The following is a 71,296-nucleotide window of genomic DNA, read 5'->3' on the forward strand; positions in this document are numbered from 1 at the left end:
TTTTGACATAAGGTGTACAAAAAAATTAAACTTGACAATTTTGCACATGGCACGTTAACATCACATAAGAAAACACAGGGTTGAACAGGTTTGGGTTTAGCCTTAACGTATTTCATATCTAATCATATCTGACACGTTTAAGATATGAAAATTTTCGTGTCTTAACGTGTTAGACATGAGTAACACGTTTAAAGACGTTTAATTAATCGTGTTATTGTGTTTAAACATATAAATGTGTTTAATCGTATTATCGTGTTTAAATATGTATACATGACACGTTTATCAACTTGTTAAAAATTAATAGTTAAACACTATTTTAGTCTTACTTAAATAATTTTAAACAATTATTTTAATAAGTTTTTTAAATTTTGTAAAGATAATAATGTAATTATGTCATACCCAAACCCTAATTTTGAACTTTTGTTTTGTTTTATTTGATGTTAATGTTATTTTATTTTGTTATAATTATTTTTATAATTATTGATTTTAAATTTAAATAATAAAATTATATTTAATTGTAAATATTTTTATTTAATTGCGTTAAACGTGTCGTGTCGTATATTGACAATTTTAACAAACGTGTTAATTGTGTCGTATTCTGTTACACAGTTGTTAAACGTATATGTGTACGTGTTTTAGATTTAAGGCACAAATATTATTTGTATCGTGTTCATGTTTAACCTTAACGTGTTTCATATCTAATTGTGTCCAACACATTTAAAACACGAAAACAAGAATTGTCAGGTCTAAAAAAATTAATTCAATTGAGAATGACAAGTGTCAACTAATTAACTTAATCAGTTATCCTATTTAAAACTGTACTTATCCAAAGAAGACAATAGTCCTATAAAAAATTGTTAGATGTATAATAAAATATTAAGAAATGAAAGAGTATATAACTTGTACTGTTAGCAGATTAAGATAAACAGTTGTAAAATATAAAGCAACAGTATAATGAAAAGATCTTATCAATATAAAATAGTTATTAATTTTTAGTAGTATCTGTATTTTATATATAAAATGAATGACTGAAGGTTATCAAATTTAGTTGATTTGTTTATTCAATGGTGACTGTGTGTTACGTATATTGAAAAATAAATAGTTTTTTTATTTTATTCAATGAATTTGATGAATATTTATTGAAAATTAAACATTAATGTATAAAAGAGATGTGTAAATGCTATAGATTCAGGTTCATGAGAATAGGATGGTATAGACAAAAAATAATATTAAATGAATCTATCTTCTAAGTATTAAAAGTTGAAAATTATTGTTTTCAAGTATTTTTATTGAAATAAATAAAAAAACCCTTCAAATGTAAAAAAAATAACGTAGTTTTAACAAAGGGTGTACAAAAAAAATTCAATTGAGAATAATAAGTGTAAACTAATTAATCCAATCAGTTATCTTGCTTTTATATATATTAAAGATGTTAATTTATAAAGAATATAATTACTATTATATATATACTTTATATATAAACATATTTATTTTCTATTTTGGGTTAACATTACAAAAATTACAATTTATAAAATTATTAATTATAATATATATATCTTTGTTTATATAAATTTATAATATATATACTTAAAGTTGTGAGATTATAATAGTTTGGAACCTAGTTTTTTTTTAAAAAAAAATTCATGGTAGTAAAGACAAACTCATATTGTTAATTAAATTAATTCATGAAATTATGATTATTAATTATCTTCTAATGTCTTTTAATATATATACTTTATATATTGTGTTAATTTATAAATAGTATAGTTACTATTATATATATTTTTAGTATAGATACTTTAAATATAAATATATTTATTTTCAATTTTGTGTTAACATTATAAAAATTTTAACTAATAAAATTATTAATTATAATATATATACATTTGTTTATATAAAGTGATAATATATATACCTAAATAGAAATTGTGATATTAGAATAGTTTTAGAACTTCTTAAGTTGTTATTTGGATATTTATTTTTAGTTATTTAAGTTTATATTTTAGAGATTTGTTTTTTATTATTTAAATTAAATTTTATTATTTGTGTATTTTTATAAATTTAATTATTTATGAATTCTATGAAATATGAATAAAAATATTATTATATATAGATACGAATACAAATACGCGTCAGGATAATTGAGTATCTATGAGAAGTATTTTAATAAAGTTTTAAATAATTTGATTTTTAAATAAATTTAATAACTATCACGTAATAAGTATGTATTAGAGTTCAAATTAAAATAATAAATTAAAACTATTTAAATAATTGTAAGATTTAAATATTATATTTATTAATAAGTTTGGATTCGAATACTATAAAATTAATGATTACCCTAACATGGACACAGCTAAATTTGAGTATTTATTTTGGACAGGTACTTTTCATATAAAATAATTAAAAAGGAAAACAATAAATAAATGGAGATATTTATTATTTATAGTAGTAATTCATTTTCCTTAGCTGTCAAACGTGTCCAGTGAATCAGTGTGCAGGGACCAACAGCAAATTAAGAAACGACAACGCGGGACACGTGATTTACTTTATTGCCTGGACTTGGGATACCCCATCGACAGCATGCCACGTGTCAGTACTGAAGTTGCCAGTCCATAAGTAGGACCCACGTTTTTCTTTTTTTCTTTTTTTTTCTGAAATGAGCGCAATTCACGCTCGTGTAAAATAAGGCTTTGTTTTTTTTTTCCTCTCTCTCTCTGTTTCGTCGGAGGTAATGAAATGCGAGGATTGTCGTTGGAAATTAAAATAAAAGTGGGCTGGGTTGAAGTGGAAAAGTCAGAGTCGGGTGAGGTATGATCTGTGTTTTGATGGACGCCAGCTTTGATAAGTGATTGTTTTCCACATGGCTTTTGCTGTGCGTTTCTATCTTTCTTTCCTTCTTTCTTCTCTCGGTCAAAGTCAAATGCCGACCACCCACGTTCCACTCTTTGTTTATCTCCCCCTATGCTAATTTGCCTCTATATCTTTATTTAATTAATTATTTTATTTCCCAGCAACTTTTTTCTGAAATGGAGAATAGAATAATAAATAAAATAATGGAATTTTTTTAAACCTTTTGTCAAGTTACTGTCACGAAACTTAATTTAATTCAATAATATTCACTATGCCTGACAATATTCATCTAACCCATTGATCACTAATTGAAAACATCAACATAAAAATTATCACTACATGTTTAATTAGTTTGAATGACCATGGAGTTTATGCGAATAGTTTTTTTTTTTTTACACATGTACATTTTAAATAGGTGTTATATAATCATTTTCCACATTTAATACAAATTCAAAACAGATTAGGTAAGAATTTATAATCTAATATAAATATACATAAAACAAAGTCTTTGGTTATAAACAATTCTATGTGGATGGTCTATCTTTTTGACATGTGTACATTCTAAATAAATGTTATGTATCTACCAAGCAATGCAAAATTGTTAAGTTTGGTATTGTTACACATAGCATTTATTAGCTATTATTATTACTATAATTTTTTAAAAACAATTACCCCTTAGTTTGAATTTTAGGTACTTATTAGCAATTTGATAGTTAGTCAACATTTCGCATTCAAAATTCAAAATTTACTTTCTAAAGATGTTAGATTTCTAACATCAAAAGTCTTTTTTTTTTTTCTTTTTAGATCTCTGCCCTTTTTGATTTATTATTATTTGATAGTTATGTATTTCAATCTCCTTTGATAAATAAATCAATTGTCTTACTGCTTTCATTATCAACAAATTTTCATTAGAATCACTTTATCTTAAATCTTGTTCATTAACATACTTTCAATTTAATTTCTTTCACATTCGGTTTTATATTGTTATTTTTATTTTGAATTTTAAAAATTGTTATAAATAAAATTATCACCCGTACATTGCATGTACATAAATTTAATTTGTCATCTTCCCTTAATAAATAATAAAATATAAAAAGACATTTATCAGCTAAGAGTTAGAATATAATTTTATTTCAGAGGTCTCGAATTCAATTTTTTGAATGGATAAAGTGAGATTCATGGAATAAAAATAAATATTTCTCCCTATCATATGCCAAAAAGAAAAAAGACAAAATTGATGTTCTTTACTTAAGCTGAAGGATGATCATAGTCCGTACACTAAACCATTTTAGGCAGCACAAACTTTAAATTGGAAAAAATTGAGTCCCATTGAAGCTAATCAATCACCTTTGGTAATGCTTTAATGTTTTGTGTTTTTTTTTCCCTTTTATATTTATACAAAAAGAAAAAACATCATTACAAATTGAAAGCCAAGCAACCAAATATCAATACAAAATCATTGTATTTTATTAGTTATGCTTCCATTCTCATGTAAAGTTGTGACCTAAGCTAATATGAGTGAAAGCTAATATAAAATCATTTTCATTTTATTAGTAGAAAATCTCAAGTTACTATTTTTTTGTTTTTACGTAACCATCATTTCCAACTTACTCAAGGAAATGAGCAAAGGAAACATTTAGACGACATCGTTTTTGCGGGGAAGTCTTTTCCCTGTCTATATAATTTCCGCATCGCCTGCTGCACTTCCTTTCTTCTTCCTCGTGGCACCCACCCTTTCTTGGCTTTTCTTCTTCCAGAGGATTTCTTGAGGTAATCTGAAAATCAAATTTTCTTCTTTCCAATAAAAATTAATTATAATTTTTTCCTAAATTTCGCTCAGTTATTTGTCTTACAGATCTGGCTTCTTCTCTTCTTTTTTCGTGTTTTTATTCCGTTAAAAAAATTTCTGTTTTTAAGTCAACGTTCAAAGCGTTTCTGTAACAGATCTGATGAGTTTTTAGCCGTAACAGTTGAATCTCGTCTGGGTATTAGTTTTCTTAGTTCTTATCTCGTAATTAATCCCTAAAATTTCGGGTTTTTTCTTTAGCTCTTTTGTTAATCATACAAATCATGGGTTTGACTACACTTAACACCTAATAAAGCTTTGATTCTGAAGGTCTGGTTCTAAATCTGTGTTTTACTTTTTGTTTTATTTTCGGGTTGGGTTTTTCTTTGTCCGAATGCGGAGGAGGTGAAGGAAAACGAAAAGCGAAACTTTGGGTTTCTTTAGTTTCATTTCTAATTGAATTTTGGTTGTTAGATCTGGGTGTTGACTTTTTTTCTGTCGTTTGAACAGGCGTTCTTTTCGAAGCTGTGGTTTTTTGAGAAGATGAATCATTGCAATCTTCAGCAGAACGCCGCTGTTTCGGCCTATGAGGAGATGCTAGGGTTGATCTCTATCTCTGATCATCAGAAGGGAGGCTCCGTTGTTTGCCCTAAGCCTCGGCGAATCGGGGTTCTTGCCAATAACCCTATCGGGCCCTTGAGATTGCATATGAGGTATAATTATTTATTATTCTGATTTCTAATTTGATTTTAAGCTGATTCGATTTATTATTGAAGGTTGTGATTTAATTGGGTTTTGGTTTTAATTGCAGTCATCAAGCTGAAGTAAGCGATTCGAAAGCCGGTGCTGAGCTTTTAGATATCATCCTCAAGAAGGTATGGTGGAATTTGAAGATGAATTTTTTTTTCTTGTTTAGTTGTTAAATCCTATGTTGCAGGTTATGATCCTCTAAACATAAGAAGAAATTTCAAGGCAAATTTAACTTACCGATGTTAGTGTGTGTTTCCATGTCAGACAGATAACCAAAAGAAATTTAAGAAAAAGTGAACATATCAATGTTGGATATGTTCTGTGTTGGATGTTTGCGTCTGAGTTTGAGCAATATGGGTTAATATTCTGTTTCTACAGTGGAATTGTTTTAATTTATTCGGCTGTGTTGGTTGCTAATCTTTGTTTTGGTTGTTTTACAGGAGGATTTCGGGACAGAACAATCTGCAACCCAGGTAGCATCATCACCTCCATTTTTTTGTGGGTCACCTCCAAGCAGGGCTGCTAACCCGCTTGTGCAAGATGCCCGATTTGGTGAGGAAAGACTTGCAGCCCTTTCAACATTGCAAATCCCATCCCCATCGTCTCCATCACCATCAGCACGCAAAGGAGGGTGTGTTAGGATGAAGTTTGGCCTTAAACCGGCCGCCGTTAGAGTAGAAGGATTTGATTGCCTTAACAGGGATCGCCAGAATTCCAGCATCCCTGCTATGGCTTAGAACTTAATTAAAATCAAAGTGTACATAGAAGGAAGCTAAATGCCACCACCATTTCAGAAAACAAAGCAGGATTAACAAGGAGGGAATTTTGGATATTTTTGGAGAAGAGTGAGAGAGAGAGAGAGATAATTGCTGTTTAGTAGTGTATATATGATGTGTTTTTTGGTCAGGTAATCTATTCGATTGATAATAGCGCTGTAAGTAGTTTGATTGAAGGGAAAGACAAGTTTAGATCAAACCTTGTGTTGTGAAGAAAGGTTTGATTATGCTGGGTTGAGCAAGGCTCATTTTGTAATATATATAAGATTTGGGTTAGTATGGGGGAGGGTCTGATTGATATTTGTTTTTAAAGATCACCATGGAAAAAAAAATGAAATTCTGTATAGATCCTGTTGGTGATTGAATTTTGCTCATTTATATATTATTACTCTGTAAATGCAGTCTGGGTAATTGTCAAATTTCCTTGGTTCTTATAAATATCATATTTATGTTTGTCATCTAACATTATTGATTTTCTTGGTTGTTAATTCCTTTTGTTCGAGTGTTTAATTTATTAGTTGGAGAATGATTTTTTTATTTAAAGCGAGAGACTCTCAGTTGTTGTGAAATCTCCGGACAGATAAGATAAAAGTCCTGAAACAAGCGGAGACTATGTTTCATTACAACTCTGAATCGATGCTCTCTCTGCCTTTTTCCTCACATGTTTGGTTTCAGCTACATAAGTACGTTTGCAAATGCTAAACGCCCAAGACATTTTGATGGTCTACTGATGATTGCCTTTACGCACAGACAGATAGGATTCTAAGCCTTTCTTTTTGTCTAAAGGAAGTATTCAAAATTAAGTCTGATCACCAAGTCTTTTGGTATTCGGTTTAGTAAGTCCTTTGCTTTTTGATTGTAGCTCAAGTTTGAAAAACATAGCTTCATTTATTTCCAATCAAAGTCTAGACCTTTAGTTTAGGGATCTGTATTTTGTAAGTGAGTATCTTGTACTACTAAATCAGGATCTGATCTTAAAATACTCATTATACAAATATGATTATAAATAATAATTTTGATATTAAATATTAATTCTATGTTATTATTTGCTTATTAAAATTTATTAATTGTTTTAATATAATTTTAAAATTTAATTTAATTTTTTATGAATTAATTTTAATTTAAAATTTATTAATAATATACATAAAAAATAATTTAAAATTATTTTAATGAGTACGGATATTTTATTGATAATATTTAATATGTTCTGGTATGGATAATAATTTAAAATTTTAATCAATTATTTATAAGGCTAAAATACCTTAGTAAATGATAGGGTTCGATTAAGATATTTAAAAAATAACAAGTACCTTATTTATTAATATCTTATTTTGAATAAAACATGAACTTTATATTGCATCCAAGTTAATGGATTTATTTATTTTTTACGGTACAAATAGTAATTTAATTATTTTTATCATATTCAATTAATCTTGCCTTATTTAAATGCTACACTATATATTTCCTCGAAAAGAAAACACACCGTTTTCATGATCCATAGCAAACGGATGACAAACGACAAGGCGTTTAAACTACGTCGTTCTGGTATGCGCTAACATTTTAAACCATTTTTCCTTTCCTCTCTTGTTTTACCACTCCAAGCCAGCCAACTTTCCAAACGCGCCTTCTTCTTCGTCTTCCTCTCCCGCTTCGACAATTCTCTTTGCCTTCTTTGCATTAAACTGTAAGTCAATAATCTTTATTAATTTTCTACGATAAAAAAATTAAAATTATTTATTTATTTTTGTATTTAATGACCAAGGAAAATGTTTGCGTTATGGGTATGGCTGCTTGAAGATAAGGCCAATGAGGTTTATTGATTGCATTTTGAATTCAAATCAAGTTGTTATTGCTAATTTACACGTAAAAGGTCGCTTCCCATGAAAATTCTTCGTCTTTATTATTCTTTTTCCTTTTCTGTCGTTGCGCTAACTGATAGATGTGTTATGCCTGTTAGTCATTGTTCAACGCATGCAAGGCAGCCGGTAGTTTTGACTTTGTTTTCACTTATGTGTTAAGCACCCTCTTGATTAAGAATTTTACTTGTTTGACTAGTAGACTTCTGGGTCAGGTTTAGTTTTGAATTTTTGTCGCTTTTGCGACTCTGCCGGATGGAATTAAGAATAGGTCAATCTTGAATAAGATGAATTAAGGTAGAGAACCTTCTCATTTCTTAGTAAATAAGTTAAAATGTCTCCAAGGAGTACTCCAATGGTTAGAACTTAAGCTTCTAACTGAGACCCTCTATGGATGGGGATGAATGATGATAAAATGGATAGAAGGAGACACCTCCGATGGTTAAAACTTGTGATTTAAATTTGGAAGTTCTAGGTTAGAAATCTAGTGATGGAGGACTAGTTGTATAGAAGTGAGCTGAGTATCTCTTGTCATATAGCCAAACGGGATTCATTCTCTTTTGGGAAGAAAATTGGGATCATTAGTTGGGTTGATCCTCATACGTGGTTGGATTGAGCGATTCACTTCTTTTCCTATCCAATCCTCTTTATAATCTAGTGTATTAAATGTACTCATTATGTTTAATGTTTCATGTCTAGAGTCAGATTACATTCTCATCTTTTTCTAAAGAAAAAAGGCGTTCTGTCTATTTGTTAACATGAATTATTCCTGGATTCATTCGGTTCGAAAACGTTTTCCTTCTGAGAACTTTTAAACTTTTCTTCTTGCCGAAATATGACATACTATTAAGATTTCTTATGATGATTGGGTTTCGATGTTTGGATGACGTAACATTATAATAGCTTGCCATGTTAGGCCAGAAATTAGTAAAGAACAAGGGAAAGTATAGCATTATGATAGGTTATATTTCTCTCTCAAATCTTTTTATTATTATTTTTTTAACTTTACTTCCCAGGAATAGATTATTAGCTGGTGGAGTAGCTTTGAATTTGTCAACTACCTGAAGTAGTTAAGTAGTTAACATTCTATGTCTAGAAGTATATTATGCCACTAACTTTTTTTTTTGTTAAAATGCTGCATTTCATTATGAGTCTGGTTGTTTGGTTGACATTCACATCTTTGGTACTTCCTCCCTGTTTGGAGCTTCTTGCCAATTGCAAGGATCTATCAAAGTTTGTTCACTTATACAAGTTTAAGAACAAGTTTCTCAAATTTATTGGATGACTTTCTTAAATTTTGTCGTTCGCCTATGCTCTTGAGGACCACCTTTAGTTAATTTGAGGCTTAACTTGCATCTGCTTACTTAAGCTTCCAAACAACTTCTTCTGTTATTAATCCTAGGTGGCCAGGTCTTGTAACTTGCTGACATTTTAGCTGACATCTTATTCACAAAGAATGCAGCTTGGTTCTTATTGCCAAACTATGCCATCTCTCTGTTTTCGAACTGTGAGGAAGCAACAAAGTAAAAGCTGTCCCTATATTCATACAGTGGTGATTATGATTGTAAACCTAAACAGAATTGGATGTAGAATTACAACCTTCAGGATCCAACTGAATTATCATGTAGCTCTCCCCTTCCATGACAAAAATCTCAACTTGGTTGTAAGCGCTGCTTTTGCATTTCATGTTGTCTTCCATCTTCATGATGTGATTTTACTGGTTTTACATCTGACTCTACCAATGTGCCTTCATGTCCAATTAGTGGTATTTATGTTCATCATGATTCTTATTTTAAAACCTAAGTTGGGAATATCTTTGGTGCCTTGTCTTTAGTGAACATTTAACATAACTAAAACATCACTTTCTCCTGGAAATCTCTGTGTTTGCATGTGGGGTGGAACTTTATTTGTTATTGGGTTTGTGGATTTAATAATTAATGAATTTGTTCTTCATTTTTTGAAGGGGAAGAAAAAATGAAAAGAAGAGAAAAGAGACTAACTTTTTGAAGGTACAGTAACTATTTTCCATAAAGGTGACCTAAAACAATTATATGTTAGTGCAAAATACATGAATGGTTTCCTTGATAGCAAGTGATAATGGGGTAGACCGCTAGAAAACTTCTCATTTTAGCATTCAAATCTGAAATATTGAGAAACTAGTTAAAAAATGCAATTCATGTCATGTTTCATGATGTTTATTCTGATCCAGAACTAAGTTTCTATGTTAGTATCAAAATTGCTATGTAATTCTTTTTTTTTGTCATTGCTTTCCAAGTAATTGATGTGGTGTGTGATGTGTCATTTTTTTATGCTTTCGAGGAATTGTATTTCTCTTTTCCTTCATTGTCTTAATGTGTAATATCAGACAATATGACATATCAGTAATCTTTGACATTGTAACATCTCTTACATCTTACCTGCATCTTCACCTTTTTATCCAGGATTGGCTTTTTGTCTTTGAACTTTGCCATTTCTGTTTTCATTCCTATGTTGTCACTCATTGCTGCTCTGGAGATTGATGACAACTGTTATTGTTACATTTAGCCCATCAAGAGTGGACCGAGGGTGGGGGGATGATAGTCCTGCTATAATGCATATTTATGCTTCAAAATTTGCAGCAAGTTGTGTTGCATGAGACAAATGGGAGTAAGGAAATGATACGACTACCTCTCGACTCTCTTTTTGTCTTTTTTCTTTGTTGTGAATACCTTAACTGCCGGTTTCTCTTCTCTTTCTCTCTCTCCTTTCTGCTATGATTGTTGATCATAAAATCTACCCCTACCACAGTTGTTTGTCACTTGTGCCAAGCCTTAGGGAAGGGAGACTTTCTTTTATAAGCATAATACATGCTCATGATTTAGGGGAGCCTCTTCTGGACAGCCTGTATTTCTTGGAACCTTTGTCATTAAATGTACTTATGTTAGACATCACATGAGAATTGTATGGTTCGGCCAAGAGAGAGAGAGAGAGAGAGAACCATGGGATGTAGAATGTTTAAGAGCATTAACTTCACAATGCCCAGACTGATAAGTTGATGTTTGACTCATGAATAGATTGACACGTTCTCTTGACATGAAGGAAACTCATATGATATGTAAATTGACTATACTTAGATGCCATGGCCTTTTTATGAAGATTAGTTTGCCTTATCGTCTTTGACATATTCCTTTTTATGTGGCTGGTCTATCTACACAATCCATTATGGAATTATCTTAAGTTATTGATAAACTGTTATCTTAGTGATTACTACTGAAGTAGGTTTCAGTTATTAAAGAATCTCTTTTCGTTGGTAAACTGTTATCTTAGTGATTACTACCAAAGCAGGTTTCAGTTATTACCAAATTGCTTTTCCTTTTTGTCCTCTGGGCTGGGGGAGTGTGGGAGTGATTATCAGCTTGGCAAGTTACGAATATAAATGAGTATTCCTGGAACATGGTTTCGCACTTTACCTTACATGGACCCCATCTATGAGTTTTACAAATTAGCGGGTAATAACAGCGGTGTAGCCACTCGTGTCAACTCTAGAAAACCCAAGTGTATACAGGTGTATAATAGATTTCTTTTTTTTTGTAATTTTCTTTTTCAAACCCCATTGCAATTAAATAAAAATCTGAAGAGAGTGGTCAAAATAAGTAAATGAAAATGAATAATACATAGTTTTCAGAGAGAAAAATATCTTACAAAGTTTTTATGTATCTACTATGGATATGACATGTTTTTTCTTCAGTTTAATATTCCTATATGGTAAGCTTATTTGATTAAAATGTAAAATTACTTTCAAATATTATTATTCTCTATAAAAGTAAATCATGCATTTTATATATTATCACCAAGATTAATCTTTATCTATTTATTGAAGAATATTACTATTTACTTTTGTCTCTAAACATATCTTTTGCCTTTTGCTTTCAGAAGCAGAATAAACAACAAAGGCAAAAATGAAACAGATAACCAACCTGTAAAATTCATGAATGATTATATCATAGGAATGAAGTAGCATCTCAATATAGTAACTTTCTATTGAAATATTATACTCAATTTTCCATTTTGCAAATTTTGGATTTTGGATTTAATGGATTTTTTTAATAATAGAAAATGAAATACATAATGCAAATTGATGAGTTGGTGTATGACCCCACTGAAAAATTTTTTTGGCTATGCCACTGGGTAAGAAGTATTTTGCTATTGGAGAACTTAATCATTACCTGTCATTTTGGTTTTTCTACAACATTATCATATTGACCTAATAAACTAGTTACGACTCTCTATCTGTTTTTTATTACTTTGTAATCGTTTATCAAGTAAAATTTGCATGGCAGTTTCCAAAGCTTGGAGGTTTGAAATCCTATTTTTGATGTTTATAATCCTTGACTTTTTAGGTGTTTGTTTTCTTCCTTCACATCTACTGTGGAGGCATCAAAATGCTCAGTCAGTTGGCCACACTCTTAATATGACTTTCTAAACCTGGTTGAATTTACTGGAATTTTCTTTTGTTTGTGAAATGGTTTGACATTTTATGTAGGATGACATGCTAACAGTTCTCAATATTGAAGTCTTAAGTGAGTTATAATATTTGCAGTTTGCAGACATGTTGTGTGCTTTCTATCATGATAAAGTTATAAAATTAGGGATCTTGGCCATATGTAGTGTAGAACTTTAACTATCTTGTAAATTTCAGCGATGGCCATTCCATTTAGAAATCAATTTCAGCCTAGGTTATAATGCTATAATGTGCTAGGAAATGGAAAAATTCTGTAGTAATATCTTTTTTTTTTGGATGTGTAATAGGCCTCTAGAATCTCATCTGAGGTATGGCTATGTGGCTATGCCCGCTTGTTGAGTTTGTTTTGGTGGTGATCCTTCTCGAAGGTATCTAAATAGTTTCAGATCTAGAGAAATCATGCACGCAAGTAATACCACCAGATCCCTATCGCAATTATGAAGTGGTAAGCCAGGATCCGTGAATTATAGCAATTAGAAGTTCACTTCTGGTTATATCTGATAAATGCTCTGTTTCCATAGTTTGCTTGATAACAGATTAAGACAGTTTTTTTCAATTCTGATCAGGGCTTACTAGAAAAGATTTGAAAAACTGTAAGAATTATCCTCGAAATCAAATGAAAATGTTGGAGGCTTGTATGGAATTGAAAATTGTATAACGCATACATATTCCATCTTGGGTTTTTTGAGAGCAATTTATGAGATCAGATAGACAAAGGGGATCATGCAGATGGATCTTGTAGTTTGTTTTGATGAATGATACATCTTTTTAAGGACAAACTTCATTAGTTGGTTTCCTCTGTACCTTGTACTGCTTCATTCCATGTGTCATTCATTTCATGTAGACGAAGTTGCCATGTACGTTCATCATAAAATTCCCGTTATTTGTACAGAATCATTAATGAGAGTGGCTGAGTAATCAATACTGACATAAACACATACATTTAAGGCTATGATGGAAGTGGACATAAGTGGATTAATTATTTTGGATTACTGATGCTTTGGATCTCTTGAAACTGATATAGTGTATTAATAGGTGGTGATGCCAACAGAGATTAAAAGGCACACCAATAGTATTGCTGCATGATTGAATAACAGGACATGTTAAACTCTGTAATAGGAATCTGATCAAGGAATAAATGAGCTATTTTAGATGCCTGCAAACTAAATTAGAAAAGAAATTTTGGAGGTTAAACTTCTTTGAAACACCATCATAGTGTTGAGTAATTCTACATGGTCTTTGAAACACCTTAATGGTGTTGATTTATTGTATGTGGGGCTGTTGTGCAAGCTTATTGTTCTTACCAATAGGGAGCTATTCTTTTTATCATGATTTGGCTCCCTAACTCTTGTCTATCATGCTTATTTATTTTAGGGTCTCTTCTTTAGTGAGCGAGGAACTGAACCAAGTTTTGGGTGATTTGGGAAAACCTTGTTTATGAGTAATTAGGATGAGATATAAAAAATCTCAATGTGCTAATATGGAACTGAGAAATTTTAAGTATGCGAAGTAAAAAATGATATGAATTGCCAAAAAAGAAATAGGCTATGTAGGAATCGGATTGTATTGGATGGACAGGATATTTCTTAGAAATAAAGCCGTGTTTTCATAGTTGTTAGAGAAAACCTCCTAATAAAGGATTTGAAGAGGCAAGAGGATGAAGAAATACCAGACCACAGGAATAGAAACTGGAATAAGGTTCCTCTCTCTTTTCTCTTTTTCTTTTTCTTCTTTTTTTCAAATTTTTAAATGGTTCACTTTGGAGGGATTTGGGATCATAAATCTGCAGTTTTATAAGGTAGTACAAAAGTTGAAGTAGGAGCTTAAGGCTGATAAAGACCAGACAGATACCAGAAATCGAAAAGAAAACTCTATGACGCTGTAATTCACTACTGTACTACACTTTTCAGAAGGTGCAAGAGAAAACTAAGGGTTATGTTATACACTAAATTCATGTCCTACATTTATTTTAAATATTCTCTCACAATATCATTGTAAGGATAATTGAATTTGCACATGGAGATTATATGAGCATCCTTATCATTGCACAATTATCAACAGTATCATGAATTGATTAGGCTCACGTGTTTTTTAATGGTTTAAATTGCTGTGTGTGTAGGTTGTGTACATGTTCCATGAGCAAAAGACTTAAGTTCTTATTCTACACTTTAACTGTTAATCCTACCACCAATTTGGAGTATACATTCAAAATAACCCAAATTCCTTGAACTACTTGTTATTATGCAGGATTATTTCTTTTACTTGTACGAATAAAAAGTACCAAAGGCACCTGTGGCAACCATAAGGGTTCAAAAACATGAAATGTTTTGTATCTTGGTTGAGTATAACCATGAAACTAGTGGGGATATTTTTGGGGAAAAATTTATGGCAAACCCTAGGGGATCAATGCTTTCCTCTATTTGGAAATAGTAATGCATAATGTTTTGTGTAGAAGAATATATCCTTTTGGGGTTCTCAATTTTATGTTTTCCTCTATTCTTGATTATTAGCCTAGGAAGAAAGTGGGGAAAACAGTGAAATCATATTTAATAATACTCTAGCAGTGAAGTTGAGTACTGGAAAAGTCTAAGAGGAGCTGTTCTGGTTTTCTGGTCAATCAGCATTTAGACTTGTTATTGTATGGATTGCATATTGCATTTTATTGGATGTCCTTGACCAGAAAACTTTGTATTTAAAAGTTTCCAGTTTAATATTAGCATTTCCCCCTTATTATAGGGCATGGTTACCCTTCTATTCCGGCTGTTGAGCAACCTTAGACTGGCTATAGCTTTTATGAAGGTTTTTTTTATTCTCGGGATATTCTTATCAAGTAGCAGCTAATAGTTTCTATTGCATTAAAGAGTAACTCATATATCATTGTATCGGTGTATGCATGCATGCTGATATCTGTGCGACTGCGCATGCATGCTTATATCTAATATTCGGGGCTCTATACATGCTGTTTTTCAAACCTGAATATTGCTTCTCTTTCAAGCCATGTCAATGTTAATACTTTGTATTAGTTTAGGTCACTCCCTGGGACATTTTGGCAGTTAAAGGTTTTATCAGGTGCATGGTTGCACCTTTAGCAACTGGTCATATCAGGTACCCCAAGATTTTGGTTAGAAATCCCATTCTTTATTTTCTGCAGATTTCTTAAGCATAGTCTTGGATCCCTCTGGATTTTGTTCACCACAGTAATTAAAACTCAAATCTATGAACGCAGACAGGTTTACATCATGGAGGCATGGACCCATTCTTGGATTTCTATCATCTCAAAAGGCTTTTCGTTAGGATCTTGTAGAGAAATATAAGAGGAAGGAAGGGAAAATCGTTTAGTTACCCCTCCCGTGCGATCAAAACTAAAACCATTTTCAACCAGAATACTTACATGCAGAATTAAGTTGGCTAAAACATGCAGAATTATACTCATATTTGGGCCCCTTATAAAGATGTTATGATTCTCCTTATACAAGATCCACTAAATAGTACTTACATGTCTCTCCATAATAGTAATAACTACGAAGGTAGCGAACTTGTAACGTGTGGTAGGGGAAAGAAAGGGGTGCATGATAAGAAAGCTGAAATGGTTTCAGGGTTGAAATGCAGTGCTATAACGCCCCAAGGCAAGAGTTAATACAGCCTCTTGCAAACATCTCAAAACCATTAAGACATAAAACAAGGAAAGCCTAAAACAGGAAAAAACCATTTAAAGACTATAAAATGGAAGGAAACTTGAAAAGAATAACAAAAAAATGTTCAAACCCCGCGCAGGAAGAAAACAAAACCTCCATTGTCGGTTACTGGGCCCCATTTTATGCATGCCCACGTATTTCCACGTGGGCTACTTGCATGGCCACGTATGGTAGAAGAATTAGAAACGCTCCTTCTTCGTAATGAATTTATCAAGAATGTCAACTTTTAGGCAATATTTTCTTGACATGGTAAGTTCATTATGATGAGAAAATGAGTGGGATTTTCTCGAGAAAATGGAAACCTTATTAGGGTATCCCCACTTGACAGACATGCACGGTTACTACCCTATCAGGGGCCCATATATTTGCCAACACTTGCACTTTCTTTGCCACCAAACACTCTTATCTGCGCCCCCCCTCCTCTCTTGTTCTTGGTGTCTTCTTTTTTTGCTTAGAATCTCTTTCATTTCCTCTCTCTTTTACGATGAAAAGAGCAAAGGTTAGCTCTGTGTATGAAGGGAGAGGAAGGAAGAGAGGCATAGAAGGAGAAGAAGAGGGGGAGGATTCATCAAAGAGTGCGAGAATGAGTGCAAAGGCAAGAACAAATGGCCTTAGGGCTAGGAAAGCTCTATCTATCATTTCCAATAACCGAACGATAATAACTAGGTCTATGTCAACCAAAACAGTGGAGGAGAACGGTGAAGAAAAGGTGGTTGAGGTTGACGGAGAGGAGAAGAACATGAAAGATGATAACAAAGCTTTGGAGGAGCAGCAGCCAGTCAATGAGGTGGTGGAGAAAAAGGGAGATGATGATGGAGGGCTGACCTTGGAGGACTGGCCATTGACATGGAGTTTTGAGGAGGAGTTGACGTGGTTCAAAGCAGGGCATCAATGTGGATGGTATTCCTATTGGGAGACCATGAATGGTGATTTCTGGAAGCCAAAAGACGACAACCAGGAGGACTTTTGGAACGATGAGCCATGGAACTTTGATGGCAAAAATGAAATCCCAAAGCGTTAGAAGATAGCTATTATGTATCAGTCTATCATTGTTGTTGTCTGTCTGTTTGTTTTTGTGTGTGTCTTAGAAAGACAGGGAAGGATAGGGGTCTAGAGGAAAGGAGAAAAACCTGTCTTTAGGTAGAAATGCATTACTGCAAACAGCTGCTATCTTATGTTTATCGTTTCAGTATTTATGCTATGATTTTAATTATGTGCTTAAGTTTTTGAATGCTGATCAGCTTATCCTTTCTTTTGGGTTACAACTTTGAGCGAACATGTGAATTTATTTTCGTTTGAAGATCACTAAATATTCAATCTGAGAATTAGCTCACAATTTGATTAGGTCACTTGAAATTCAAATTTATCTAACAGGTGCTACTTGGTCTAACTGCTATTCACTCTATAACTCTCTAATTTCTCTTTCTCTCTTTCTCAGGTTCAATCAATTAAAATAAGAAGCATACATGTGTACGTCATTCTGATCCCTCAATGTTTTTGCAAATACTTGGCTTCCCTTGCTATTAAAATGTGCTTTCTTGAAGTTATTATATATGTATAGTTCTCTTGAAGTTATTATGCAAAGTCATACTCCAGCGTACTAATCATAGCACTTGCTCTCCAAACCCTTTCCTTAACCTAAACCTATATTATCAGAGAGAGTAAGAATGCTTTATCAATGTCTAGCCATAGGATGCAGCAACTCTTTCTAATAGGAGGATCACAAAAAACAAATGAAGACAGAACTGAAATAAATATATGGAAGAACTACAAAAAAATTGATATTGGTGTTAAACGTATAATCGCACTGGTATGTTTTTGTGAAGTTCCTCAATTTTAAGATTGCATTCATTGGTGTTGTATATAGTTTGTAAATGTCAACAAGTTCAGTGAACTGTCTTGGCAATTAACTGTCAATAACCTAGCATTGCCTAGATTACTGGAATAAAAGCATTAGATCTTAGATGATATATTGACCTTAACGGTCACGATATATGATATGATAATTTCCAATATTTCGTAGGGTTATAGGAGCTTTTAGAGTCGAGAAATTGGACGTATAAAGCGCACAAGGCAATCTAATCTTATTTATGGAAGGTATATATAGTCTCAAGTTGAGATTGTGTTGCCGTTAGAATGCAAAACATTTATTAGGGCCTTCATATTTAACTAGTTCCAGTAGGTGTGAGTTCAATCAATATAAGTAGTATTTTCCTGTCATATACTCTTCATGTATATGTTTAGTCAAGGAAGTTAAAGTTTCTTCATTGGCATAGTGGCTAGTATTTAAGCTTCTTTACTAGAAAAACTAATCCGCACGTGCATTGGAATTTGTTCGAATTTCTTACATACTTTTCATGTTGCAATTTGATGACTGCATACTTTAAAGGCTAGCTTAACTCCTTCGTTTGCCAGATTGTTTAACATTTGAACCTGCTGAGCTAGCTTGTGCTAAAGCTAGAGTTTTTGAGCTTCAAAAATAGATTGACATGATTTTGTTGAACTAGCTTTTTTCAAGCAAAGTCAAAGCTATGCTATTAGCTCGGCTTGTTTGATGAGTTTGGATTAGGTTCGATTTAGCTAAGCATCACTAGCGGCAGGCAAGACAACTCCCGTCAATTTGTAAAAACAGTCGGGAAATGTCTTGCTGGCTCGTAATCACCTGGTGGACAATCACCACATATGTGAAACTGCTAAGAAATAGGTTTTAACCAAAGTCTTCTATATTCATGGAATTTATTAGCAGTCTGGATATAGATGCATGTGTTGGTTCTCCTGGCAGTTCACCAAGCGAAAGAAGATGACAGAGATATTTAAGAAGTAATCACAGAACCTCATGCCTTAATTTGTTGCATGTTGCTGTCAGCTATTATGAAAGTTCTATGTCACCAGGGACACCTGTAGTTTACTATAATGAGTCTCACATGAAGCTCCCATGTGAAACAATAGAGGTCTTGTGACTTCTAGGATAGTCACTTTACATTATAAGCAGAAAAATTTAGTCTATGATTAACTTGAAATTAACTTGAAATTTATAGGTTTAGTCCAAAATTGTATAAAAGTAGCTAGGTTGTAAGCTTGGATTGGTGATTCAGGCCTTTCCGGCTACACAAGGTGTAATTCTCTAACCTTGTTTGGTACTTGCAGATCAACCAGGAACTCCATATAACGAGAAGGTGAAGCAAATGTAGAATGTGAAAGATGTGAAAAAAATGTTATATTTAACCGTTTAAACCTTCTGGTATGCTTTTGTATATACCCCAAGGGAGCTGTGATCATGTGATTCATTTCGAAGCATATTCAGCAACAGATGACTTCATTGTTGGCGAATTCGTGTCCAGACAAAAAGTACGAGGAATTCAGCCATTTTTTGGCGGTATCAAGGATGTCAAGGACAGAACCAGGAGTTTAGCATTGGGGGGGCCAAAGACTCAAGTAAAAGTTTATTCAATGCTAATTAATAATGAAGTATCCTTGTACACAGAAATGATATATGATTTTTATATAGTAATAAAATATGTATATGGAAAAAAATATAGTTAGTACATTAATCCATAAGACATTAATGTTTAGAAAGATTGATTGATTCTAGGTTTTAATATTAAGACAAGTTCAGGCTAAGAATCCTGATAATTTGGAAGTAACAGTATATTCAAATTTATGTAACAGGCACCATTATTTCAAATAATTAAAAGAGAAAAGTATCTATAAAATTAGACTTGAACAACCCAATAAAATCTTAGAGTGAGATTAGTGATTATTCAATTGAGAATTACCGATTTAGTTAGGATCTTCATCGATTTTGTACTCTATAGAAGTTGCTAGAATCAAACAATTGTTATTTTTGGTTTTGGTTTAATCGTTGATTATTGTTGTTCAAGTGAAATAGCTAGGTTTAGCCATAGAACCTAATTGTATAGTTAACTCAAAGAAGGCAAATTAATTTTGACATACGATTGAGTCGAAACAAAGAGAAAACAATGGCTATAATATATTTAATGTATAGTTGTCAGTAGTGGATTTACATATATCAAATGGTAAAATTATGTCATTTTAATGTTTCCACTTAACAAAAAAATCATAAAAATATAAAATAAATTTGCCTTGAAGTTTAAGGTGCCTAGCCAAAGTTAAAAGAGAAATTTCTAGGAGCTTTCGGGGGACGGGCATGGCCTCCTCATACCCTCTGCTTGGCTCCATCCTTAGGTGATACAAAGCATACCACAAACCACTTGTTCCAATTATACAAGAAAGTGACTTAACTTAACCATAGTAGCAAACTTTTTGAGTTTGGGAAGGATGGGCGACATGAGTGGAAAGGAGACACCAGTCATTTTCTTGCAATTTTGATTTATTTTTCTGAGTTTTCATTGGATGAATATAGTGCTGGCTAATTTGTCTCCCAAGAAATTAAATAATACTTTTTAGCTGAGATATTGCAAGAACCTAAAAAGCACTGCTCCTTTTTGTTTTTTCCTTTAATTTTAATTCCTTCACTTCTTCGCAAAAAATGGTGAATTGAACTTAAACCGGTACCACTCTTTTAGCCATTGAAAGCCTTGTTTCAGCATTTTGATTGGCTTCTGCTGCAGCTTGCAGTAGTTTTCATTGTACAACTTCAGTTGCCATCAAGGTTTTGGTCTTGGAGGGGTGTCAGCATCTGATTGGGTTATTTTGAAAGCGCATAGTAATTACAATAACACTGAAGAAAGAGGCAATTCTTATCTGCATTTCTATCTATCTTTTGGCACGTCCACAGATGTAGCTGTCTTACTAAATTCAAAGACGAAAAGGAAAATATAGGCCACGAAACTTGCAGGGAAAATATAGTCCACTAGATAAACTCAGGCGTGTCAAATTGCAAACCAAACCAGCCTCTCTGGTGAGTGGCTCCTGACTTAGTTCTTCCAACTAACCTCTGCACTTTGAAACTGGTTGAGCTTAAGCTATCAGAACAATAATTTTGGAGAAATAATTCAAGATTAATAAGGATCATTAAGCTACAAAATGAAGTTCTGTTTGAAACCTGTGAAGCCGGGTATGGACATATGAATGGCTCAGAATTTTTCATGCTAAAGAATTGGATTGAATATAGTGCAATGTCTGTTTTCGTGTCCCTTTTAAGTAATCATCCCCTGGTTTTCAAGCTGAAACTCAAAGTAGACATTTTCAAAGAATTGAAACTTCAGCTGCAGAATATATTTCTATGCGAATTTAGCTGTTTTCGAAGTATAGATGGATGGAAACAGAAACAGGCTACTTGAAAGAAACCTGTTTGGGCAAAAGTTTTATTGTCATTCTAGTACAATTGAACAGATTGGTTTCTTTGCTATCTCCCCAGTAAAGGAGGATAATGCTGAAGAAGCAGCATTATCCACAAGAATTTTATCCTCTTTCTGAAGAAGAAGACCTGGCAAATCACTCCTCTTCTGATATAACATTAATTTTCAGAATTCCCTCCTTATGCATCTTAGTACAATTTATCATTTACACTTGAAATTACTCACGAATATCAAAGGAAGAGAGGAAAAAAAACTCTGAAATGGAGGAGGAAAGGGTTGATGAAATTTGGCAAGAAACTACCTTTTTATTCGTTAGTTCTCAGCCGTTCCATTGGAAATCTAAAACATAGGACAATACCTCAAAAAAGAAGAGCAAAAGACAGAAAAAAATTAATGTTTTGGTACAATTTAAACAAACAGAGTCCCTACAAGGGAACAAGTCTAATTAATTTTCGTAGCCTGGGGGCTTGTAGGCAATGAAACTGATGCACTGCACTTGACGCCTGTTGTCGAATCCGATGATTCTGATGAATGCCGTGGGGTAAGTCTTCTTGGCCTCATCAAGCTCCTTCAACACCTGGGATGCGTCAGTGCATCCGAACATGGGAAGTTTCCACATGATCCAGCAGCGCCCATCATAGTACCCAGGTATCCTGAGGTTCTCACGGTACACGAATCCGTGCTATACATGGCAAAAACAAACGCACAGAATTTATCAGCACAAATTGTACAAGAGAGGTGTAGCAGAATAATTTTGATGAACAGATTACAGAGCTTGAAATGACCTCCAATTCGAATTCCAAGCACGGAACCCACTTATTGCGAAGAAGGTATTCTACTTCCTTAAACAACCTCTCTCGAGTGAGATCAGGGAGGTATGAGAGAGTCTCAAACTTCTTCTTCCCCAGTGGAGGCCACACCTACAGTCACAAAAATGGTATTCAGTTGCATCAAGCATTACACTAAAAAATAATAGCGATGAAAATTAGGCTTATGCACTGTGTTCAATTTAGTTGCTAATTGCTGTGCATAACCATATAGTTGCACCAAGTACCTGCATGCATTGCACTCTGCCACCATTGCTTGCGAGAGAAGTAATGTCGTTGTTGGCCTTGCGAGCGACTGGGAGAGCAGAGGTAGACTTGAGGCCGGTGAATGGGGCGACCATGCTGGCCTGTGCCGGGGAGGCACGGTTAACGGTGGCGACGGTTGCCGATGAGATCATTGAGGAAGCCATTGCTGATGCTACTTACTAGTGTATATGCTAGAGTTACGAAATTCTCACTCCCTTGATAGTGTTTTGCTCCAGTGCAATATCCTATATATAATGATAAAATTTGGCCTTCTCATACCTTATGGTGACAAAATGTTGGGCTTCATTTGGGAGAAAGGGTGGCCGTTGGATCGAAAATCTGGTGACATTACAACATGATGACCACAAGAGGGTGGAAAAATTTTGAATGGTAGCCTTATCTTTTTGGCACCACAATGACCGTGCCACGTGGAAGAAGCTCCATGATCTTATCTCATCCAATGGAGGGCATGAATGTGTGATGGGCATTGCCTTATTTCCTTCTGTCAGCCTTTACTCTCTTCTTGCATTTTTGCATAAAAATCAGTACCGTCCCATTTGGACTTTGGCAAATCTATGACCATACCTTCTTTGCTCATGCTTTGGACTTGTACCGTTCGCCTTATCCTCTTTACATATACCTGGAGTTAAACATTTTGAAATTGTTATTTAGATATTTTTCTCTTTCCAACAGGCTATGCTCTTTCTTTGGTTCATCTTTTATCTCATCAGATTTTCTTTCCTAATTATTTGATCCTATAATCTTTATATTTAAATGTTTCAAGATCAAATATATTGAATTGCTTCCTGGTAGATATAAACTTGGAAATGAAATGTTAACAGTCCATTACAGGGATTGATTGTTAGAATGAGAATACACAGGAGCACTAGTTGTTTCTGTTTCTTTCTTTCTTTGCTTGAAGAAACCATGGCAGGCAGTAGCCGGTAAGGGCTGAGCTGATGCCATTGGCTAAAGGCAATTATTGGCCATGGAAGAGGCAATCATGGTGTATATATATGTGATGTCAATAAGGGAATCAATTAAAGTGGCTAAGAATATCCAGGGGGTACAACAAGGATTGCCTGCCAATCACTCTTTCTTCCAAAGCTTTAGTAATTGAAAAAACTCAGCCATTTCTTTTTATATGCTCCTCTTTGAAATGTACAAATATGTCCTGGCACATAATTCTTCTCAAAGACTTTATTAAAAGAGAGAGTCAATCATTTGGTAGCCAGTGTTGGATTCATTTTTTTTTAATTTTATTTTAAATGCATGACGTGAGAATATTTATGAGAATAAAGAAATTAATTTACTTCTAAAGTTTTCTAAAATCTTTTCAGGTGGAATGTTAAGCCATTAAATTTCATGGAGTTAAATGGCCTTTACTATTAAGGCCAATTGTTAGACACATAACAATCTCCTCTAGAAGGCGATCATGCCTGCTGAATTAGTCATACTTTGATTAATTACACTCAAGCATCAATTTCCTCCGATAAAAACAAATGCAAGCCTTTTGCGAAAAGTTCAGTTGCAAGGGCGGCCTATAGCTTCCTCTCAATTACAGCCCACTTGATCTATTGGTTTTGACTTTCAGACTTTGAATTAGTCCATGCATCCTGTTGCCTACGTTCCGTGCATGGATGAGCTGTGCCATTGCTATTAAACTGTAGTTTCTGCTGCCTAGAGATTTTTAGCCATAATCAAAATGTCAAAGTTTCTCATTCACAAAATAAAGAGAGAAAAAGGGCGAATACAACTCAGGAGGTAGGATCTCTCCCTTGTATAAAACTGGTTTGGTCGTCATATTTAAAGGTTATATATATAGTCATATTTAAAGGTTATATATATATGACCAGGTTTAGACTTTACTTAGTTACTCGCTGGAACATTTCCAGGTAGGACTGGGAACTTCGTCAACCATGAAGAACCGCCTACTCTTGACATCGTCACTGCAGTCAAGCATCAAAACAGATTGTAATTCTTATATAAGTGAAACAATTCTCTAATTTCCTTCATCAATCCCTTGCTCTCTTCACAATTTCACTGCTTCAATTAGCCCAAAACCCTTTCAATTATTTACTTCTTGTTTGTTATAATTTTTTTGCCCTCTTGCCATGAACGAAAGATTGAGGGGGGCTGCTCATTCGGGAAGCATTGATGCACTGTATGCATCAATTCAGGAGAATGCCCATGTTTTTGAGCTTATTGATCAGATTCCTTTTGTTGACACTTCACTACACCTGGCTGCAAAAGCCGGGCACGTCGAATTTGTCATGGAGATGATGAACTTAAAGCCATCATTTGCCAGGAAGCTGAACCAAGACGGTTTGAGCCCCATTCACCTTGCCTTGGCATATGAACAAAAAGAGATGGTAGATCTTCTCCTAGCAAGTGATAAAGATCTTGCTTGTGTCAAGGGCAAGGAGGGCTACACTCCTTTGCACTAAGCAGCAAAACATGGAAACCTTCCTCTTTTGGCTCAATTGCTGATCGTTTGCCCTGAATGTATTGAAGATACCACAACTCGAAATGAAACTGCTCTTCACATTGCAGTGCAAAGCAATAGATTCGACGCTCTTGAAGTCCTAGCAAAGACTGCACAGTGGCCTTTCAGGACCTTTCGTGACAATAGCAAAGTTTTGGGAATAGAAGTCCTAAACAGGAAGAACAACGATGGAAACACAGCGTTGCACTTGGCCGCATTGAATAATCAACCCCAGGCATGCATGCTCTCACTTTTTTTTTTTTTGTCCCAATTCATTATCTTTGTTTCACATTTTAAATTCATATGATTATATTTTATAAATAAAGGTCAAAATTGAGTTTTTTTTTCATCGAAAAATTTAAACACAGACAAATAAATTAGAAAAGTAATTATAATAAAAGATTATAATTGTTCTTTTTCCATTGTATTTTATTTTTCAATATTAATGTGGTTTTTTTTTATTTCTTTTAAACAGATGATGAAACTCTTATTAGAATGTAAAGTTGATAAAAACGCCATTAATCAGAGTGGCTTAACGACAATGGATATCTCACAAGAACAAAGCCAAGTTGACAATAAAGAGTGTATAGAGATTCTACGCCGTGTCATAGGCTTAAATGCTTCCTCAATCCCTCCAGCTCCATCGTTACAAGATAAGTTAAGGTCGAAGCTGACATTTCATGAAAAATTATTAGGTGAAGCTTTTCGTGAAATTTTTGATATCTCAGTTGAGCGGAGCAATGCTTTGCTCGTGATATCAGTTTTGATTCTAACAGCTACTTACCAAGCTACTCTTAGTCCACCCGGTGGGTTGGGGCAGCGTGGCAGTGGTGGAAATAATGGTTCCATGGGCGCCGGCCCTGCCCATCTGCTGGGGAAATCAAGTGTGAGTTCAACGTCTTTTCTTCTTTTCTTTATTCCAAATACTATCGCTTTTCTTTTGACAACAGTCTTAACACTTGGCCTCCTCTCAATTATTGCTGGTGCTATCACCACTCTCCTTCAAATACCCTTGTTTTTATTATATTCTTGTCTTCTAACTTCAACATATTACATTTCCCCAACCCCTCTATGTACTTTCATTTTTTTCTCCTTTAACATATTTCTCTTGGTGCTATGTGTGATAGTGCCTATTAGAATGAAAGGGGTCAGATGTGAGGCCAAATAATTGTTTTTTTTTATTTGAAAAAAGACATCGTTAGAGTACGAAGATGATACATCGATTAATGAACTAAATGTTGGTCCGTTAAGTAGTTGGAGGAAGATTAAAAATCTGTAAATTGATAGATATATAGTGAAAATTAATTTACTTGGTGACTTAGCTTTCTGCAAAGAATGTTAAAAGATGCATTAACTAATGTCTATTTTTGTATTTGTTATTTCTATACTAATGAAGAAATGGTTTGGCTTCAATTCCCTTTCTCTATTTCTAATAACTTCTTTCTTTTTCTTGTATTCTCTGATTGGTTTGCTTCTATTGCATTAATTTATTAATTATTATCCTAACAAAAAAAATACAAATGTGGGGTTGATTTTTTTTTATTTTTTATTTTGTGATTGACTAATTAATCAACTCTTATTCAGCTGTTCACACATTATAGTTCCACCTACAACATTATTTTTGGTAAGAAGGAAGAGAAAAGTACAAATTCATCCATTTCCTTTCTCCCTTCGATTTTCCTCCTAAGAAAATAATTTTTCATTCAATTCATTTCCTTGGTTCCTTTTTGTCTCCTACCAAACATAGTGTGAACGTCTTTTGTGTAGAAACAAGCCTCTACAATGCTAGCTAGACAAACTCGTAATTTTATGTAGAAAGGGGAAAAGAAAGCAAGAGCTCTTCTCAATATATATTTATTTGGGTAAAAACAACATGCAGATGCAATGATCAATTACTTGCACTATGTTGTGATGCCTTTGTTTATTTATTGCAAGCAATCCATGAATGTTATTATGGCATCGAGAAAAATAGAAAGAAACAACAAGTGCACTGTAGGTACAGAAAATCCAAAATATCCTACAATAATTATGTTGGCTTCTATATAGTTAAGTACATATAAATGCAAAAGTGAAAGTAAATTACAAGGAATAAATGCTGATTTTATAATTTTTCTTTTAGCCTAGCTTTAGAAATTCTCCAATAAAGAATGTAAAAGAGACACGTTTTTTAGATGCTCTGTTTTTCTTAATCTGTCTTGGCCAATCAAAGATGAATTCCACCAGATATTAGTATTTAAATAAAGACAAGTGCTCTTAAAGTTGTTTTTTTTATTATTTTGAAAATTAAAATTCATTTATAAAAGAGAGGGTATCCATGTACATTCAAAGGAGAGTTCAAGACTGGAGAGAAAACAGTAATTAACCCTCTGTTCACATACTGGTAAACAAAAACACCAGTCAGCAACCTGCCTTTCAACACAAAAATTTCACCTTTTCATTTACAGTTAACCCCTCTAAACCTACACCTGTTTCGCATCGCTGACATTAAAACGTAAAATTAGTAAGACTAGGAAACACAATCAGCATGCCTGTTTCCTTCTCTCGCTTACGTTTCGGAACACCTGAATTCGCTCCCGGACAAGAGGATCCCATAAACCACTTGCCAACCACCCCTCCCAAAGAGATCCCAAGGGCCAACCCACCAGCGGCTAGGAGACTTCCACAACCCCATAAACACCCCACGCAACACACAATCAACGTTCTGCATAACCATAGGAAAGGCAGCCATAACCCAGGAGAAAAAACAAACGCAAAGAAACCAAAACATGACAATTAAGGCAAAACTTGCAGCAGGTCATTGACTCTTTCCACCCCATTTGGGCAAGGTTATCCGCCAAATCACTCCCAAATCTTGGGGTATGGATAATCTGCCATCTAAGGGATCTTTCCCAGCAGAGCCTTGATTTTTAGCACCAGATACCTAAGGAGCCAAGGAGAGGAGAGTGGTTTTGAGACCCAAGTAACAACGTTTATAGAATTCGTCTCAATGATTAAACCATAGGCCTGACACCAAGCAGCCACCACAAAGAGAGCTAAAGCCTCACGAATGGTTAACATTTCCGCAAGATTAGCATCTCCACAACCCCCTGCTTTCGAAAATAAATCTTCACTATACCTTTGTTATCCCGAAGCACTCCTCCAATGCCAAGAGGACTCTGGCAGCTCCATCAGTGTTAGATTTTAACCACCCATTTGGTGGTTCCTTCCAATGTAACTTTGATCTTAACCTTTTCTTTTTTGGTTGGAGTAACAGCAAGGTGCGGGAATCTCACAAAATCAAGAATATCCAAATTATCCTTGACTCACCATGCAACTCTGATTTTGATGATATCCGGCACTTTACGGGCATCCCAAGATATCTCGAAAGATCATTTCGTTTCTATAAAACCAAATAAACTATACGAAAAAGGACATTCTCCACACTTTTCTCCTAAGGATGTCAACAGGATGTAATTCCAAACTAAAAAAAAAGAAAGCAGAGGCTCTTAAAGAACCTTTTACATAGTTAATATACTATTTATGATAATATTTTTTATCTTGTATCAAATAAGATAACTAATAATTAATATTGTGAATTCTAATGCATTGGATAAATGAAATTATTTAATAAAATAATATTTAAAAAATACTTTAGAGCACTGTTTAACAAAGCTCAATAAATAAATAGTATATAAAAATTTAAAATTAATGATAAAAGTTGCATTAAAATTTGAACTGTATTCTTTTCATTCGTAATATATATATATATATATATATATATATGTATATATTTCTTTTTGGAACACATGAACGCATATTTAACACCATCTTGGTCCAAAACGAAAAGTTTAGGAGATGGGACATCAGTCAAAAAGCAAAATTCAAAGCGAACCAATACTCAGAACTTTATGCTTCATGTCTGCCTTGGTAGGGTTAAATTTAAAAGACCCCGTGTGAGAATCTGAGAATGTCTAGCTTTCAAGATTGTTGCCAATAAAACTGAAGAAGACAATCACCCTTTAGTAGTTTGTTTGTCAGTGCATGGAAAACGCTGCTGCAGCAGATTTTTACTTGTAAGTACGTCGAGGTGAGGTGCTGTGCAGCCTCTCTCTTCTTTTTTAATTGATTGCAGTAATTAGCCTAAGCCCTCACACTAACCTATCAATTTATCTTTATTCTAAGCCTTCTCATCTCACTATGTTCACCGGATAGAAAGGAGCTGTGAAACCGTTCTGGATTTCATTAATGCTCTCTTAATTACTCTTTTAATTGCTATATGAAGTAGCCTAATCCTTTTTCTATTTTCAGCAAGTCATTGTCAGCTGGCTCCCTTGATATGGATGAAACTCCCTTGATAGATCAGTTGTCACATGCATAAATTCAATTCCTCTTACATAAAATCTTCTCTACATTTTCTTTTGCTTATAATTGTGCTCATGTATTATTATTAAATTAACACTCCTTCTGAGCAATGTAAGAACACACATTTTGCTTTATAAGAAAAAAGTTTGGTAGCAGCGACAGGTGGAGTTGTCATTTATCAATCGACATGCATTTCTTCTATATGGCTGTGTGTTTAGTGTTAAAAACGTATGTGAAGTGACACCCGCAGCAGTCTTCTGGTAGTTGCTGTGCTAATTATAAAAGCCACATTCCAAGCTTCATTGAGTCCGCCTGGAGGTGTTTGGCAGGCAAATAGCAGTACTTGATCCACCTTAGCAAAGAGAAACAGGAGGAGGAGATTTGATCAGATAAGGGTGTATATGTTCAGCTTGATCACCATTTTCAAGGACATAATTTTGAAGAAAGAGTTGTAAGAAGTGAAAACCCTGTTAGGATCAGGAATTTCAGGGAATGTGAAGACGAGTCTATAAAAGCTAAGGTCTCCTTTCAATCTCTTTTCACAGAAAAACTGTGATTTGGAGTAGAATGTTTAAGGAAACAAGTAAATTTCTATGACAATTCAGATGCTATATTTGATGAAATGTAGAGAAAAAGTGAGACAGAAGTTGGCCGTCCAATCCAAGGGGCACAAATCAAGGCCTCTTTGGGGTTCGGGGAAGCAACTATGGACCTGAGCTGTTCAACTCAGCCCATAAGGTTTGATGTGCTACCACTAGATCTGTTAAAATGGGTCTAGCCCATTGAGTAGGTTCATTTTTAATTAAATATGAGATGGGTTGAATCTAAAAATTTAAGTTTACATTAAAATCAGGGTCTAAATGGGCCAGCTCATCTGAATCTTGGGTTAGGGTGGATTGGAGTAGGTTAGCTTTGTAGGTCAGAAGAAAAAAATAAATTAATAATTTTAATTAATTTAATAATTTTATATATTTAATTATATAAAATTAATAATTTAGTTATTAATGGTATTACTTATTTTATTATTTTAATGTCTTTAATCTTTACTTGTCAAATTAATAATTTTAGTTTAGATTAAAACTTATTATCTCTTTTTCTTTTATAGTAATGAATATTATATAATAAATTGATAATAATTCAAACTTTGAAACATCATTACTGTCTAAACAAAATTTAAATATTTTGCTTGAAGATGAGTATTGAAGAGGATATAAATGAGTTTTGAAGTTTTTATTATTTGATTATATACTTATGTTTATGGGATGGTAGTTTGTGCTAAAGATTTAAACTTTGTTCGTGTAATTTATTTATTTATTTATATTTTGTGTAATTCATTTGTTTGTAATATGTTTTTATTATTTAATTTATGAATTAAATTATAGAACAATTTTATTGATAAAAAATTTGTTAGGTATAATTATAAAAATGATTTAAAAAAAATAAATTAACCCAATCCGACCCATGGGCTAGCAAATGGTGGCTTGGATTAAGGTTCTGATGGTTTATATAAAAAATAAACTGACCCAGCTCAACCCATATTTTCTCAACCCATAAAAGTTTAAGTCGGACTGAATCAAGCCAGCCTATATTGACACTTCTAGTTACCACTCTCATTCCTCACAAAAAAGCTCTTCCCTGAAATATTTTCATTAATATATAAATAAATATAATTGGCTATTGGCTTTGGTAGGCAGAACACGTTTTCATTTTTGCTTAAAAGGAAATACAATCAGGGCCAAGTTTCTTTTTCTAGAATCTATATATGTTGCCAGAATTGACTTTTGATCCAAACTTATAGCTAAAACAATGGTCTATCTGGCAGTTTGAAACCCTGATAAGCTCGGAAACATCTCCAACGGACCAAATACATTGTAAACTTTGAAACAGTTGTTTTTCTTTATATATATATATATATTATAAACTTGTTGTACAATATCATTTGGTAATAATCGACACAAACTAATAAAATAATATCTCCCAGATAAACATTAGCAATACCAGGGGAGGTTAGGCAGAAAGTGGAGTCCTTGTCGTCCCAATTGTTAGTAGAATTAGGCTCAATATATGACCCATTGACCCTACACTTTTAACCCCATCAACAAGCCACTTTAATTTACTTCACTGGTAATTAAAGACGTTGATTATCTATTAAGGATATATAGTAGACCACAAAACATGATTTCTTTTAATTAATCGTTATTAATTATCTCTATACACCCTAATAAATTAGACCTGAAAAATGATAATTTAATTATTAATGCATTTTTTAGATTAAATTTTGACTAATATGGCATGACATCTCATTTTTGACTGCTTCATTAAAAAGATTAAAAATAAACAAAATTGTCTCCAAACATTTTGAAACTAAAAGTTCCAAACTCCATTTCGAAACATCTTGAATCCAAACTAAATCAATTTGTTTGCATCTTTACATTTGAATAATATTTATTCTTGTTATTATTATTTAGAACTTAATATAGGAATTAAAATGTAGATTAGGGATTATTTTATTTATTTTATGTGAGTAACACACACCAACCAATAGAATAATTAGGCAGATATGGTCCCACAAGCACTGGATGGGTAGCTGCATGGTATTAATAACCAAGACACACATGAAAGAAACACTTAAACAAAATCCAAGTTGTGTGTGTATGTGTGTGTGAATGGATTAGATTACAATCTAATCAACATCATTATTATAACATTAGCATTTTACAAACCCCACTACTACTTCTTCTTCTTCTTCTTCTTCTTTAATTTGGGGAATAAAATAGTCTTTCAATTTTGTCCCTTAAAAGAAATACCAGAAACCGGTCGCCTGTTTTACTAAAAACCAGAATTGCAAAAGTGGACAAGTCTCTCCCAAAAACCGGGAGCTATAAATGAACGTTTTTTTATTTATATTTTAAATCACTTTGCTTGAGAATATAAAAATGTTACAAGTGGGGTCTACATATGAAATTTTTGCCACGTATTTTGGACTTGGATGAATGTTCGACACATATTCCTATTTTCTCTCATCTTCTTCCACTTGTCCTTAATATCTCAGAAACTCTTTAAAAGCCTTTTTGTTTTTTTATTTTTACTTTTTACTTATTTTGGAAAAAAAATATATTATTTGTTGGATGACGAAGACAGAATCAACTTTATTTTCTCTTGGGTTTGAGCATACGTGGCTCTTTAGAATGTAAGCTTATTTGTAAATGAGTAAAAAAGTTTACACTATATGCATTTCCTAGAAACAAAATAGAAATATGAGAGCCTTTATTTAGCAGAAATATGGGCTTATTATGCATTTGCGGTAAAAACTAAAAATGTAAACCGGGGGCGCCCAAAGTTTATTAGTTAATTCTCCAACAGTTTTGGCCCTAGCTATGAATTAAGTCTGATTAGCACCTTGATTAATTAGTAAAGAATATTAATATTCTTTTGGTGATTGATAACACAGCAACAAATTTGATTATAAGCATCCAATTAGAAAAGGGTTACCAATTTTTTAATTGACTTTGCTAATCGGTCATATAAAAAGAATATTCCATTACGTAAATGGTGGCACATCGTTTTTACTTTTAGGATTCTAATTATAAAGCATTCTTATATATATGAGTGAGGTAATAAAGGGAAAACTGAATTAAACAAATAGGAGGAGAAATTAGAAATGATTGCAAGCTAAGAAAATATATTAACTTGAAATATTGGTTTACATCCAAATATTTGATTTATTAATTGATATATAATTTTTAATTTAAAGAATAAAATTTAAATTCTCTTTTTTTATTTTAAAAAAAAACTTAAAGTATCGATTTCACGCAGTCTTTTTACAAGAATAATTGTAATAAATCATGTTCCATTAAAATGGGATTAGGTACAAAATAAGTCTATGTTTTTAATGGATTTGTTGAGAACGATGGAAACATGTGAGGTTATCTAGATCATACAAAGAAAGAAAATTCTCTTCATAAACTTGCGTCAAAGCTCCTTCAATCCAATTCTAACAATAACTTAAAGGACAAATTATTTACACCGGAAATTTATTAATCTTAATTTGTTAATTGTTTAACGAAGAAGTTTATCATATCATATATCTAAGGCAACGTAAAACTTACCCTATGTATTTCTCTCTCATGCAAGCAAAAGGTATTTACATCTCCATTCATCCACATAAGTCAAACTTAGTATTTAGATATCAAATTTTCTGAAATTTTATAGGATATATAACATATTCCCAGCAAATGAGATAAAGTTTGAGCGCATAAGACGATTTATTTATTTTTTATGTGTAAATTAATATTTGAAATTTAGATCCTCAAATTCACTTATTTACCTATCTTACTAAATAACACCAAAATAAAGTATGATAAAATTCAAGTTTAAAAATAATTTAAATGACACAAACAATTTTAGCGATTGAGTTGATCATATTCAAAGGCTCTAACGTTAATATTACAAGTTTGTACTTTTAATCCAAAATATATATCTCCTAAATAATAAATCTCGTACTTATAAATTTAAAAGTAATTATATTTTTTATTGTTATGAGATTCGTAATTTTTTTCTTAACTCGATTTTAAAATCTCATGAAGAGTCTAATAAAAACAAAAAATTAAATAAATTCTTATACCATTTATCATAAACTCATATTTTTACATGCTTAGTTGAATATTACGTGTACAATAATTGTTGAATCGGTTTGGTTTCCAAAACATTTTCTAAATTCGGAGGTCAATGTGTGACCCACAAAAAGCCCAAAGCCAAAACCAGCCACTGGTTTTTTCCATCTAAGGGTAGTATTATGCAAATAGTAATGGGAACTCTCCTAAAAACATGGAGCTGCATGATGTCCACATGTCAATTTCGGTCCACTCTGACACCAAAAAGTGGATGCCACGCGCTTCCACCACATTCTGCATCAGCTTTTCGGACACACCACGGTATCATCACTAGTGTTGTCATTCTTGTCCAATTTGTCTCCAAATTCTCAGCTAAAGCCATTGAAAAGAAATTTGAATGATCTTTTTTACGAGATCACATACGTAAATAGAAACTAAAATTATAATTAATAATCTTTTCATATATATATATATATGAAATAATTATTATTATCTGAAAGAGAACAAAGCAAATGACTAAACAGTTGAGAGAATGGATGGAGCTAATCAAATTATGTTTTTGAATGTATTGATCACTCCCTTATTTGTTTACTAGCAAATATTAATGATAAGACAAAAGTACTAGAGTAGATTTAAGGATGCGCCCATGGTCCCAACCAAAAACCCAGAAACCATATTTGTAAACAAAGACTTTTCCCCTTAGAATCTGGAAGAAACCGAAACCTAAAGTACAGCCAATAATCTCTGACAACGTGTGCCCATCGGACACCACTTTGACAATCCTGATCAGACATAGTGGCCAAAGCCCCTTTCACTTCAACCTTCACATGCGATTTTTGGACCCTCTTTGCGTGCATGGATGGCACATATCTTCCTTGCTTTTCTCCTTCTCTTCCATCTGTCCTTTCATTTCGGTCTAAGATTTTAAATATCTCCCACTTTTAGGACTGTGTGCGCCTTGGCCTGTGGGTCACCAGAGCTCAAGTCATACATTGCCGCTGCAATGGGACAGAAAAGGAGGGGTGCAGAGTTCATTGCATAAAATAGGGTTAGGTTGGGTGAGGCTGAGGTGACAAAGCTTCTGACATATTAAGGGCTAAGGTCACAGATTAGCAGGATTATATCTATCAGCTAACATAACTCTATTGAGAAATTTGATACCATGTGCAAGAAGTATCTTGTTGATGCCCTTTTATGTGCCCATTATTTATGTAGAGTGCCTCTAATAAGACATGAAAAATGAGTCTTGCACTAATGTTAAAGAAAAGGAGTAAAAAACCTGGTATATACCCTTTTACATATTAAAACTTGCTCCAACATTTGAGATTATAATAATCTCTTAACTGCAATGATGCTCCACAAAAACATGAAAGTTAATTTTTTTTTTTAATTCCAAGGACAAAGGGGACCGAATTGGATTACAGGCCAAGAGGGAAGAGGAGCTCACTAGATTCTCAAACTAACCAAGAGTGGGGCCATTAATCTCCCAATTTAGTACCTTGATTAGCTCAAGAATAATCCTTGGGGGGAGGGGGGGCTGTACCTAGGCAAATCCAAAGATTAAAATATCAATAATACAAAAGAAGAAATGTTATTTTAATATAATACATTTAACAAGTTGATAATATAAAAGGAACATTAATAAAATATTATATGCAAATGGCAAAGGATTGATGATTGATAGGCATAGGAAAGGGCGACTAGCTAAACCAATTAAGGACTGCTAATTAACTATGGATGTGTCAGTCAATGTTTAGATATTAGTTCTTTGTTTATAGCAATGCGTGAAGTCAATTTTAATAAGTAATGCACACAAGAACTTTAGGTATGCGTGCGATGATAGTGGTTAATTAGTCCAAATTTTTTGTGGCCGCCCATGTTTAGTTATATCATAAAATAAAATTAATAAGATAACGATATAAGGCAAAACAGCTAGCATATCTATTAAAATTATTAATTTATTTTACTATTATAAGTAATTGTATTAATTAAAGCAGGTTTGCAATGGGAGTGATCATGCACCATCCTATTGTCAGTAGGAGTTTCCTTAGGTAGTCTCCTACATGCTTGAGTTAAAATTGAGTTTGCAAATGCTTTTATGATTCTTAACCTGGTGATCATGCACCATCCATTCCTAATTGTTAAATTTGGAAATATAAATTTGAAACAGTGGGTTTGGATTTAGTTTTGTTATATAAATTATAAGGTTGAATGTCGAAATTACATAAAAAGTAAGAACTAGTTAAGATTCAATATTGACCCCCCATTATATGAATGTTAAATTATTACTTTCCTTTATATAAAGTATTTTGAAGTTACTATCGAAATACTAGAGAGTTCATAAACTCATAAATTTGAAAATAATAAACAAGTTTATATTTATGACACATGCATTATATTAGTTTAATTAATTAATTAATTAATTCTTAAATATATACCAAAACCAAATTAGGCTAAGTGGATAAGAGAGAGAGAGAATTACCTTCAATGGTGTAATGCAACCAATAAATGAGGAAAAAAAATACTCCAATAAATCGGTAAAAGTAGCAGTTTGGGGAAGCAATTAATTTTGACTTTTTGTGAAACAGCAATTAATGAACAAAATGGCTAGGCCCTGCATGCTAGTTTTAGGCATGGTAAATGTTAATTTATTATGGGATTACAGTACTTCACAATCTGGGTTGTTGATATCTAGTTGTCTACCAATGAAACTGACTAATTTTCACATTTTGACGTCTAAACATTCCATTCTTTATGCAAATGTCTGACTTGATTGGATTAATGAATCTTACCTGATTTCTCACCTTTTTTTTTCCCTCTAAATATGAAGCAATGAAGACCTAACACTTGTCTTTATCAGCAACCTGTGTTTTCTCCTTCTACGTACCGACTGCTATTGCAATGTCTCAAAAATTCAAAGGCAGATAGAGAATTCGGTATTTTAAAGAAAAATTAAGGGCTTCCTTTTGTTCATTGTATCTTTTTGACCAATGTTGTAAAATCATGTGCCTGTATATTATTATCTTGATGAATTCAAATTCTGACTCGGGAGGAGTTGTGAATCTATATACAATATTATAATTGATGATTCAGGTCTTTGCCTAAATTACCCCACTTAAGTTTAATATGATTATAAATAATCAGTTAATTATCCATTTAAGTGCCATGTCTACAAAAGGTTGACATAAATTTGCAAATTTTAATTTTAATTAAGTACATATTTAAATGAAGTATTAATTCTTTTATATTACTGATAGGGCAAGTCAAGACGAATTATAATTATTAAAAAATATTCATGAAAGTGAGAGCGAAACTAAAGATTTAGTTAGCATCCGTGATGGAAGCGGGACAAGTAAGGCTTGGGTGGTTGTGAGCAGCGGGGATGGATGAGTTTATTAATTATTTTTTATTAATATGTCAAATATTGGGGTGTAAATAAAAAAATAATTAATTTCAGGCAATTTTTAAATATTGATGGAGAGAGAATGGAGCAAAGGTTGTCCCCAACACAAAAACCAGGAAACCTGCCCACTGGTTTTGTCAAACAGCAGTTTTTTTTTTCTTTTCTTTTCTTTTCAATTTTTACTACTTTGAAAAACAGGTTTTGTTTCCTAAAAACCTGGAGCTCCTGACTGTTTAAACAATAAAGATGCACTGTGTGTGTTGTTAATAAATTTTATAATTATTATATAATTAGGCAAGTGGATTCCCTTCTGACAGAAAATGAAAACGTGGCTGCCACGCGCTGCTTTCGCATTTCTCGTCATCGTGCATGAACTTTGGACTGTCTTGCATGGAGCCATCACCACTTTTCTGCTTATTCCCATCCACTTGTCCTCCTCCTCTGGCAGGAATCATAATTCGCGCCACCCCCCCCCCCCCCCCCCCCCCCCTGCCCCTTAGTCCACTCTGCTCACTTCAAATTTTCAATATTTAAATTATTTAAAAATATTTAAATAAGTCTTTAATTTGTTATTACATTTAATTAAATTTTTATAATTTTATTTTTAATCAAATAAATTTTTATAATTAATAATTGACTAATTACTGTTAATAAAAATATAATTTATCATTTTACATTAATAAAATACTGACATGATATTGATGTGAAAGTTAAAAAATATTACATGATCATGTTATCATGTTAAATTAACATGTCATGTCATTATCAATTATAACATATCAATATGTCAAATCAGAATCAATTATAATATTTTATCATGTTAAATTAACGTCACGATATAAAATAATAAATGATATTTTAATTAAGTTAATTATTAGTTATAAGAGTTTATTTGATCGAAAATAAAAAAGTATATGAATTTGTTTGTCTCAAAATAAAAATACAATAACTTAATTGAACGTAATTAAAGCATAACAGCTTACTTGAATTTTTTTAAGTAGTTTAGAGACTTTTTTGTATATTATATCAATTTTTAATTTAGTTTCAATTAAAATAATTTATCTAATTTTGACTGAAATGATTTATATATATCAAGGAACCCAAACCAAAATTTTAATTGTGTTGAAAATTTATTGATTTAATTAAATAGGATTTGTGTCAAATTTGTTTGGATTATAGTAGCATTTGCATGTTTTGGCACTTGGTAAGAAAAAAACACCAATAACAAGCTTTGACACGTTTAATTCATAGGGTTGACAAATTTTTTGTCTTCATATATGTTCTCACGTAGTAACATTGCAAAACATTTAATACAAATATGTGAAAGAGAAATGCCATATGTGATAATGATAATGAAAATTGTCCAATCAGGGTTTGACTGGGAACATATTAGAAAGTTGCTTTTAAAGTTCAAATTATTTACAATTTTTATCATTGAAGTATTGGGAAAGTCAAGTAATTTCAATCGATATAAATAACACAATTCATAGATAAAAGATTTTAAAATTAATTAATATATAATGCCAATTACTGAATTTGATATAGAGAATCTAGTGATACTAACTCAGTTGATGAAATTATTTGAAAAAAAAATTGTTCTATTTTTTTAACACATGATTTTCACTTCTTTTTTGAAACACAATTTAGTGTATTTTTTTCTTTTTCCATTCATGTAATAACACTCTAATTATTAATATATTTAAAAAGGATATTTCAATAATTAAATTTTGAAATATTTTGAGTATTTCAAAATTAAATATATATGAAAATAAGATATATATATATATATATATATACATATACAATTAAAAATATTTTATCCAGAAAAAAAAATCTTTTAAAATATTTAGTAATATTGATTCTTTTAACAATAACTACACCCACGATCCATGTCGGTCCTCTCATGGATTCAACCAAATAATCCAAATAACACCGATTTTTTGTCACCTGGACATGCTGGTTCAAGGAACCAACAAAATTCTAGCGAAAGGCAAAAACAAAACTGTAAAGAGGAACACCATTTTTAAATTATTATACTTTATATATTTAACAAAAAAGCAGTTTCTTCACAATAGATTCTGCACCTTGGTCATAATAAAATATATAAAATATAAAAATTTAATAAAAAAATATAGCAAGTTGAGCCTTAACGATGATGCCAAAAGTAGAAATTTCTACTGAATTTATTTATTACTAATTGCTATGAACAACTTATTATTAAGATTTGAGCCAAATAAAAATAAAATAATTTAGAAGTCAAGTTGGGCATTTCTAGTGAAAAAAAGAAAGAAAGAAAAGGAAACGTTAAATTACATGTGATGAGATGTAGTCATTGTCTTCCAAATTCTTCGCAGCCGCCTCCTCATTTAAAATTGCAATCACTTTTTAATTATTAAAATGAGAAACCATGCCATGTTATAATTTCTGTACTTTTTTTTCTCCTTTTGCATTAATAAAATGTTCAATTAATTGTCTCATATTGAGTAAGATTATTTTAAAATCTTAACATTTGAACATTTGAAATAGAGGATAATAATATATGATTTTTTGATGCAAAGAGTAAAATTTGAATATCATTTTCTTATTTTTATTTCTCTATATAACATTCTATTTTCATTCAATTCAAAAAAAAAGAAATTAATCAATTTTTTTATTTAAATATCACCTCAAATCCAATGGAAAGAAATGTTATGTTGCCAAAGATTTTACGAGGGAACTACCATTTTCACGTTATTTTCCCCATAAAGAAATGCAATTATTTTGGGGTGAAGACCATCTTGTCAATGCAGCTTGAATAGATCCCTCCCAGCAAAAGGGGTAGTGAAAAAGGTGAAATGTACTTGTCTTTGATGACAAGTACAAATTCCAAGCAATAACTTTCTCAATTATTATCTCATAAATTCAGTGTTTAATTTTTATAAATGGGTTTATTTAATTGACACATACCCGTTTAAGTGAGTATGTTAATTTATTAATTTTTTTATAAATTTATTTATATAGTTTAGAAACTCTACCATTGATATATCATATATAATTAATTTAGTATAGAAATAATTGATAATATCTCTATCAAAATAGAATATATAAATCGAGGTGCCTAAAAAAGTAAATGGAAAATAAACCGTGGTAATCTAATATAAAAATTTATTTTCTTTAATCCACTGTCTTAGGGGATAAGTACGAGAGTAAAATTTAAAAAGAAAAAAGAAAAAGACCCTTCAAAACCGTTGGCTGATGGGTTTTCTAGTGCGCCCACAGTCCCATCCTTTAAATCCGGAAACCGGTTACCGGTTTTTGCCTACCCCTTTCAAAGCGGTTTTTGAACCAACACGAACTTCCCGAAAACCAGGAGCCTTTTTTATTTTAGTTCTGTTTTTTTTTTTTAAATTATAATAACCCTGGAGTTTCCGGTGGCCCCCACTTCAGTCCCTCCTACTTCTTATGTGGCGATTCGACCGCACTCTGACACCTGAACGTAGCTGCCACGCGCTGATCTCTTCTTTTCTCAATGTTTGGACCCATTTGCATGGCATCCTTAACCTTTTCACCACCTGTCTTTATTTTCCTATCTCACCACTCTACCCCTCCTTTTTGGCCGTTCAGTGTTTCAGGGTTGTAATTTGAAGAAATGATTAGGCATAATTTGGTAAAATCAATTTTGCATCGATTTCCCCGAGAGGGAGTTACGTTCCGTAAATTTTTGGGTTGTCCTACGCAGGAGGGGACAGTACCGAAAGTACGCCTCCAATGGGGATCCCAAATTGGATTCCTTAATTGGGAGTAAAATACACGCGCGTAAGCTGAGAATGGTGTAAAATGGAACCGTTTAAAACATAGTACTATTTTCTTGGGTATTTTAATTAATACTATTATTATTTTATTAAAATTTTTTAAAGCCCCCAGGAGCCCCAACTCCTTGAATGTGGAAACCAGTGTTTTGGAAATAAAAACAACTGCGTCCCCCTGTACCTGAAAACCCAGCGGCCACCCCCAAATTTCTTCCCCTTTTTTTTTTTTCTTTTAATTTTTTAAATTTATTTCATTTTAGTTTTTTTAATTATTTTGCTTCCCTTAAATACTCTCACTTACCTCTTTTCTTTAATCTCCCAAATTCCCCACTCTCTTCCTTCGCTCTTCCATTTCCTTTCTGTTCTTTCGAAAAACTCAGGGAACTCTTCCTTTGTTCTCTTTCACTTTCCTCTGCTTTTTCTTTCTTCTCAAACATTTCAAAATGCGAATGAGCTGTAATGGATGTCGGGTCCTCCGTAAAGGATGCAGTGAAAATTGTAGCATTAGACCCTGTTTACAATGGATCAAAAGCCCTGAATCCCAAGCAAACGCCACCGTTTTCCTCGCCAAGTTCTACGGCCGTGCCGGCCTCATGAACCTCATCAACGCCGGCCCCGAGCATCTCCGCCCTGGTCAGTACCCTAAAATGCTTTTTATTTACCGTGACATTTGAGTTGCATAACCGGGCGTAATTATTTTTTCTTTACAACTTTACATTATTAACTTAATATAATATATATTATATATATGTACATATATAGACTGCGAACTTTGTGGTGTTTGGATTGACGTTTTTTTTTTTAATTTTCAGCGATTTTTCGCTCATTATTATACGAGGCTTGTGGGCGGATAGTGAACCCGATATATGGATCGGTCGGGTTGTTGTGGTCCGGAAGCTGGCAGCTTTGTCAAGCCGCCGTGGAAGCTGTGCTTAAAGGTGCTCCAATCACGCCGATTGCTTCAGAAGCCGCCGCGAATGGTCAAGGACCGCCGCTAAAAGCATACGACATTCGGCATGTTTCTAAAGATGAGAACTCCGCCGCGTCCAACGACCTTCACCGAGTTAAGACTCGGTGCCGAGTCAAGCGAACTGTCAAGCCGAAGGTGAGTAAGCCGGTGGTGGAGGAGGAGAATCGCAACCCCGAAGCCGAGGCGCAGTGTTACGCCGACGAGGGAAACCGGTCGACGAGTCACGAGTCGTCGCTGAGTCACCAGTCCGAGTTGGCCGTTATGGACGGGGATAGTAAAGAAACGGAGAGCATGATCTCGGTGGAAACAGCGGTGGCGTCACGCCTGTTTCCGGCGGAGCCGGAGTTCCGGTGTAAGGTTTCGGAGGAAAGGACGCCGGAGGGAAGCGGCGATGTTGGGCTAGAACTAACGCTAGGGTTTGTGCCGGTGATGTCACGTGCGTGTCACGTGGTGGTGCCCGTGAAGAAAAGGAGATTAGAAGCATATGGCACGTGCGAGGATAGCCAGACGTGTAAGGTAGAGCTGGGGCTCGAATATCCGGCTTAAAAGGCTTTGATATGCAAAAGGATAGTTTGGTCCAGTTTTGGCGGTTCCGTTTCGGCTTTTGTTTATTTTTTGCATAGAAGAGTTGTGGGCTTTTCTTTTTCTTTTCTTTTTTTGTAAGTTCTTTTTGGGTTTTCTCTCTCTCTTTTTTCTCCCTTTATAAAAACAAAAAGGAAGAGATGTACAAATGGGGTTTACATGAATAGAAGTGGTAAATTTATGGAGGGAATCACAATAATTTTAATTTTGCACAACATATTAGTATTGTATAGAATATAATTGTAGCAATCATCATATGTTTTAAGATAAGAGGCAATGCATGTATGTCTTTAGGAATGGAGCATGGGCTGTAGAGAGCTTCGATGTATGCTACTTTTAATGGGATTGTATTATGAAAATGAATTAAGTAATAAGTGGCATGATGATTGGACTAAACTCTGGAAGCTATGAATGGCTAAGATGGTGAATGTGGCCAGCTGGAGTGCTATACTCTTGGATTTGTGCGTTGAGCAGCCCTTACTTTGTGCTTCCTTCGATTGAGGTTTAGAGGGGTTTGTCAGTATGCGAAGCCATGTGACGCGGTTTTAATTCTGTTGTCACATGCTTGCATTGACGCTGAAGAAGCTTAGTACAAAACAGACAGAGACAGACATCAATTTCTTCCATTCTTCGTTTTTATTGTTTCTTCTCTATGTAATTTGTGTAGGTTTCACATCCTATTGACAAGATTTGTAATATAGATATTTTGAGTTCATGCCGTCCCACTATTGGCATTCTTAACGGTCTTGTGGGATGAATAATCCAAATATATGATCATGATTCCAACAATTTTAATAAAACACAGATTTTAATAAAGCATGATCCGAGCATAATGGCTGAATCCTCGACCTTCGTCTTCACATACCTGGCAAGTTAAACTTCTCTTCTCATAGTTCCTGTGCTCCTTCCTTGCTTGCATACCAAAACCTAATCAATATGAGATTTATCATCACTTCAACAAACAAAACCAATACTTCTTCAATAAAATGATAGCCATAGTACAAGTAAGGGTGTAACTGAGTTGAGTCAGTAGACATCCAAGTATTCAAAATCAAGGTTCAAACTTAACCTTCAACTAGCTTTAAAAAATAATTCAACTGTTCAAGTTTGATTCGATGAGGCTCAATCATTATAAAGTTAAACTTGAACGTGAATATTTGTTTATTTTTTGGGGTGTTTATAGGTCAGGTTGGACTCAGTCTACATCTAAAAATCTCGATCAAGTTAATTATATTTTTACAAATATTAAAAATATTTTTATATTGGGTGACACGATCCAAGACTTCCAACTAAGTAAAGAAATTGAAGATGATGTTGTTTGGAAAAGGGAGTGCAGCGGGATATAGACGCCCAAGTCATTTTGTAAGTATGTTCTCGTGCCCAACGATACCATTGAAAACATATGAAAGTATGTGTAGGTAAATCTGGCTCCATTGAGAGTGGAGATGTTTGTTTGGCAACTGATGCATGATAAGTTTGCTGTTAAAAATGAGCTGGCTAAAAGAGGTATGTTCCATAATACCTTTTTGTTGTGTGAACTGTTTAATGTGGAGAGGGTAACCTGTTGCCATTTATTTAGTGCATGTTACGAGACATGGAAAATCTGGTCAAGATGGTGCAAAGCATAGGGCTGTGACAACACTAGGGAGCGGTAAAGCTTTCTTCGAGGCATGGAATGGTGTTACCACTGTTGGGACTGATGGAAAGTTGTAGATGCCTAATTTTGGTTACCTATTATTTCTTTAAGTATTATCTTACAGAATAAGAACAAGCATAGAACAATTATGTCACACGGAGAAGTGAAAGTAACTTAGAAAGAGTAACAAGGTTCATGAGTTATTTTTATGTTTGAGATATTTTAGAAAGTTTGATTTGGTGGCTCATATATGAAGGTAGTTAAGAGGATTTTCTCTTAACATTTTCTTGAAGTATACATACTTTATCCTTTCGTTCTTAAGAGTACACGTGGCATATTGTTAAGTGTCACTACTCCACTACCTAAAACTTATGCACATTATCTAATTACGTGCTCTTCCCATAGCATCCAATAAGCCGTTCTTTACTATGCTCTTCCCATAAGCCATTTTTCCCATAATGGACATGTTCTTCCTATAACAAACACATTCTTCCATACAGAATGTGTTCTTCTAAAAACACTATCCAATTACGTGTTCTTCTCATAACGTCCAATAAACTATTTTTCCCACAGTGGGCATGCTCTTTCCATAACAAGTATATTCTTCCATACAAGATGTCTTCTCTTAAAAGTGCTCTCCTTTTACCAACTATTCTTCAGAGAGCACTCCTATTTAGTATCAATATGAAAGTTTGGTAATTAAGTAATAGATTAGAAATTCAGCAGAGATTGCTCTCAAAGCTCTTCCAAATATTCTCCCTACTCAACTTTTTGCATTAACCGTGCTCCGTCGCTTTCTCCACCTTCTTTTTTTTCTTCACCGCCTACCACCAAAACACTTACGCTTTAAGGACTGCTCTAGTCTTCTTCTTTACCACCTTTAGTGCATTCCGTTTTACTTATTGCAACACGTCCTTTCTCCTTACTAGAAAAACCCTCTGCAAAGGTTATGGAGAATGGTATACTTTGCAATAATCTAGTCAATCTAGAAAAACATTAATGAAGTGATCTTTAATGGGAAAAAATGGGAGGCAAATTAGTGTTTTGAGTTGGTAAGGCTTAGAGTGGCCTCTTGGGCAAATGCCAAGTGGCCTAATGACTATGTATCAATGCTAGACATGTATAGACAGCTCCTGACTCACCAACAAACCAAAAAATAGTGAAAAAGAAGAAAATTGATCAAATGAGAGAAGCTTAAGCAAAGGTAAATGAAGTTTAATGTGGACGGAGTTGCTAAAGGGTGCCCAAGACTTGCTGAGATCGGAAGAACATTGAAGAACGCTAATGGCGAAACTAAAATCATATTTCCAAGTCCACTGGCATGACAGATTCCAATCTAACTGAGATAGTGGTAGTAAGAGAAGCTTTCATTATTATTTTATCCTTGAAATGGAAAGAAGAGCACGAGCTTGTTATCGAAAGCAATTCGAGTAATATTTTGAAATGAATTAAACATCTAAAGATAACACCTTGGAGAATGAGAAAGTGGTTGTTGTAGATTGCAAGATTGAAGGAAAAACCTGAAGGATAAGAGATTCAACATGTTATGAAAGAGGCAAATCAAATAGTTGATTCCTTAGCGAAAGAAGGGGTATTGCTGCAAACAACACTACTACAAGTCTTCTAGCAGGTTGGTTATGGTTATGGTTTGCATTCTGATCATTGCGTTGCATTTTTGGGCTTTTTGGAAACTTGGTTTTGTTTTTTGTGTTGTTTTGTTTGCTGGCTTGTGAGATTTGGATGGATTATGTTGTTGGATTTTTGGGTCTATAGGGAGGTGAACGATAGGGGGAAATGGCGGTTGTTTTTCTTTTTGAATATAGAGTTGTATATAAATTTTGTTTATATTTATTGCTTAAAAAATGTAAAGTGTAAGTGCGATGTGTGTTTTAGGTTAGTTTGATTGGTAGCAAGGCAAGGAAATAGGCTTTGTTGATGCAAAGAATGAGTGCTTTTGAGGGGTTTTGAAAAGTATACTCATATGTTTTATGGAGTATACAGTCCAACACCCTAGGTAATTTGTGCATTTGACAGATGATGTTCTAGAAGAAGGAGAAAAATTCTTTCCCTCGATGGTAATGAAGAAGCCATTTCATTTTTTTAAAAAAGAATTAAAATTAAAGTAAAAATATTATTGTTAATATAAAATGTTAGCTAGTCAAGTTTGGTTAGGCATCGACTTTTAAAATCTCGTCTAAATTTTACTCATGACGTGTCAATCTCACGTATTTGACAAACAGGAGTGGAGCTAGCTAACTTTTATTAGGGGTCAAAGACGAAGAGGAATAATGACTAAAATTTTTTAAAACTAACATATTAAACTTAACTAAGTGTCCATTTGGCCTGGCTTATTTTTAGCTTATTTATTGCTTAAAAGTAGAAACTGGGCCAAACAGGATTTCGTAAAAAGCTCTTAAAACAAAGTAGCTTTTTTTTAAAGAATAAAATCTGAAAAAAAAAAGCTTTAAAAAAAGCTCCAATTCAAAGATTTCTCTTTTTTGTTTAAAAAAAAAAAACACGCCATCTTATTAGGAGAGCTATTTTTTCTCAAAAAGACCCTCCGTCTAAAATAATACTCCCTCTTTCTCTCCTTTTCGATCTTCTTCTCATTTCTTCCTTTTTAGTAAATTATCATTTTAGGGTTTTTTTTGTTCTTACAAAAATTAAAAAAAAAAGATCCAAAATTCAAAACTGCATTAATGTATTATTTCTTTTTTTCTTCTTTCTATTTTGTTTTTCATTTTATTTTCTATCTTTTTTTGTACTTTGAAAACTTGCTTTATTAGTTGATATTTCTCAATTTATTGTTTGATATGATAATTATGTTATGTTTATTTATTCTTAACTTCTTTATGATGTATATAATATTTGATGATTATGATTGAAATAATTAATTAAATAGGTCAATGGTTGTTGAGATAAATTAGATGAAGATTGAGATAATATTTGTTGATTATGGTTGTTGAGATAATATTGTTCATGAAGGTGAACTTTGTCAGTAAGGACATCAATAGCTAAACGTGATTTTCTTGAATTATTATTACCACTTTAGACTTCTTTTCTTCTTTTTTGAGTTCTCCTCCATTATTAGGGTGAAGAGTTCCAGTAGTCGACTCACTGCTTTCTTTCATCTCTCATTTTATTCATTTGATTCAATTTTTTTCTTTTGATTTTTTTATTTATTATTATTCAATAAAAAATTATTTATGAATTATGTGTTACTTATAAATTATTTGTGGAACTCTTTTTTTATGATTTATTATTAATTATAAACTTTATGTTATATAAAAATCCTTTTAAAATTTTCAAAATTTTATTTTAAATAGATAAAAAATAAAATTAATTTTTTTTATTTTGAACAAAGAAATTCGTAATTAATAAAAGTTAGTTATTAAATACCCTTTATGGTAATTTTAACTAAAATTAGAGTATATATAAGTTGTTTTGCCAAACAACTTATCTATAAAAAAGAGTTTATAAAAGCAAATTTACCAAACAATTTTAACTTAATTTTAAAAGCTATTATTTTTCATAAAAGCTTTATAATAGCTTTTAAGTTAAAAAAAAACCAAGCCAAACATGCTCTAACAATCAAAAGATTTGTAATAGACAATAATTTCATATAACATGTAAATTAAAAGGAACAAGAAAAGAAAGACTTACAATAGTTCTTTAGAAAAATTGTGTTTGACGATGTTTCCTATATTCAAATTCATTAATTATTGATTATATATTGAAAAGCCTAGTAATATCTTTTGCAATATAAACAATTAAATTATCTACAAGAAAACTCATCATTCATTTTGTTTCGAAGTCTTGCTTTCACAATTTTTATTGCTAAGAAAGCTCTCTTTGTGATTGTTATAGAAACTGGAAGAGTCAAAAGAAGACAAATTAATCTATCAATCAATATTAATAAAAAAAAATGATACATTGATGAGATTTTAAGCAATAGCTAATAGTGTTACACTACAACTCATATTTGAGAATTACATAATAATTTTTTAATTTTTAAAGATTAAAATTGTAAAAAATAAAATTCATATAACAAAAAAAAGAAAAATATGACAAATAGAAGATAGAACCCACATAAGAAAAAAGAAAGAAGAAGAACATGACTCATGGTCATAGAAATTTGGAGAAGAAAATCTATAAAAACTTAGAACATATGAGTAAATAAAATAGAAATGAATAAATAAATAAATATAAATAATAATAATATAAATTGAAAAAAGAAGTCAAAAGAAAACTTTACCTTCTCTTAATTTCACACAATGGTGGTGAGTGGTCCTTGTTCTTCCTTATCCAAGCTGACAAGTTTATAAATCTCTCTTGAAGAATGAAGTGTGTTTTGATGGTGAGTAATAAAGAAGAGAGTAAAGTAAAAATGAAAAGAAAGAGAAAAAGAAAGAAGGAGAAATAGATGTAGAAAAACTTAATAGCATGTTTAGTTAGGGGCAATAGAATAGCCATTCCCTCTTTGTTCTTAAGCTCCCTAAATGGTCATTCCTGAAGAAACCTAAATAGGCATTACTAAGGAGACTTCAGTAATAGCTATTCCAAGGGTGGGGGAATAGGTAAAAAATCTTGTTGGACACAGTTGTCCTTAAATAAATTAAAATTTAGCATCATATATAATATAGATTTCTTTTTTCATTATTCACATTTTTTTTCTCTCTCCACCCACCTTTTACCTTTCTCATTCTCTCTCTAAAGTCCCTTAATGGAGGGTGGTGGAGGGTAATGACGTTTGGCGTTGGCAACACCATTTTTGGCTACGAGAAGTGTTGAATGGTGTTCCCCCACCATATCCGGGGATGAGGAGCACCAGATTGGAGCTCCATTACATCAGCCACATTTCTTGTAGCTGATCGATGAGAGGAAAGAAAAGACAAAAAAATACTAGAACGAATAGAAAAGAAAAGCTAAAAATTAATATTTTACATTTGAAAAATTAAATTAAAATTTTAATAATAAATTATAAAAATTCATATTTAAATTTTTAATTATAAATTATTCATATTTTAATATTTTAAAAATAAAAATAAACATTAAAAATAAAATAATCATATATTATAAGAAAGGATATTTTTATCATTTGTTACTTATTCCTTAGTTATTTTTAAAACTATTCCTACCAATCAAACGTTAAAATAAGTCATAATAGCCATTTTTGTCTAATTTATTCATATGAACCGAACTACACAATAACTATTCTTTTCTTATTCCATTGTATTCCATTCCCACCCTATACTATTCTGCGAACTAAATATCTAAAGAGTTAAGGTAAAATTAGATAGGGCTTATGGGGTCATTTTATTATTTTTTATTTTTGTTAATTATTAAATAAAGAAATTATTTTGAAAGAGCCATTAAAAGAAAAAATATATAATAAATAAAAATTTTAAAATTTTTGAGGGACAACAGCGCCCCATAATTATGTTGCCATTCACCCTATTGACAAATAATCTAGTTTGTAGCCAAGTCTGTCGATTTATTCAGTGTATAATATAATATATTGTACTATATATTCAAATTTTGTTAGGAAACTTAAAAAAGATTCACGAGACTTGTAAGTTGCTTAAGTAGAATATAAAATAGACTTAAATATTAAAAAAATTTATGTATTATAATCATTTATTCATTTAAGTCTTTCAACTTTTATTGCATCTAAACATATCTTTAAATTTTAATTTATACGAAATAAATCCTTAATCTTTACAAAAACTTAAATCCTGTAGACTTAGTGTCAACTAATCCTTTTTTTCTCACATGGCTTATGACTTGACTTGATAATGTGACAATATGGCTAGAGGCGAAAGGAGAGGGGTGACAGGGTGGCAACTGCCACCTTTTAGTTTTTAATTTTTTTTATATTTTTACATGTATAAAAGTCAGAATATATATATCTTTGCCACCCTCAAAGAAATCAAAAGAATTAATTTGGAGTAGTGATAAGGAACCTAAGCTAAATTTTGAATCCCTAGGTTCAGTGACTTCCCAGCTCAAATTTTGAAATTATTTTTTTTCCTTTCTTTTTTAACTTAAATTTTGGAATTATTTTTTTCCTTTTTTCCTTAGCTCAAATTTTGGAATTATTTTTCTTTTTTTTCCCTTTTCTTGAACTTGATATTAGGTAAGGTCCATGTTCAAAGTGTTTCAATTCTCTCAGAGTTATGCCAATTAATGTCAAAGACATAAAAATAAATTGTATATTCTTTTCTAGAACGTTGGGTTTGACTTATAACTCTTCTAGTTTCTATAAAAACTACAGAATAAATTATTTTTTTTCCTTAGCTCAAATTTTGGAATTGTTTTTTTCCGTAGTTCATCTTGAACTTGATATTAGGTAAGATTTATGTTTGCAAAGTGTTTCAATTCTCTCAGAGTTATGCCAGTTAATGTCAAAGACATAAATATAAATTGTATATCCTTTCCTAATCGTTTGGTTTGATTTATCTTAATTCTTTTAGTTTCTATAGAAACTACAGAATGTGCATTTTTAGTTAGGAAAATTGTAAAGATGAGGTTGCATAATAAAATGGAAGATGATTTTCTTACTAATTCATTTATCCTTTACGTTGAGAAAGAGATTGTCAAGCCCGATCTTATAAAATACTTTTCATGTCATTCATATGATTGACAATATGCTTGCATACTTGGAAAGTCCTGAAAGAAAAATCGTTAAAAGACGACAATGTACCAAATGGTACAATTAAGTTAATTTAAGTCTCGAACTAGATCAAATAGAGAATTTAAAATGAAATTAAGAATATTAAAGTCCCAGAATGGTTTAATATGGTGATTTGGAGTTCGAGGATCAATTTGAAGTCAAACTAGAATTTTTACTGTCCAGGGGCAAAATGGTCATTTGCCACCCAAAGACACAATGAAAATTTTTAAAAAAGAATTTTTTTAGCCCCATTTGACTTATTGGAGTATGATTTGAGTATTGGAGTATAATTTGAGGGTTTGGCAGTGAAAAAGTTTAATTCCAGTGATTTCTAGAGTGTAGGGGCAAAATCGTAATTTTGCCACTCGCGGACAAAATTTGAGATTTTGAGAGAATTTAGATCAAATTTGACAAATTGGAGAATGGTATGAGTATAAGGGATGAAAAATATGTCTATGGGCAATTTTTCAATTTTTGGGGCAAAAATGTAATTTTTGACTTTTACGGGGGTAAAAGTGTAAATTTCAAAAATTACTCCACCAAGACTTTGGATAAGTCTGAGAATTTTACCTAAGCTATGGATATTTGGGACAAGTGTATGGTGAAAATTTGGAAACAAATGGATGGCTAGAATTTAAGGAATTAATAAAACATTAAAAAAATGAATAAAATAAAATTATATTATTTTAGCCTTTAAAAAGGTAAAAATTCCGGAATTCTCATCTTCTTCAGCTGTCCAAACCAGGGGAGAAAAGGGGAAAAAAAAAAACAAGAATCCTACCTGAAAAATTTGGAGAAAATCAAGAGAAATCAAGAAATCAAGCATTAAAAAGGTAAATTTCATTGATTTTCCTTGTGATTTTCACTACCCATGCATTTTTTTCTCATTTCCATGCAAAATTAGAAAGTGGGTATGGACACCCATGCTGGCCAAACCTCCATGGATGAGTTTTGAGCTTGATTTTTGGTTGATTTTAATTGAATTAAGTGATTTTAGTTAAGTTATATTGAAATATAGCAAAAATAAGCTAGAAATATAATTTTCTCCCATTGAAACCCATTATGCTGAATTTTCTAGGGGAATATTGGCTGCTGATCTTGATGGTTATTTGAGGAATTATGATGAATAATGATGAATTATGAGCCTAGAAAAATAATGGATATTTTCGGAGCAAAAATACAAATTTTTACCCACTAGGGGTATTTTCGTAATTTGTTATCGGGACTGATAATTTGCACCACACTGAGGGACATTAAGTCAATTTGGGTGCAATTGAGGTGTAGAAACTGAAAAAAATTAATTTGGAGTTTAAACGGACGCGTATATCAATTTATCGGGTAAAAGACCGAAATAGGCTAACATCGCATTTAGGCAAAAATTTAGACATTTTTGCATTCCATATCAAGCATTAGTAGTCTAAATTAGTTTAATTTCAATTTACTACCAATGTGGTGAATTTCTCGATTTTTTACTGTGTCAAGGTGGTGAGTCCTCCGATAAAGGCAAAGGAATTGCACCCGAGGACCAATAGTCTGAGTATTTCGAAAATCCTCACTCTAGACACGGTGAGTAACCTTACCATCATTTTAATTATCTAAAGTATGTTTTTATTCGGTTTTGGTGAATTTTATGAAAATGAGTTCAAATGGTAAATTTTTATGTTTTGTAAACAAAATGAGTTTAAATGAAAATATTTTATAAATTGTCTTGAAACGAAATAACGATTTTGCAAATAGAGTAATTGGAGACCACTGATATGTTGTAAATTTAAAATTGAATTAATGGCTTATGTTATTGTATTGGTATGACTGGCTGGGCTATATTTTTTATGAATTGTATGAATTGCTTTATTTTACCCTTGCAAGCTGGGTAGTAATATATTAGCCCTGTCATGCTGTCAAAATTTTATTGTATGGTGGGTTTGACTTGCTGCAGTGGGCTGGATTCTGTGGACTAGCCTATTAGAGGGGCACGGAATCCTGTTATATTTTTACCTCGGTTGGAGAGGCGAGTAGGGTAACTCCTGAGGTATAACTTTTAGAGTTCACTTCACGCCAAACCACCACGTGAAGGGGAACTCGGCCAACGTCAAGGAATGGCTATGTTTTCAAAATAAAAACATGACTTTCTAATAGCCTTGGCGGACTCAGTTGGGATAGCCCTCGGCCAAGGTATCCCAAATAACTGAGTATGATAATAATTTTTGGCATGAGCCAAGTTTTTTAAGAAATTCATAAGCCATACTGATTACTTGCTTTAAATAAATTGATTTCATTTGGTTGAAATAAGTTGAAAGATGATAAATTACAGTTTGATGAAATGTTTTAATAGTCTCATTTTACTCGACTTTAGATATTTTGAGTGATGTTTGTTTACTCACTGGGATTTTATAATCTCACCACCCTCATTTCCACCCATTTCAGGTTCAGAATAGATTGTAGATAATTGATATCGGCAAGGATTACAGTTGAACTTGCCACATCCAAAGACTGTAGGTTCATTTCTTTTGATACTTTTGATCATTCGTGGGCCCACGTGTCACTGTAAATTAAATTCTATACTTTGGTTATCTGTATTACGGTATGTAAGAATTTATTTTGCTTTTACGCTATAAAAATTATTTATGCAGTGTTCTTAAAATATCGTTTTATGTGAAAATTGAATATTTTATTGAATATTTTTATTTTATTATAACAGTTATAATTCCATTTTAAACGAACGTTTTAGACATCCAAAATTATTTTTGATTAAGAAATATGTGTTTTCCACTTACATACTATATTTTTAGATGATTTTTGAGATTTTTGGGATAAATGACAAAAATACCCCTGTGAGACGGAAATTATTATTTCATTTGTTTAAGTTGGAAACAGTTTAAAATCTTTTAAAATGTGGTATTTGGAAACAGCTACCCACAGGGGAAATGAGAAGCTGATATTAAAGCCTTGCGGGGTCTCGGTTGACATTCTGGGTAATGAATGTAAATTGAGACGTCGCGGCGGTTGTCACGGGCTCGATGGGAGTTCCGGGTAGTGACAATTAAGTTGGTATCAGAGCTGTTGGTTTGAAAGATTAGAGTTTTGGGTTTAAAGTTATTTTAAAGCTGTTTTAAAAATTTACAGTGTCAGTGTGGCCCCGAGTTAAGTTAGGTTAGGTTGAATAAAATACATGCATAAGCATATAGAGCCTGAGGTTGCCTAAACTCACTTTGTTCCCTATTATAGATTATTATGTCTCCTCGACGCGAACAACCACCTTTCACTAGATCAGCTGGAAGGGGAAGAGGTCGTTTCCAACGTCGTCAGTTAGGTGCAATAGAGGAGGAATTGACTGCATCCACCATTCGGGCAGCACCTGCTGCTGAACAAACCAAGACTCCTCCACATCCTCCACCTCCTCTACCACTTACTAGTATTCCTGCTATGCCTCTTGAGGCAGTTCAGGCATTAGCAGCCTTCTTTACTGCTATTGCTGGCCAGGCTCAAGCTGGTCAAGCTCTTCCTACAGTTCCTCTGGCTGCTCCTTCAGTACCACCATCCCCACCTCCTGTCCCACCACCAGTGCTGGATGTTTCTGATTCTAAGAAGCTTAAAGAGGCTAGGCAACATAGTTGTGTTTCTTTTATGGGTGAGTCGGACGCAACCGTGGCTAAAGAGGTGGTGCGAATGGCTTTAAGAGCCGAGAAGCTTGCGAATGAAAATAAGAGTCTGCGAGCTGAGTTAGCAAAAAGGAGAAATCTAAGTGTATCTTCTAGTCAGCCACCAAACAGGGGCAAAAACTCCTCTGTTTCAGGAAGTTCACGTAGATGCAGAAATTGTGGGAATTATCATGTTGGGCCGTGCAGAGGGCCTGCACGATGTTTTCATTGTGATCAACTGGGTCACATTAGGAGAGATTGTCCACAGTTAGGACGGGCTACGGTAGCTGCTCCATCTCCACCAGCTCATACGGATATACAGAGGAGAGATTCCTCTGGATTGCAACCGAGACAGGGATGATTTTGACATACCACCAAGGGTAGATTAAATAAGTTGAAATTAGTGCTCTAATAAAGTACGTATGATAGAAAGCTAGTTTGTAAGTTGTAGTTTTCATGATCATGAAATATATAAAGATTATCAATATATGGACATACATTTGGAGTTGTAATTTACAAGTTTGAAGTATTTAAGATATGATTAAATGGAATTAGCATTAGTTAGAGTACGTAAATCTTTTAATTAATTTCTATGGAGTATCCATGATAGTAGAATGGAGGAACATCGTGCAGTGATGCTATATGGTGAAATCACTATACAATATGGAAAGGGTATTTTCGAGTGGGATTTATGGACTGATGATAAGTGATGAGCAATTTGAGATACATGTAGCTATGAATAAATTTGGAGATCTTTGCTTAAACAAACTCGTATTAAATGTTATGGTAAAGATATATGAATGCTAGTGGCAAAAAAAAATACGTTAAATCAATGTTTTGATTTCACACTTGTGATAGAAAGTTAGTCTTGCTAATTGTGGTATAGACTCGAAGGGAAGCCACACGATTGTGAATAATTGAGGTAGTAGCTTTAAAGGTGGAAGAGTTGCTAAGATAAAGTGAAATCAAATAGTTGCAACGCCACAGTACTGACTCTCAAACACTGTCGCGTTAAGAACCCCTAATGGCTAGCAAGCAAGAGCAAATTGAGAGTGGCATGAAGATGAAACTCACGAGTTGAAGAATGGTCATTGGTTTTCATGCTAAGCTTTGTTGTTTGGAGTCTTAAGTGCATTGGGAGGTATTAAGATAAAGATGATGAGTGAAATTACAAAGTTTTTTTTTATTTTATTGCCTTATATATATTGGCATGTAAGAGAAAGAAAAGTTAGAGAATTTTTAAGATGGCTACATAAAAATAAATTAATATGTGGAGTGTTAAGATGAATAATATGATGATTGAAGTCAAATCTTAAGAAATAAAGAGGACAAGAGATTAAGTCTTGTTAAAGACTAAAGAGGAAGCGAGCGAAAGGTTAGATGAATGTATGAGATACTGATAAGAGATGTCAATAGCAAGTGAGGAAAATGTAAATAAAGATTTCAATAATGATATAGCAAATGAGTTTATATAGAATATTGTTATGAGAATATACTGATCTTGTCTTGACCTTGTTGAAAGGAAAGGATTAGTAACAACACAAGTAAACTAGGTGACATGCTAGAAACCCATGGAGATAAATTGAAGCATGAGTAGTTGGGCATGCCTTTATGGAAATGATATACTTGGTGTATAAAAGAGTAAATAAGTGATTAAGTGTTTCAAGAATGTTTAAACGCCCTTGAGAAAGAATTATAAGTTATACATGATGGGCATAAGATGCGTGACTTTGAAACTTGCTAAGGAGCCAAATGGCTAAGTTACGGGTTAAATGATCATATGTTATGAGACATAAATTTAAAATAAATATCCCTAAGGAAATACTCCAGAGAAGTTCTGCCATGGATCTTGTGATAGCAAGCACTAAGTTATGTAGTTATAAAAAGGAAGCTATAAGCTGAGAGTGGTATAAGTATTAACATTAAAAAGTACTTGAGGAGAATTTAGTTTCAAGTCTTGTAATTTCAAGTACAATTTGTAAATTAGTTAAGGAAGAATGATGTTATATTCATATGAAAGAGTGGAATAAAGGATGATAGAAGTTAACCTTGATAATGAAGTCAGATAATGAAACTTTCTTAATATATTATGGGAATTGGAATTCGAAAATGCGTGAGGCATACATGATTCAAATGAATCTGAGTTTTAAGTGACAAATCAATATCGAAATGCAATAAGGATACAATATATAGGAGACATGAAGGATAATCGAGGAATAAGGATGACTTTTAGGAATTGTAGTATTGCATAAGATGCAATGATCAAGTCAAGATAAATTTTTGAGATACCAATGGGATTATAAAACATACACGCATAATAGATTATAATTCAATGGAGATGACATTGTGATGCAATGATATACAGTACAAGGAAACTTAAGCATATAATTGGAAACGATAAGAAGAGAATATAAGTATATAAATGATGAGGAACTATACACAGGCATGATGAGAATTTGTATGAATTATGAAGCTTATTCTATTGAATCTTGATTGTGGATGGGAATGAATTAAGAGAAATTAGTCTGAAGGCATTTGAAAATAGAGACTCGTATACATAATGAGGAATATAGACATTTGAATGTATATGTATATGTATGTGTGGAGTAGTGATGTACCCAACTAAATGAATAATGGTTTTAGTGGTTCAAGATTTGAACTCAATATATTTGATGAGTTGTATAGATAATGTAACGATTAAGAATCTTATCAGAAGACGATTTATGGTGACCTAAGGAATTTTGGAGAAATAGTTAAGGGAATATAATCTATAGTACGATTAAGCCATATGAGATGGATTAATAGGATTAAGAAGATTGAAATTTCCTAAATGCAAAGTAAACATGAAATAAGTAGAAATAATTAAAGCCATTAATTTTCCTGAACGCTGAGGATATGTACAGGAATGAGTATGGCGTGTTAATGATGTTGTAAACTACACAATAGTGTATGAGGATAGGATGAATGAATGAAAGTCGAGAAGTTTGATATGGAATGAAGTAATAAGATAGTGATTGGTATACCTAAATAAGAATAAAATGCGATCGAAATTGGTATGATTGAGATGGAGTTATGGTTCAAGCTTAATGATAGTAATAGAAGCATGCTTAATGTCTCAATATAAGAGATCATAATTGTGAAGGTTATTGTTGATCTGATTTTAAAGGATAATAATAGACATAAGCGAAATACTTGAGTTGAATTGGAGGTAAATGAGGTGAACAAATCGAAATTCCCTATAAAGGGGAAGACATAAGAATTCGAGCATTATATGAGAAAACAATACCCCCACATTTTCTCTGAGTTCAGTACATGAAATTTTGAGGTCAAAATTTTATTTTAAGGGGGATAGTGTTGTCAAGCCCGATCTTATAAAATACTTTCCATGTCATTCATATGATTGACAATATGCTTGCATACTTGGAAAGCCCTGAAAGAAAAATCGTGTTAAGTCAATTTGCACCACACTGAGGGACATTAAGTCAATTTGGGTGCAATTGAGGTGTAGAAACTGAAAAAAATTAATTTGGAGTTTAAACGGACGCGTATATCAATTTATCGAGTAAAAGACCGAAATAGGCTAACATCGCATTTAGGCAAAAATTTAGACATTTTTGCATTCCATATCAAGCATTAGTAGTCTAAATTAGTTTAATTTCAATTTACTACCAATGTGGTGAATTTCTCGATTTTTTACTGTGTCAAGGTGGTGAGTCCTCCGATAAAGGCAAAGGAATTGCACCCGAGGACCAATAGTCTGAGTATTTCGAAAATCCTCACTCTAGACATGGTGAGTAACCTTACCATCATTTTAATTATCTAAAGTATGTTTTTATTCGGTTTTGGTGAATTTTATGAAAATGAGTTCAAATGGTAAATTTTTATGTTTTGTAAACAAAATGAGTTTAAATGAAAATATTTTATAAATTGTCTTGAAACGAAATAACGATTTTGCAAATAGAGTAATTGGAGACCACTGATATGTTGTAAATTTAAAATTGAATTAATGGCTTATGTTATTGTATTGGTATGACTGGCTGGGCTATGTTTTTTATGAATTGTATGAATTGCTTTATTTTACCCTTGCAAGCTGGGTAGTAATATATTAGCCCTGTCATGCTGTTAAAATTTTATTGTATGGTGGGTTTGACCTGCTGCAGTGGGCTGGATTCTGTGGACTAGCCTATTAGAGGGGCACGGAATCCTGTTATATTTTTACCTCGGTTGGAGAGGCGAGTAGGGTAACTCCTGAGGTATAACTTTTAGAGTTCACTTCACGCCAAACCACCACGTGAAGGGGAACTCGGCCAACGTCAAGGAATGACTATGTTTTCAAAATAAAAACATGACTTTCTAATAGCCTTGGCGGACTCAGTTGGGATAGCCCTCGGCCAAGGTACCCCAAATAACTGAGTATGATAATAATTTTTGGCATGAGCCAAGTTTTTTAAGAAATTCATAAGCCATACTGATTACTTGCTTTAAATAAATTGATTTCATTTGGTTGAAATAAGTTGAAAGATGATAAATTACAGTTTGATGAAATGTTTTAATAGTCTCCTTTTACTCGACTTTAGATATTTTGAGTGATGTTTGTTTACTCACTGGGATTTTATAATCTCACCACCCTCATTTCCACCCATTTCAGGTTCAGAATAGATTGTAGATAACTGATATCGGCAAGGATTACAGTTGAACTTGCCACATCCAAAGACTGTAAGTTCATTTCTTTTGATACTTTTGATCATTCGTGGGCCCACGTGTCACTGTAAATTAAATTCTATACTTTGGTTATCTGTATTACGGTATGTAAGAATTTATTTTGCTTTTACGCTATAAAAATTATTTATGCAGTGTTCTTAAAATATCGTTTTATGTGAAAATTGAATATTTTATTGAATATTTTTATTTTATTATAACAGTCATAATTCCATTTTAAACGAATGTTTTAGACATCCAAAATTATTTTTGATTAAGAAATATGTGTTTTCCACTTACATACTATATTTTTAGATGATTTTTGAGATTTTTGGGATAAATGACAAAAATACCCCTGTGAGACGAAAATTATTATTTCATTTGTTTAAGTTGGAAACAGTTTAAAATCTTTTAAAATGTGGTATTTGGAAACAGCTACCCACAGGGGAAATGAGAAGCTGATATTAAAGCCTTGCGGGGTCTCGGTTGACATTCTGGGTAATGAATGTAAATTGAGACGTCGCGGCGGTTGTCACGGGCTCGATGGGAGTTCCGGGTCGTGACAGAGATTGCCAAGATCATTGACACAGATTTAGTCATATATGAATTTGAAAGCATGAAAGTATATCGAGCACAGCTTCCCATGATTAATGTGAAAATCTACTGTTAATATTCTTTTTGCTTTATATCTATTTATATTGGTTAATCTGAAAACTTATATTTAAATTGTTAATAAAATTTTAGGTTATAATTTAATTTTATTTCAAAATTGATTAATTTTTACTCTGAATCAAATCATTAACTTGATTTATGACTTTATATAATTTCTCGCCACCCTTTATACAAAAGCTTGGATACGTCACTGTATATGACAATTAATTTATCATTTTCTTCTCACCTCTCTTTTAAAAAAATGTAGACTTGAGGAAGTTATATAAGCCTTCTCATTTTCTTGTTCCTTTTCCTTCCTTTATCCTATTTTCCCCCTCCCTCTTTGTCTACAATTTACCCAAGATTCATTTTTGTAATTTCTAATAGAAATATAATATTAATTTCATACAAAAATTATATTTGTAATTTTTCTTTAATTTTTGATATTTTAATAAAATTTGCTACCCTAAGAAATAAATTTATAAAATATAAATATATAAATCACATACCCAAAATTTTTGAAATTTACAATAGAATTTATCAAATATTAACGGAATCAAATTTTTGAAAAATTAAAAAGGAGTTTTCTAATTTTTGAAATTTCTGGAATTTGAATAGCCATTTGGCTTACTTGACCTCTTGTAACTCTTAATTCGAATTGTTTCCAGTGATAAACTCAAGACCAAGTTGAAGTATTCATATTATACTATAACACTAGAATTTGTTTGGATGAAAAAATCATAATATTTTCGAGTTTTGAAAGTCAAAAGTTTAAAAATTATCAAATATATCTAGACTTATGAGTTTCCAATATTAATGAACTTATTTTGAGGCCTCGATTCTTTTAACACAGAAAGCCCCTAATCGAGCCATTGACACCAAATTAAATAGCACATTTCATATTACAAAAGCTTTCAAAGAAATGACTCAAAATGTTACTGGAATGTGGAGTTTTGGTGATCCAAAATTGGGTCATCAAAATTATTAAAAACGAGTTTTTAATTAACTTTAAAATTCATATCTTTTTAACCATAAAGTCAAATGAGATGTTACAAAAATCATTAGAAATATCTTTTTAAAAGCTTTTCATTGGAACCCATCATGTCGCCAGAATAGTACCAAATTTGAATGTAACTTGCAAAAATACAAAACAACTTAGGATTTTTGTGTCCAAATTAAAAATAATACAAAACCTAATCATATTTTAATCAAAAATTCCTTCAATACTTTTCCTTTTTCTTTATATTTCTTCTTTTTCTCTAGGAGTAAGTTCTTTTGACTGCCTATCATTTAAACCTAACAAAATAAATCGATGTTAAGTTTTTCTGCCTTTTCTTAAACACACTAAGTTAAACTGTCCCTAAACTGTTTCTCTTAAACATGATATAACATGATATTGTCAAGTAAATAAAACTGACCTTAACCTCTTTCTCTTAAACAAGAAAAAATAAACTAACATTAACCTCCTTTGATTGTTTTTCCTTTAAACGTGTAAACTACTTTTCCTTAAACGTGTGATAATGTAAACTAGCACTAGTTAACAAGAAATCTCTATTTGCTAAAAGACCCATTCTTCTATTCTTTCTAAATTAATAAACCCAAGGTCATAACCGTAAGTAAAATATAAATAAAATAAAAAAATATTTTATTTATTTTATAAAAACTATAATTGAATAATTAATAATGTTTTTATAACATAATTTAATGAGTTTAATATATTTTTTTGTGAGAGGCATTACATGATGTTTTGGGAGGAAGGGGAAAATTCTTTCCTTTGATGGTAATGAAAGAAGCCATTTAATTAAAAAAAGAATTAAAAATAAATTAAAAATATTATTTATTAATATAATATTATAGACACTATAAAAAAAATCATAATAAAATTTTATTAATTAATAAATCATAAACAAAAAATGAAAATGACAAAAAATGAATTAAAAAAAAAGGTACGACTGGCAGGGTGCGTCCGCACCCTGCCAGCCACCACCTTCTCCCTGCCAGACGTGAAAAATTCGCGTTTGATAGAGTAGTGGGAGCGTGCCCCTTTTAGCCCAGTATAAAGGGGGCACTGTAGCAGCCCGAGGGGGGGAGCAAAAAAAATCGACAATAAAAAAACCCTAGTCTCTAGCAGCAAAAAGCCACAATCAATCAAAAATTCCTAGTCTCTAGCAACCACAACACCAGAAAAAATAAAAAAAAATACATAAAAAAAACCAAAAAATAAAAAAATATGCACAATGAGAGACGGAGAATGGTTGGGTTTTTGGGTGAATTTTTAGTTGATTTTTAGGGGGGATAAAGCTTGGCTAGTTGTCGCCGATTAGAAGATAGATTTTGGGGGTTTTTGTGCCGCCGGTGGGAGTGTTAGAGCTAGTGTAGTGTTGCCAGTAGAGAGGGAAGGCGATTTGGGTAGTCGACGAAAGGAAGGAGAGGGAGAGGAGAAAGGACCGAACAATGGTACGAGAGAAAGAGGGAGAGACGACCGGCGGTTTGGAGAGATCTAAAGTTGTTGGGTGGCCTGCAAAAGGAAAGAGAAGGGTAGTGAGAAAGGTCTGAAAAAGGAGAGCTTTTTGGGTGATCGACGAAAAGAAAAAAGAAAAATTTTAGAGAGAATTCAGAGGGTTTGGGTTTTAGAGAGAGAAATAAAAGAGAGAAAATGGAATTAGAAAAGAAAAATAGGGTTATATACTAAGGTAAGTAGGCTTGAAACGACGTTGTTTTGGGGAAGGAAAAATGGTGATCGAAACAGCGTAGTTTTGAGAGGTGGACAGTAGGCCTTGGAGCGGATCCGCGAGCTTCTAGTGATGGGCTGGCTAAAGTGGGTTGGTCATTTGGGCCGCTTTTAGCCCACCAAGGTAAATCCTTGACCCCTTTATGGATCTGTTTGTTGGCCCATTTTGTATGATTTTCATTTTAAAAAATATTAGGTAGAATTAATCCTAAATTATTATAGTATAAAATTCTAATTTTTTTATGATATTTTAAGATTTAGGAGATTAATGCAAATGGAAGAATATAGAAACAATGAAACATAAAAAAAATAAAAATAAAAAATATTTTTAGAGAATGTTTAGTTGTACAAATAATTGAAGCTTAGAAAAATATTTGCTACAAATAAATAAAAAAAATAAAATAAATAATAAATAAAAAATGTAAAAATACCATGATATTAACCACAAGCATAATAAACCGATGATGGGATGGTCGATCGGGACTCGAGAAGTCACAATCCCGGGCCCATTTTCCCTAGGTTTGGAATCCGAATTAAGGCTCCACTAGTACGATGGGAGAGCCTCAATTTCGAGATCTTGAAATTTTTTATAAATAAAAAATTAACAACATAAAATCATTCAAAAAAATAAAAAATAAAAAAATAACAAATAATAGATAAAAAATGAAAGAAAGAAAAAAATATAAAAATAAAAATAAAATAATAATAATAATAATGATTTAACTATATATATATATATAATAAATTTATGAAAAGGCAATATCCATGACATTAAATAAATAGACAAATAATAAAAACTGTTAATAAAAAAAATCCAAACAATAAAGAATTTAAAATTAAGCATTAAATAACTAGTGGTACAAGGCATAGATTAATAAATATTATGTAAAAGAAATAAGATAAGAAATATCAAGGAGAACATAAGAGAAGCTTAGAATAAAAATAAAATAGAAGATATGATAATAAAAAATAAAATAATAATTAAAAAATAATAATGATAAAGATAGTTAATTGCATTTAGCATAGCATATATTGCATCATGCATATCATTGCATATAAATATTTTTGTTTACGAGTTAAGTCTCGATGATGGGATTTTTTAGAAGATTTTGCGAAGTCGAGTTTGTCTCAAAAAGCTCTTTAGGTGAAAAGATGTCCTCGAGTCCCACCAGTATGATGGGAGGGCTCGAGAAATATCTTTAATAAAAGGCTTTCACTTGTATTAGGTTCATTATGCACGAAAACATTATCTTTAAAGAAAAACATACGATAACCTCGATGATGGGATTTATTCGTTGAATTTGCGAAGGTGAATTTCTCGGATAATTCCTTAGGTTAGAGAACATCCCAAGTCCCACCAGTATGATGGGCGAATTCGGGAGAACGTCCTTGATAAAAGGTTATTCGTTTGACATTTTTTATCTTACGCCATGCATTTCATCTTGCCTCACACTTGCATTTCATTTTAGAATCGAATAAAATAATTTAATAAAATTGGAGATACAATAAGTGAATAATAACTAAGAAAATATAATGAATTTAAAGATTAAAGCCTAATAGGATAATTTAAAAAATGGTACCGTTCATGGAACGGGAGTCCTAGGGGTGCTAATCCTTCCCTAGGCGTAACCGTACTCTCGAAACTAGATCTAAAAAACGTAGACTAGTTTAAAATTCTTTCGACGGGGCTTAAAATTAATTTAAAACTTCGTCGATTAGAATCGAGTCAAGAGGTGGCCAATCACACCTAGAAAAAAAATTAGTGGCGACTCCTAATTTTTTAGAGTTTTCACTCGCGTTTGGCGGTCGGGTTCCCGGACCTGCACGTTACGACAAATATGTTAACTAGTTGAGTTGAGTTAGGCCTCAACTTTTAAAATCTCATCTAAAATTCGACTCATGACATGTCGATCTTGCACGCTTGACAAATAATTTAATTCATAATCGTGTCTATCGATATTTTGCAGTGTATAATATAATATATTATACTATATATTAAATTGTGTTAGAAAACTTCAAAGTTTTATGAGACTTGCAAGTTGCTTAAGTAGAATATAAAATAGGCTTAAATATTAAAAAAATTATATATTATAGTAATTTATTCAATTAAGCCTTTCAACTTTTATTGTATTGAAATGAGTCTTTAAATTTTGATTTGATCGAAATAAACCCTTAATCCTTACAAAAACTTAAACGCTGTTAGACCTAGTGTCAATAAGTTTTTTTGGTCACATGGCTTATAACTAGACTTAATAATGTGACTATATGGCAATTATAACATGTTTCGTTTGGGGAATGGCTTAGCCATTCCCCTTTATTCTCAAAGAATTTTGGTTCCTTTGTTTGGTTGAGAAATAGTCCAAGGAATAACCATTCCATAAGAATGACTATTTTTCAAAATCCTCAAAAACTAAGGAATAACTATTACCACCCTCTCATATGGTATTAGCTATTTCATGATTGAGAAATAAACTCAAAAAATAATAAAGATAAAAATACTCCTTACAAGTTTGAAAAATTACAACTTTATTTGTATAAAATATTATTTTTCTCTCTCTCCTCCTTCTCTCCATGGATTCCAACTTTTAATAAAATATTAATATTAAATTATAAATAAAATATTAATATTTAAATTATTAATTATTAATAAAATAAATTATAATTATTCATATTTAAAAACAAAATAAATTAAAAATAAATAAACATAATATCATTTAAATTATATAAACAATATTAATAATTAAATCATGAATTATTAATATTTTAAATACATTACCAATTATTAATATTTAAAAATTAAATAAAATAAAATAAAAATTAATCATAATAATATTTTAAATAAATAAAATATTAATATGTAAATTATCTATTATTAATATTTTAAATAAATAAATAATTATTAATTTTTAAAATAAAATAAAATAAAATAATTGATCATAATAATATTTAAATTAAATTAAATATTAATATTTTAAAATATAAATAAAATATTAATATTTAAATGATCAATTATTAATATTTCAAATAAATTATTACTTATTAATATTTTAAAAAATAAAATAAAATTAATCATAATAATATTTAAATTAAATTAAATATTAATATTTTAATTAAATTCTAGATTATTAATATTTAAAAAATCTAATAAAAATAAATAATCATATAAATAATAAAAAGTGTTTTTATCTTTTTATTTTTTATTTTTTTATTATTTCAAAATTATTGTTACCAACCAAATATTATGATAAGTCATAATAATTATTTTTATCTTATTTTTTTTGTAATATCAAATTAAATAATAATTATTTTATACTATTCTCATTTCATTTTATTATTACATAATAACCAAACGTAATCTTAATATATCATTTTCTTCTTACTCTTTTCCTCTCACCTCTTTTTTTAAAAAAATGTAGTTTAGGGGAAGTTATATAAGCCTTCTCATTTTCTTGTTCCTCTTCCTTCCTTTATCCTCTTTTCCCCTCCTTCTCCGTCTACGATTTACCCAAGATTCAGCCACTTTTATCACCTGCAGTGGACACTGTCCTTTACTCATAACTCATGAGTAAGTTTGCTCCACTTAGACCTTCAAAAGCTCGACACTTTTTTCTGTAAAAGTGATGGTTAAGACATTTGCGAGGTTCCAAGTTTAATTCCATTTCTCTTGCTTATTTCTTATAGCATGAAGGGAAGCATAGAGAAACAAACGAATCAACAATCAAACGAGGCCCACGCTTTCAAATGGGCTTGACGATTTACCCACCACCTACAACAAAACCAAGCAAAAGCCAGCCAAGAAAACAAATAAAAAAAAAAAAACCCAGAGAAACAGCCACTGTTACTCCCAAAATTCCCTCTCCAACCAGATGGAGAGAGCTCCAACAACAAGCGGCAAAGACTCTACCTTTCTCTCCTCCAACTCTCCTGCACTCCATTGAAATCATTCAAGGTATGCCACTTCTCTTGCTTTTTCAACTTTTTTTTTCCCTCCCAAACCCTAATTTTCTTTCCCCACCTCCCTTCTCGCCCTCCTTATTTCTTCATTTTTCATTGCTCAATCTCATATTGGAAAATAATTTTCTACATTTCAGCTGAAAATAAAAAATTCCGCCGGAATATAATTTCAATTCAACAATTCACATCAACAATCTACATATTCTTTACATTAAAAGAACAATGTTTATAGTATTGATTTTTGTATAAGCTCTCGGTTCAAGCTTAGAACCCTAGCGACTGACACGTGGAATCTTCAACCTTTATCTTCAACAGGTAGCTTGTTTTGAGCTGCGCAATGGGTTTAATTTTGTTGCTGGGATTGTTTTAATTGTAGTTATTATCTTTGGGGAATTTTGGTTAGGCAAACCCTTGGGGGAATTTTAGTTTTTTAACTCATTTTTTCCTCAAAATGGATGGGAGGAAGAGGAACTTTTTAAAGAAACCGATGAACACGCCCTTTAAAAGAAAAGGGGTCAATAATAATAGGAAACCGAAATGGGGTACTAATTCTGGCCATGAACAGCCTTCCGGGAATTTTAATTCTGGAGACACTGTTTATCGAGTACTTTGTCCTTCGAGAAAAATTGGTGGTGTTATTGGGAAGGGTGGGAGTATAGTCAAAGCATTAAGGGAGGAGACTCAGGCAAAGATCACGGTTGGTGATTCAGTTCTTGGTTGTGATGAGAGAGTTATTATTATTTATAGTTCGCCGATGAAGGTGAAAACACAGAATTCTGATGAGGATTCCCGTGGTGAGAACAAAAAAGACGAGGTGGTAGTAATGGAGCCTTGCTGTGCTGCACAGGATGCTCTGTTAAAAGTTCATGATCAAATTGCTGAGGATGATCTTTTTGGTGGGATGGCGTTGGATGATGATAATGGGAATACTGTTGTCACTGCACGGCTTTTGGTTCCAAATAATATGGTAGGATGTCTTTTAGGGAAACGAGGTGATGTGATTCAAAGATTGCGAAGTGAGACAGGTGCTAGTATTCGCATTCTTCCTGCTGATCACCTTCCTGCTTGTGCAATGGCAACTGATGAATTAGTGCAGGTTTCTACTAACTTTATATGCTGTACATATTTTTGTTTACTGTATGTGTTTGACTAAGACATGAACATGATAAAATGTTAATTGTATGCATCTTTTTGTGCGCAATGTGCTTGAATGAATTTCCTTTGTGTTATAGGAATTCTTGATAATGTATTTGAACTTCTATGCTGATTGAGTCCATACTATGCTTGGATGCCACTTGTCATTTTCTTCTTTCTATTTCCCTTCATTTTTTTTTTGAGATTGTATGAAATTTTGAATTCTTTATCTTAATTTTTGTAAGATCCTCTATTTTTGGACTGTGTGCATACAAATGGGTTATATTATAATTTTCCTGCCAGTCCATCTTCAGAAGCATCTTTAGTTCAAAGTCATCTTTAAAAAATGGTACTCTCTATTAAATACTTACACTTAAGAAACAGGTTATCTTCAAACAATATTATTTTTCCTTTGTTCAATAAAGCTAGTCTAAATATAATTATATCTCCTTTTTCTTGCTTCTTTCTATTTGTTTGACAATGGTTGGTTCACTGATCATTATTTTCCATGGAATAAAATTGAGTGTGGAAAAATGATTATATAGCGTACTTTAGTTAGATTGGGATTAGGTTTAGTTGAGTGGAACAGTTGTAGACTTGTAGCCATCTTCAATCATATTAAGTTCTTTCAATAAATTTAAGATAAATATGATTTATTTCCTCCTGTTTCTCACCTTTCTACAATCATTTCTGATAAAGGTTCATAAAGAGAGCCTGTTACTGCTTCAATGTTATGCAAATACTGATTGATACCCCAGTTTTGAAGTTAAAGTTTTGTTCTTTCCTCCTACCATTATTGCTAACTATATCTTGCTTGCGTCAATGCTCCGAAATTGATGTTTTAACCTCTAAGTTGGAGTTGAATGAAGTGCTATCTTCAAGCAGTTTAGGCCTTTAGCATCCAATTTTTGGCCCATCACCATTTCATGAAGAGAGCATGGCCTATAATGTTTAAATACTCTGAAAATGTGGTTGAGATTTTGAGGATGATATTTGAGAAGAAAGTTCTCCAGAGTGTTGTACATAGGGATACGGAGCTATCTAAATGTATGCATTATAGTATGGGTTACAGAAGTTGGCATGTTGGTGTGTTACGTCTCATTCACGTGCTGATATAAATGACCTATATATTCTATATGAAAATGCACATGGGATTGGGCTTTTGTTTGAGGAAATGACTTATCACTTGATTAACCTTATGGTTTACAAAGTGGGAGGCCTATTGCTGTCTTTACCATTATGATAGGGAGGTTTACATCTGTTACTGCATTATGGGCCTTTCGGCATGAGAGCTCATTGCACAAGGGTTCTGACATTGCCGTCATATCCTACTTGCTATAGTCTAGTTGCCTGAACATGTAAACTGATGGTTTGATAGCCATTTGCATCATTTGACCGGAAATACTCGAGTAATTAGCTGCATATATGGTCATAAGACCTGTAGACCTTTCTGTTCCAGCAAGCCACATGTCTCTCTCTCCTGGTGGGCAACTGAATTTTACTTGCTGATGGTTTGGGTCATGGTAATGGGAGTGGCTTCAACTTGTTTAGGTTAGGGCTTGGGCCTTGCTGGAGCAAGTCATGTAAAAAATGAATTATTAACTCCGTTTGGAACTCAGATAAAGCCCCCTTTCTTGTTTTTGTTTTTTCAAATAATGATAATTTGCGGCTTCTTGGGCTTGGTAAATTTTGATGCTGCTTCATATATTAAGTTTGCCTATTTTTTAAAAAAATATATAAAATAATTTCCCTCCTTACACTTCTGTCAGTAAAGTCGAGCTTGGACTAATCACAGCCCCAATATAGATCTCTTTGATTTGTGGTTAAAACCAATTTGTTTATTTTAAGATTTTATGGTTGTAATGAAGGCTTGAATGGCTAGAATCTGATAATATCTTGATTAGTGGTTTCAGTGTCCTTTCTGCTGCTAGCAGAAATTGCTGATGGCAAGAAATCCTGGCTATAAATGCTTCTTGCTTCCGTATGTTGAAGCTTGTTCTTTAGAATCATCTGAGATAATATAGGATAATGGAAATGTATCTTCACATTATAACTTTCTTACTCTATTGGCGGCTTCTGCCCCAGATGTCTGGGGACCAATTACTTTGCTTAGGATTTCAAGCATTTATGTATATATTAATGTAGATAATTGAATTTAAAAGGATTATTGGTTGACTATGACAATGGTCTTAGTTATAGTGTTGGATTAACTTAAGTCGTGATACCTATTTTGGACTATTTGTACATGATGTGATGATATGATATTATCGAACTAAACATAATAAATTTTCCTCATATGCAAGACGAGATGGTAACATTGTTGGGTGGGGAGATCTTTCTCTTTGACATCTTTTTGCTTTATAATGTTTCAAAACTCGATGGATTTCTTACTTAGAATTCATCCTTGTGAATCCGTATAGTGGGGGTGCAGGTTTACTTGTTCATTCAGGCTGTCCATGACTAAGCTTGCTTTCCAAGCAGCTGGCTAGATCGCTAACCATTGCTTGTCTTCAAAGATGTGTCACGCTATTGTATCTACAGGGTGAAATGGATCTGTATGAGCAATTTATTGTGTTTAGTGAGGAAGAATTTTCCGGGTTCAAATTTGAGTTTCAAAGATTTATTCCATCTATGCCAAATTAGAGTGAACATGAAGCTTGCATGCCTTTGGTTAAGTAAGTGAAAAGCAAAGGATGAGCCTGGACATGCATGAGAGGTGGGTGGAGTGATGTTGCTTTTTACCTTATCAAATTGGCTAGGAAAGTAACCAAGTGGCTGACATGCTATAGGAAATAGCAACATTTTGAAGGATATTTTATTTTGTTCCTCATTTTCTTTACTTGTTCTGCCTACGCTTTTTATGTTTAGCTTGACCATCATGCTAAATTTTGGAGGCCATCCTTATTTATCATTGAGTTTTGTTTACTAGGATGGCTTTGGATGTAGTTTATCTAACTGTCAAATAGTTGAAGCGGTTGTCTGAATCTCTTTCACTTATCATCGCTTTTTAGTGCTATGATGTATCGAAATTGCTGCCCTTTGTTTTAATAAACTTATTTATTTCTCATTTCTTGTATATTTTCCTAGTTCCTGGGCATGAAGCTCCTAGGTGTTGCTTGATTAAAAATTTTCCTTCACCATTCATGGTTGACCTCTGAAATACTTCTTTTGAGAAGGTCGTTTCTTACAATTTTGTATTTTATTGCAATTCCCTACAAACTGTAGCTTTTGGAATTTACTGCAGATATCTGGAAAGCGAGATGTTGCAAAGAGGGCTCTCTATGAAGTTTCCACTCTCTTGCATCAGAATCCAAGAAAAGACAATCCTCCATTGAGCTTCCCTGTGCCTCATGCTGGCCAGAATTTTCCTCCTCCTAGTGCTATTCCACCCAGCAATCCAATGTGGTCTCATCGGAATTCTTCCCCTCAT

The 71,296-nt window shown here is 32.6% G+C and overlaps 7 protein-coding genes and 1 long non-coding RNA gene across 12 annotated transcripts in view; 7 read left to right on the top strand and 1 right to left on the bottom strand.

The window, feature by feature from the left end:
• The first annotated feature begins 4,479 nt into the window (after positions 1 to 4,479).
• LOC18602053 (uncharacterized) lies at positions 4,480 to 6,625 on the top strand. The gene is made up of 4 exons (XM_007033203.3): positions 4,480 to 4,620; positions 5,147 to 5,349; positions 5,448 to 5,511; positions 5,827 to 6,625. The coding sequence occupies exons 2-4, from the start codon at positions 5,180 to 5,182 to the stop codon at positions 6,121 to 6,123; spliced, it is 531 nt and encodes a 176-aa protein (XP_007033265.3). The 5' UTR covers positions 4,480 to 4,620; positions 5,147 to 5,179; the 3' UTR covers positions 6,124 to 6,625.
• Positions 6,626 to 7,648: 1,023 nt separating this feature from the next.
• On the top strand, positions 7,649 to 19,826 carry LOC18602054 (uncharacterized). Of its 3 annotated transcripts, XR_016025703.1 has the most exons (4): positions 7,649 to 7,846; positions 9,982 to 10,027; positions 17,653 to 17,684; positions 19,362 to 19,826. It is a non-coding gene; the product is annotated as an uncharacterized LOC18602054 (long non-coding RNA). The 3 variants fall into 3 exon arrangements; XR_001927355.2 differs by lacking the exons at positions 17,653 to 17,684; positions 19,362 to 19,826 and adding an exon at positions 10,460 to 11,691; XR_016025704.1 differs by lacking the exon at positions 9,982 to 10,027 and having other exon boundaries at positions 7,650 to 7,846; positions 19,362 to 19,825.
• Positions 16,456 to 17,398, top strand: LOC108660453 (uncharacterized). Its single transcript, XM_018119060.2, has one exon. The coding sequence runs from the start codon at positions 16,699 to 16,701 to the stop codon at positions 17,233 to 17,235; it is 537 nt and encodes a 178-aa protein (XP_017974549.2). The 5' UTR covers positions 16,456 to 16,698; the 3' UTR covers positions 17,236 to 17,398.
• Positions 19,827 to 21,772: 1,946 nt separating the features above from the next.
• Positions 21,773 to 22,930, bottom strand: LOC18602056 (ribulose bisphosphate carboxylase small subunit, chloroplastic-like). Of its 2 annotated transcripts, none has more exons than XM_007033208.3 (3): positions 22,551 to 22,930; positions 22,282 to 22,416; positions 21,773 to 22,178 (listed from the first exon to the last, which is right to left on the bottom strand). In XM_007033208.3, the coding sequence occupies exons 1-3, from the start codon at positions 22,731 to 22,733 to the stop codon at positions 21,942 to 21,944; spliced, it is 555 nt and encodes a 184-aa protein (XP_007033270.1). In that variant the 5' UTR covers positions 22,734 to 22,930; the 3' UTR covers positions 21,773 to 21,941. The 2 variants fall into 2 exon arrangements, with proteins under 2 accessions (XP_007033270.1, XP_088661400.1); XM_088805274.1 differs by having other exon boundaries at positions 22,289 to 22,416; positions 22,551 to 22,810.
• Positions 22,931 to 24,683: 1,753 nt separating this feature from the next.
• Positions 24,684 to 26,196, top strand: LOC18602058 (ankyrin repeat-containing protein BDA1-like). The gene is made up of 4 exons (XM_088805767.1): positions 24,684 to 24,987; positions 25,084 to 25,289; positions 25,530 to 25,940; positions 26,182 to 26,196. The coding sequence occupies exons 1-4, from the start codon at positions 24,684 to 24,686 to the stop codon at positions 26,194 to 26,196; spliced, it is 936 nt and encodes a 311-aa protein (XP_088661893.1).
• Positions 26,197 to 41,339: 15,143 nt separating this feature from the next.
• Positions 41,340 to 42,950, top strand: LBD40 (LOB domain-containing protein 40). The gene is made up of 2 exons (XM_018120356.2): positions 41,340 to 41,832; positions 42,012 to 42,950. Exons 1-2 carry the CDS (start codon positions 41,643 to 41,645, stop codon positions 42,713 to 42,715), a joined length of 894 nt encoding a protein of 297 aa, XP_017975845.2. The 5' UTR covers positions 41,340 to 41,642; the 3' UTR covers positions 42,716 to 42,950.
• Positions 42,951 to 53,071: 10,121 nt separating this feature from the next.
• LOC148763258 (uncharacterized) lies at positions 53,072 to 55,175 on the top strand. Its single transcript, XM_088805859.1, has 2 exons — positions 53,072 to 53,552; positions 54,286 to 55,175. Exon 2 carries the CDS (start codon positions 54,292 to 54,294, stop codon positions 55,057 to 55,059), a length of 768 nt encoding a protein of 255 aa, XP_088661985.1. The 5' UTR covers positions 53,072 to 53,552; positions 54,286 to 54,291; the 3' UTR covers positions 55,060 to 55,175.
• Positions 55,176 to 66,232: 11,057 nt separating this feature from the next.
• Positions 66,233 to 71,296, top strand: part of LOC18602062 (KH domain-containing protein At4g18375-like) — a 9,793-nt gene continuing 4,729 nt past the window's right edge. The window contains exons 1-4 of one of the 2 annotated variants that reach the window (XM_088805506.1): positions 66,233 to 66,343; positions 66,460 to 66,727; positions 67,048 to 67,828; positions 71,111 to 71,296. The exon at positions 71,111 to 71,296 is cut by the window's right edge and continues 273 nt beyond it. In XM_088805506.1, coding sequence (XP_088661632.1) covers positions 67,184 to 67,828; positions 71,111 to 71,296 — 831 coding nt within the window. In that variant the 5' untranslated portion in view covers positions 66,233 to 66,343; positions 66,460 to 66,727; positions 67,048 to 67,183. Of the gene's footprint in view, positions 66,728 to 67,047; positions 67,829 to 71,110 lie in introns of both variants that reach the window. The other variant, XM_007033216.3, reaches the window with a different exon arrangement.

The sequence above is a fragment of the Theobroma cacao genome, chromosome 4, assembly GCF_053813885.1.
Source record: "Theobroma cacao isolate CCN51 chromosome 4, ASM5381388v1, whole genome shotgun sequence".
Classification (NCBI taxonomy): domain Eukaryota; kingdom Viridiplantae; phylum Streptophyta; class Magnoliopsida; order Malvales; family Malvaceae; genus Theobroma; species Theobroma cacao.

Coding starts and splice junctions, on each gene's coding strand:
- LOC18602056 (XM_007033208.3), bottom strand. CDS start 22,733: ATGGCTTCCTCAATGATCTCATCGGCAACCGTCGCCACCGTTAACCGT. Junction 22,417..22,550: donor GCAGAGTGCAATGCATGCAG/GTACTTGGTGCA, acceptor TTGTGACTGTAG/GTGTGGCCTCCACTGGGGAA. Junction 22,179..22,281: donor GCTTGGAATTCGAATTGGAG/GTCATTTCAAGC, acceptor TGCCATGTATAG/CACGGATTCGTGTACCGTGA.
- LOC18602053 (XM_007033203.3), top strand. CDS start 5,180: ATGAATCATTGCAATCTTCAGCAGAACGCCGCTGTTTCGGCCTATGAG. Junction 5,350..5,447: donor CCCTTGAGATTGCATATGAG/GTATAATTATTT, acceptor TTTTAATTGCAG/TCATCAAGCTGAAGTAAGCG. Junction 5,512..5,826: donor TAGATATCATCCTCAAGAAG/GTATGGTGGAAT, acceptor GTTGTTTTACAG/GAGGATTTCGGGACAGAACA.
- LOC108660453 (XM_018119060.2), top strand. CDS start 16,699: ATGAAAAGAGCAAAGGTTAGCTCTGTGTATGAAGGGAGAGGAAGGAAG.
- LOC148763258 (XM_088805859.1), top strand. CDS start 54,292: ATGTCTCCTCGACGCGAACAACCACCTTTCACTAGATCAGCTGGAAGG.
- LOC18602058 (XM_088805767.1), top strand. CDS start 24,684: ATGAACGAAAGATTGAGGGGGGCTGCTCATTCGGGAAGCATTGATGCA. Junction 24,988..25,083: donor AGATCTTGCTTGTGTCAAGG/GCAAGGAGGGCT, acceptor AATGTATTGAAG/ATACCACAACTCGAAATGAA. Junction 25,290..25,529: donor CATTGAATAATCAACCCCAG/GCATGCATGCTC, acceptor TCTTTTAAACAG/ATGATGAAACTCTTATTAGA.
- LBD40 (XM_018120356.2), top strand. CDS start 41,643: ATGCGAATGAGCTGTAATGGATGTCGGGTCCTCCGTAAAGGATGCAGT. Junction 41,833..42,011: donor CCCCGAGCATCTCCGCCCTG/GTCAGTACCCTA, acceptor TTTAATTTTCAG/CGATTTTTCGCTCATTATTA.